Here is a 72089-nt window from a genome sequence, read left to right on the forward strand (position 1 = left end):
GAAACTCCTGGATAAGTGACTATGCCTCATAATAATAATAAAATGGCATAATAATGAAAGCAAAGCAAATGCACATTCTTCCCTTCTATTTTATTACTAGTTTAGTACTGGTTTCACTGATTTAGAAAATGCTAAATCTTACATTATTGTTTGCCTAAATGATACATTTTTTAAAAAGAATATTGGGTTTACCTTTGAACCCTGATTATTATATCGTTGAGAACTTTTTTTGTTGCAAGTAAGAAAAACTCAAGTCAAATTAAGAAAGCCATAAAGGTGTGTATTGGCTTAGTGGGTGCTAAGAAGTCTCCCAAATCAAAGGAAACCATGAAATCCCCAAGGACAATAATCTGAGACTCAAAGCAGCCGCCCACATCAACCTCCCTCTCCTCAGGTCCACTTGCCTCTGCTTGGCTCCAGAATGTGGAAAAATAAACCAAGAAAGAAGACTGGAAACTATAGGGGGAGTGGTCAGAGAAGGAGTTGCTGAAAGGGAATCACCGAGCAAACACCACAAGAAGGCATTGGCGGAAGCCAGAAAGGGAGCTAGGAGAAGAGCATTCCAGGCAGCAGAGCGTGTGTGCAAAGGTCCTGACATAGCAGCTGGTCTGGCTGAATCAACAGTAATGAGTGTGAGAGAGAGTCCCCATACACATACGCACACTCAGAACTTACAAAGGGTATTTCGGAGAAGAGGGTCTGCATTCTTGGAACTTCCCCAATATATCGAGGTATAAAAATTTATCAGAGAGTGGAGAAGCCTTTAGAGAAACTACTGCTTTTAAAAGATCTGCAGCCACGTTACTTTGTTCAATCCAGGAGGAAGTGAGCTCTAGCGGATGGCTCCCTTGGAGAATCGAAAGGTGTTACTGGCAGTTTGGGGACACTGGACTGGTGCCACCCACACACTTAGGGTTTGTTCTAGCAAAGAATGATCAGTTTTTTCCTTGAGGATCAGATAAGGCTGAGTTATTTGGTGTCCCAGCTTGAAAGAGCAAAGGGACTCCAGTGGCAATAGCGATAGATGGGGAGAGCGGAAGGCTGCCTGTCCGGGTGGTACTGAGCACAATAAATTGCATCATCTCCGGCACCTGCGATAAAGAAGAAGGGTCCCATCCACGGGTCTCCCTGGAGGACCTCCCAAAGGGCCCAGGAAGGAGACACCATTACACACCAGCCAGGGCCAGAGGGAGTGCACGTGGGATATCCGTTACCTCCCCAAAACTTCTTACCCTGAGCTGTTGCTGGGAACTGGGTAGCAGGTGCCAAAACAGAAGAGATGGAGGGGGAGCTAGGAGCCAAGTCAGAACCTGCTGTGCTTATACTGTCCTCAAAGATGGGCAGCAGGCAAGGAGGAGGTCTTAAAATGAGGGGAGGACATGAACGGGCTACATGTGGGTAGAGAGTGGAGGACTGGCAAATATCCAGGGCACGACTTACTCTCATTGCTGAACTGAGACTGCCCTTCAAGATTGAAAATGATCAAAGATAAGCCTGGTATGAGTCTCTTATTGCTGCTGGAACCATTGACTATAAACATCGTGACTTAAAGAACACAAACATCATCCTGCCGTTCCGCAGGTGAAAGTTCTGAAATGAGTCTGATGGGGCTAAAAGCAAGGTGTCAACAGGGCTGGTTCCTTCTGGAGACTAGAGAAGAATCCATTTCTTGCCTTTTTCAGCTCTTGGAGATCTCCCACATTCCTTGGCTCATGGCCCCTTCCTCCATCTTCAAACCCAGCAATAGCGAGTCAAGTCCTTCTCTGACCTCATCCTTCTAACCTCCTCTCCTGCCTTGCTCTTCCATTCTTGAGGACCTCCGTGATGGCATGGGGCCCACCTGGATCATCTCTACACTGACCTTGAGCTCAGCTGATGATCAACGTTAACTCATCTGCAACCTTCATTCCCATTTGCCGTGTAGGGGAACATCTTCACAGGTTCCAGGGATCAAGATGTGGTCATCTTTGGGGGAGCCATTCGTTATTCCTCCTGCCACAAACCTGTTACATAAAACTGAAGGAAAAGTCGGGAGGTTTTGTCCATATCCCATGGAAAAAGATCTCTCCTACAAACATTTTCTCAGTGACCAAAAATAGGTTTGATATTGATACTACTCAAGAACCTTGTGACCAGCACATAGAAGATCCCCGTTTTCTTTGTTAAGCAAAGGACCATGCCTTTATCTGCTGGTGTGTGGTTTTGAGGTCTCACACCAAGCAACCCTCTCTGGAGTTGCTCATGTCTCTATGTGATATGGAGGGAGGAGGGGGCAAATATTCCATGATCTCATCTCTCTACAGTTGGTTTTCTACCATGCAGAATTTGGAGACCCAGCGTGGAGGAGTACAGGTCTCCGACATTCACTGTTGCAGATAAGGGGCAGTGATGGATAAATAGCTTCCATTTTGCCCAGAAATCCCTCTCAATGTGTCCCCCACCACGGGTCAGATTGAGTTCATGTCTACACATGATGCTCTTTCCATAGGTGGCTGCGCTCCTGGCACAGCAGGATGTTGTCCAGTCTATTTTGCAGAAATAATTCAACAGTGCTTGGGAGATCTGGGGAGTTCCTCTGACACGTACCTCTAATTTTTTCTTCATGCTGTTCCATTTTAAAGTACGCTGCTGAAAAAATCTGGAAGCATTTTAGTAAAGGCAACAGAACAGGAGACTTCTACTGACCACGGTATGTAGAGATGAATCAAAACAAAACTACCCTCTCGATTTCAGCAAGATTGCCAGTAGCCTGGAGTATCATTCAGGGTTTACTCAAGACAGACCGGGGGCAGGCTTCACGTGGAACATTCCTGAAAGTCTGCTTCTGCTCAAGTCAAGATACATCCTCACTAGCTATTAGTCCACCCCCGGGATTTGCCAGCTATGCAAATAGATATTTCCTGCGTAGACTTTCTCTCTCTCTCTCCAGTCATCCTAGACTATTTAGGGTCAGCTCTTCCCCTGATTGTGGAGGCTGAGCAGCCGCGGGAGGCCAGCCACATGACTCAGGCATTCCTTTTACAGTCCCTGTTAAGCAAAGAACACATAATTCCACAGTAATCCACAGCCTCCCTTAGAATATTAAACTCGTCCATTGGAGCTCCAAGCCCTTGAGAACTTCAGCTCGTACAAGAAACAGCCAATATATCCCCAGAGATCCTGCTTTGGGGTAGAATCAGATAAGAAGATGAAAGATGCAAGAATAGAGAAAAATAAGTGACTGTAGGTTCACTGGATCCTACGTATGAACTACAGATACGGTGCATGGACCGTGTTCCACTTTCTGTGTACGGGATTGCATCCTGTTGTCACACCAGCTCTGATAGGCAAACGTCCCTGTCCTTATTTTATGTGTAGGAATGCTGATTTCAGGGAGGGTGAATAGTGTGTTTCTGGGCCATCCAGCCAAGAAATAGTAGGCAGGAGGAGGGAGTGGGTCCATCCCAGCCATCTGACTCAATTACCAATCGCTCTGCTGTTAACGGGGGCCGTACACTCGTCACAAGGAGAGTGGATCGGAGGGTCCTTATGATGAGGCAGAGCAATGATGGATCCCCCACAGCAGAGGACTGTAGGGGCTTCTGAGCTTTGAGTTTTTGCTATCCTCATGCCCCTAAAGAGAAGTCTGGTCAGGGGCTGGCAGATTTGGTTCTTGGAGGGGCCCTCTTCCTGACTTCCTGATGGCTACCTTCTCACTGTGTCCTCACACGATGGAGAGAGAGCTCTGGTCTCTTCTTATAAGGACACGAAGCCCATCATGGGGGCACCAGCCTCCTGACCTCATCTACCCTAATCACCTTCCAAAGGCCCCCCTCCTAATACCACCACTGTAAGGGCTAGGGTGAACATATGAATTTTGAGGTGATGCTATTCAGTCCATAACAAACATACTGTCAAAAGTCTGGTTCAAGAAAAGAGATGCTGCTGAAAATAAGAACAAGAACAAGGAAAAGCCATAGCTGATGAAATCAGTAGGTACTCCATCAAATGACGTGGTGTTTGGTTACTAGGAGGACTCAACCCGTTGTCAATATTCAGGTCAATATTACTTGTTTGCTCAAAGCACATAACTAGGTAGCTACAATTAGCTACAAGCTGTCCTGCCTTGCTGGCCTGTCCTCCATCCTTTCATTCCTCCTCAACCTCCACCTAGTGGAATTCTGACCAAACAGGTGAATTTCATTCAACCAACATGTATTTAAAACCTTCTGTATCCTAGGAACCTTGTTGTTGATTCTGGAGATTCAACGGTAATAAAACGTGGTTCCTCTCCCGGAGACAACCACTGAGGAAGCTGGCAGTGCTAGCGGGACAAATGACAAAACAAAAGGACTAAAGACACCAAAATACTGATTTTTTTTAAAGTGAATCACTTAGGATCCATAATGCTATATTCATGGATTTGTCATACAAGTCATGTGCTGCAAAATTTTTAATCTACACGTTTCTTAGTAAAACTGACCCTCACTCACTCATTGATTCATTCACACATTGAATTGAGTGCCTAGTGTAAGCTAACCACCACGTTCGTGTCCAGGTTCCAGAAAGTTACCATATAACTTAGACCAGGGTAAGGAATTGGCCATAATGCAAGCAAAGGGCCGTATGGATGGGCAGGAATGTTGGGAAATGTTATGAGATGGAGGTTGAGGGGGCGACTATCAAGCAACAGCAGGAGAGGGGCAAAGAATTGACTACAACAAGAACCTCAAGATGAGGACATGCATGGACATTTAAAGAAGAAGAAGAAGGCACAGAGATCTGGTACCATTTCTCCAAAGCCAGACGTGTCAGCAGAAGCAAGGGCCCTGGGACAGGCTGGCATGACCCCGGCATGCCATGTGCCCCCCATGGTCAACTTCAGAGTTTGTCTTGAGGCTGACCACAGCCCTTCATGTTTTGGTGACCCACTGGAGGTTGAGGAAAGAAGGAATTGGTGGAAGAAGAGACTGGTAGATGCTAGGTCATGAGGATCCATATTATGGCAGTGAGAGACAGGGAGGGAAGAGGCCTTCGGGCCCAACATTCTTAGGAGTCAGAACCCCCAAGACTTGACGACCGGCTGACTGTGAGGCCACACAGGAGAGGCACGTGGGGAGGGTGACTTGAGTTTCCAGTTTCGTGGAGTAGCTGGATGGCAATGCCATTAATGCGGATAAGGAGATGACGTTCTGGGGACAAGTTTTGTATAAATTTAATCAATACGTTTTGGGCATTCCAAGAACGTGGATATCTCAAACTAGGAGAGAAATATATCCACACACGTTGTTTGAAAAGTAAAGCTGTTGAAGAAGTGAATCCACCCGTTTATGAACCAGTACCTATTGGTGATATGCCCGGTGGTCGCCACATTGCATGATGGGCAGGGAGGAATTCCTACACACTTCTTAGGAGAAACTAAGGCAATCCCTCCATACTCCATGCACCAGAAGCAACTCATCTCAAGGCTCATTTCTGGCCACCTCCTTACAGCCCCTGGGTAGCATCCTGAGCATGCAGCAGGCTCAATCAGGACTCCTGGAATGGGCCTTTCTTGGCTGCTCCTCGTGCTTGGACATCCTCTTGTTTCTCTTCACAATGGCTCTGTCCTTTTGCCCTAGGAGGATTCTGCTGATAACTGTACTCACCTCAGCCATTCCCATCTGTCTCATGTCCGCTTCCTCCTGGAAGCCAGATGGCCTCCTTCTCTTCCCTCCTCTTCTGGGTCAGGGACACCCCATCCTCTCCAGCCTCTGTTTCTTGCCCTCCCCCTTGGTGGTCCCCACATCCCCCAGCTACTACCACCAGGCTCCCCAAAGTTTCCCCATCCTGGCCCTGCCTCCGCAGGCTCTCCAAGCGGGAGGAGAGCAGTTCCATCTTTCAGGCTGGAGGACTCCGGCGGCGCGAGGGAGGCGGGCGGCCGGGAGCCACCGGAGAGGCGGGAGGGCGTGGCAGCGGCGCTCAAGTTGCAGCCGGGCCTGCAGCTCCGGGGATGCCGGCGGGGCGCTGCCGGCTGCTGCCTGCACACGGGTTCCGAGACACTGCCAGAGAAAACTCCATCCCGCCTGGAGCAGCGCGAATCTTGCTCCTACTCTCTTCTCCAAACGAAAGAAACCGTCTCCATCGCTGCAGGGAAGAGCGCTCTGTGTAAGGACTCTCCGCAGCAGCTCCCACCTCGCTCCCTGCTTCTCCCCCTCCCCTCGGGTCCCTGGACTTCCTCTCGAACCACGAATACTCGTTCCCAAAGCCGTGTGCGTTTGGCTCCTGCGCTTCTCCCAACAGGAGTGGGCGAGGCGTGCCCACCCGGGACGAGGCACGATGAAGAGTCGAGAGGAGGGCTGAGCGCAGGGCGGCGCGGCCAGGGTCCCTCGGCTCGGGCGCGCGCCCCGTCTCCCCTGGGTGGGGCAGGGTGGGGGTGGGCCGAGGCGTGGACTCGGGGAAGTCTCTCGGCGACCGTAATAAAAGGGCGCCGGCTCGCCCTGCCGCGCTGGGAAGCCGTGCTGCCGCGCCCCCGGCCCCGGGAAGGGCATGGCCCCGGCGGACCCCCGGCGGTGACTTGCGCGCCCCGGCCCAGTGGATGCTCCGGGCGCACCGCTCCCGTTTTTGGCGGCTTCCGAAGGACAGGTGAGCACCGAGGGCAGCCTGGGCACCCGGGAGAGGGGGTGGCGGGGGAGATACTGGTTCTGTCTGCAACGGGTGAAAGGAATTGGGGGTGGCCAAGGGAAGACCACGGGGTGACAGCAAAGAGGCATCTTGAAGTGCTTCCAGGCACTGTGTTAAGGAGCTGAGGGGCCAGTTACCATTCAGGAGGGAAGCTGATGGAATTTTGAGGGACGATGCTTTGAATAGGTCTAATGAACTCCCGACCCTTTCTCCCTTCGTCCTTCCTCCCTCTCCCTAGCGGCCTGTCGCTCATCCTCCCCTGGTTTCTAGCGAGCCACCAAGGGGATCCCCAAGTGAAAGCGATCCCGCTCTTGCGTTGGTGGGGAAAACACGGTTGCGGATCCTCCTCCCTATTCCTCGGGCTCCGGGGTACTGAGGGTCTCCTCCCCCTCCTTGTCCTCCTCCTCCCCTGGAAAGGGGAAGACCGAAGGCCCCGCCGAGGGCTGAGCCGCACGGAAGCTGGAGAAGTCATCATCTGGGAGAGACGGCGTTTGGTGTCGGGGTCCCGGCAGCGGGGACCCGCGGGGCAACCCGAGCCGCGTTCCGGGAAAGCTTGTAATTCACCGCGCCGCCGGCGGGGCACGTCGGAGCGGGCGCTGGAAGGTGGCCAGGGGCGCAGGGCCTCGCGCCCGGCCGCTGCAGATTGTCCGCCTCCAGGGGGGCGAACGCGCACTGCCTCGCGACCCCCGCCCTGCTGCCTGGGGTTCCCCCTGGCTGCCCTGCAGGCTCAGGGTGGGTTCCCTTACAGCCCCAGGACTAGGGTTCCCTGGGGCGCGTTCCTTTGGTCTCCGGGGAGGACCTGGGTGGGAGGCAGGACGGAGCGCGAAGGCTGGGGAGGACGCATGGGGATGCTGGGGCCAGGTCTGCCTGCGGGCAAGGGGTTTGGGTCAGGATGCCCTTGGCAGAAGCCCAGAGCCGAGGTCAGGCGCGCAGGCGGGGGCGTGCGAGGCCTGGGCTCAGGCGAGCTGGGGAACTGCTCGCTGCAAAGCTTTAGGAGCCTGTTCTAGAACGCAGAGGTGGAGCCTGAACTTGCTTTCTGCAAAGTTGCCTGCATCGTCAGCTCTTTATGGGCGACAGAAAGGCGAGATGCACACGGGTTTAAGAAAGTATCCATTTCGAGGTCATGGAAAGGATGGAAAAGCTACGGACTGGGGATGTGTCTATGCTGTATGAGCGGATGTCGAGTTTGTTATTAGCGGTGAGCGCTTGCCCAGAGCAGGGACGAAGGCAGAGGCGCGTTTCTCTATTGTACGCTTTGCTGTCCACGCGTATTCCTATTTGTAAATAAACTTCATTCAAGAGATGACAAAAATATGAGATGATGAAGGCATGACGAATGCGTGAAAAAAATAATCACTGACGTTCTGAAAGAGGTAGCTGATGAAACCTAATATTTGAAATATCTGACCATTCCCCCCCTTTTTTTTTTGTAAACTCCTTGATCTTTTTTGTGTGTGTGAACATATTTCATCAGGCTGTTCCTATCCTCTTTATCAAACGGCAGATTTTACAGAGGTTTTCGCAAACTTCCCCCTGCTAAACAAGGATACTGGACTGTAGCAACACTTTGGTCCTTCCCAGAAAAAAATTAAGTGTAGTAAACAGACCCACAAATAATGGATTAAATTTCGCTTTAGTGAACGCTTTTGAAGCACTTTAAGAAGATATAATGAAAACTTAAGGAATGTCATTAAAAGAAGGAAGTAATCCTAATCATAGTGACTTTCTTTAGAAGTTTTTTATTCAAATATATGCAGTGTCTATGGCTCAGAATTAACATTGGGGGCAGGCACATAATTATATTTTTATTATTTATTTTATTATTATAGAAACGGAAATGTACCTCTCCTTCTGTCTCTATGTATATATATGTATATATATGCAAATACACATGCATATGTATTTGTGTGTCTCTGTGTGTGTGTGTGTTCTGTACTTTCTCTCATAACATAACGAGACTTCCAAATTGTCGTATCGAAGTCAGGAATTAAGGCTCTGTTCTATAGTAACCATTAAAGTTAACAGCGAACGATTAAGACAATAAGTTTTGTGTTTCCTGACTCAAACATTTTGTGTCGTGAAAATAAATCATTTGAAGTCTTGGGAAGCTTAAAACCAGTATGCTCCATTCCAATAAAATTTGCTGAAAATAAGGGATTGCGACCTGATACTAAGTGAATCCCGTTTTGTGGTTCCACAACAGGTATTCCAGGATGAGGCACCCCGACAAGATGCCAACGCGGGCGCACTGGCGAGTACTCTCCGTGGTGCTGATTCTGGTCTGGGGACATCCTCCAGCGGCACTCGCCTGCCCTCACCCTTGCGCCTGCTATGTTCCCAGCGAGGTCCACTGCACGTTTCGCTCCTTGGCTTCCGTGCCAGCTGGAATTTCTAAACATGTGGAAAGAATCAATTTGGGGTTTGTACCACATTCTTACTGAAAAACTTTGGCCTCTTTGCCTGCATGTTTATTCGCTTTTCCGTATATGTATGTGCATCTACATAAGTGCAAATGGATACTCCTTTATGTGTTGTTCCATCTAGCGTTACGTACTTCCATAGGGGCAGAATCCAGGTGACAGTTTTTAACTATACTAAATGCGATCCTTTTGGGATATTATCTAAATTCATCCATTGGCTGCAACTGCTATCATAAAGTTTAATAGCCACGTGTCATGAACAACTTAAGTTTGTTGATAAATTTCCCTCAATAACAATTCTTAAATATATAGCAGATACGAATGCATATGACACACATGTAAATATACGGATATTGTTTAAACAGACCAGGAAATATTAAAAACATTAAATATTTTTATTTAAAAATAATAAAAAGAATAAATGGGACATCTCTGACCTTTTGCAAGTTATCTGGATGATGTAATTGTGACTTTGACACAATAAAAGAGTTCTTTCGGATGCCTATTAAAATATTAATATGTTTTCAAGAGATGAATTTCTGCAGCATCCCAGACAGAATTTTTATATTTTTAAATTTTGTTTTATATACATAAATATTAGTTGCTATGAATTACAGGTACTCGTGTACAGTTTTAATAGTAGACAATCATTTGGACTTCTTCAACGAAATATATTAGCTATTGCCTCTCTCTCTTTTTTTTTCTAAGACTGGCACCTGAGCTAACATCTGTTGCCAATCTTCTTTCTTCCTCCTCTTCTTCTCTTTCTCCATCTCCTTCTCTTTCTTCTTCTTCTTCTCCTCCTCTCCAAAGCCCCCTAGTAGTATATTTTAGCTGTATATTTTAGCTGTAGGTCCTTCTGGTTGTGCTATGTGGGATTCTGCCTTAGCATGGCCTGACAAGCCGTGCCATGTTGGCACCCAGGATCTGAACCAGCGAAACCCTGGGCTGCCAAAGTGGAGTGTGCGAACTTAACCACTTGGCCATGGGGCCAACCCCTTCAACAAAATATATTTGCTATTTTCCACCATCTAGAAGACACTAAAATAATGTAGGGTTGATGAATATCCACTAAGGGGACATTGTAGTAAAATGAGATGGCCAAACCAAAGTCAATGAACAAAGAATTGTACATGTGCCTAGAAACCTTAGCTTACAGAGTTAAATGTTTTTATTGCATTTATTGTCTATAAAGCCCAGTAGCAGAATAAGAAAATGTGAAGTTGAGACAATAAGATAGAAACTTCACTAATCCAAGGCAATAAACAACAAAATAGTCTTCTCAATAAAATCTTGGAATACCGTATGACTTGACTAACTAAACCCAACTGCAATGATGATAGCTCCATCGGGAAAACAATCTGGCTTTGCCAAAAGAGGGAATATTAATCATTAAACCAGTTTCCTTTTTTTGTACAATCTACAATTATAATTTATTGGGACAAACCACTTGCCTAGTGGAAGAAAGAGATAAGGAAGGGGAACTCGAGCTGACTGGAATCAGGATTGCATGAGCTATGCCAAGTTTGTAGACAGGAAAATGAGCACGTCTATGATTTCCCTTCTTTCTCGCACCTCCTGGTGTGCAAAATGGCTCTGTCTTGAGATGGATCCATTTACGAATCATTTTTAGCATGTTGTCCCACTTGCTAGCATTAACCACCTGATCCCTCAAACTTGAGCTCTTGTCAGGGCACAGAGTTGGGGGTACTGTCAGACAAGCTTTGGAGGAGCCCCCTGGAAAGTGTGGGAATGGGAGTGCTCCAGGAGAACTGGTTTCTGCTGCAGCTCCTGCGTGAACCATGAGTGCACTCCTGTCGTGTGATGGGGGTCTGAGCTGGCAGGTTGGACTTGAGTGGATAAGATCTGCATGCATCCCCCCCAAAAGATTAACTGGGAGGTGGTTTTAGACTGGCGACACTGATAGACTATTTTTTGTCAAGCTATTTGCATCTCATTGACAGTTTCTGGGATGTTTTTCTTCCATCCACTTTTAAATTGAAGTATTTTGTAAGAGTGGAACTTAACTAACCTCTCAATTAGAACATAGCTTCTGGCGGTTTCATTTCAAACAACTAATGATAAAAACAGTGAATTATGGTGTCCTAAAGTCTTTGCCACTAGAACAAAGCAAAGATGCTTCCTTCTCCTTCAGATGCCAATAATCTCTTGGGATGAGTTTGTGTAATAGTAAAGATAAAAGAAAAACCACTGAGGAATAGTTTCACTGAACCAATATATATTACTTCCATCTGGCTTAATTTGGAACATGAATCCATGTGCCACAGTTCTAAATTACACTTTTAATATTATAACACTGTTTCTGAAAATCAGTCTCAAAGTAGATAATGAGACTGGCAACGTGTATTTTGTTGGAAAAAAAAGAAACAAGAGCCATGTCTAATATATATAGAACTTGGGCTCAGATTTGTCTTTTTGGAGTCTGGAGAGAGTATAAAACTCTCAAGGAATGAGAGATTTTTGGCAGAGCACAAAGCACATTTTTCATTCCCACACAGATGTTTTTAGGGTTCTCAGTTAGCATTGAAAGAGAAAGCTCCTGTTTCCTGTTTGGCCAGCCCCAAAGCTTTTTAAAAAATTGCTTTCCAGATATTTTTGAGTAAACCAAAAATATCATCCACTTAGCATCTGATTTATAGACCGTTAAAGATTTTCTTCCCTTTAATTAAAAGACCAGTTTTGATGACATCTGTCTGGAACTTCCCAAATGCCCATACTGCTCTTTTTTATTTAAAATTTTGCTTTGGGATACTAATTGCTATTCATGAAGTAGTTTTACATATATTTCTTTTTTTATTGAGATATAATTGACATAGAGCTTTATATCAGCTTCAGGTGTACAACAGATTGATTCAATATTTGTATGTATTGCAAAATGATCATATATTTCTGATATAAAAAATCACTTCATTTAGGTGGTTATGTAGTCAGTTATTGTCAATCAACAGGTGAGGAAGATGCTCTGGAGAAGAGCGTAAGTGGGCTCTGTCCAGGGTCATTTCAGTCTCCCATCAGATTCTCTTCCTTGAGTACCACACCAATTTCCCCATCTTCCTGCTGGTTTTCAGATGGATGCAAAGAGGATTCATCCACACCCACTGGGTGCTGTGAGGGAAGAAAGTGCCTCCTCTACTTGGCATTTAGGCAATTCCCTTGACTTTGTCTGTCCACCAAAAGTCTCGCCTTTCTTAGCTCTGCCACCAACAACACCTCCATCTGTAGCTTTTGATGGCTCTTAAAAACAAGCACCAAGAAGATGCTATAGTAAGACAGCTTCCTGAGATGATACATCTCCATCAAGGGCCTTGGGGGGATTTATTTAGGTGTGGAAAGAGTTCATGTTCCTCTGTACTCAACTATCTTCCTTCCCTTCACCTTCTCCACCTTGGTGTCCACCATTATAGTTGAATGCCAAGTTGGAAGTGAGAATTTTTGGCTACAAAGACAGGAGAGGAAGCCCTGGTGAGCATCGCACACCCTTAGGCTAAAATGTCCTGAGGAAGAGCAAACTCTTTCTGACCCATTTTAGAAGCTGAGCCTCTGACCCCCATCTCCTCCATCTCAAGATCTGCCTCCTCCTTCTGGCTTCTCTACTCTTCTTTCCCTTTGGCGTCTTCTCAGGTGATCTTATTAATTCCCAGTGCTTTGCTCCATTAGTCAGTTGGCCAAGGTCTCCTGAATGTGCACATCTTGGGTCTCTGTCTCAGTCCTGAGTACCACCCTCACCTTGGATTCTCACAAACACCTTCAAGATCACAAGACAAATATAACCTTGAATGATTTCCCCCACACCCATCGTTCTCCATCTCAGCCAATGGCACAATCCACCCATTTACTCACATCCAGGTAGAAGTCGTTCCTGTGATCTTTTCCTTGTTTGCAATTCCATCACTCAGTAAAGCCTGTTGGCTCTTCCTCCAAGCACCTCTGGAAGCTCTCCATGTACTTTTATCTCCACTGTCTCTACCTTAGCTAGGGACACCAGCACCTCCTTGGGATTCACTCCATCTCCTGTTTCCTCTCTTATCCATCTCCAACCCATTCTCCATGTAGTGGCCAGCATTGTTGTTTTAACACATAACTTAGTTCATGTCACTCCCCTCCTTAAAACCCTCAAGTGCTTCCCATTGAATCTGGAACCAAAAAAAGCCACACTCCTTCCCATGTCCTCCCAGCTTCTAGATTACCTGGTGCCTGCCAAGAATGCCTACCTCACATGAGACCATTCTCCACCTTACTTACTGTTTCTAGACAAACCTCAAGCTCCAAGAAATGGAAAAGAGTTTAAATGTTGCCATAAATTCCCATTTCCCAGACAGATTTCATTGTAGATTCCTAAATAATGATAGATGAATGAGGCAGCACATCAGCCCACAGGCTATTCCATCTTTGGTTGGAGCAGGATTTCTGAACGTCAGCATAATTGACATTTGGGACACAATTTCCATTTTGGACAGGATAATTCCTTGTTGTGGGGGTTGTCCTGTTCTTTGAAAGATGTTCAGCAGCATTCTTGAGCAGCAGAGAATGCCATGTCATCCAGAAGAGAGATGCTCTGTATAATCATCCATTGACTACATGACAACTCAAAATGATGAATAGAAGATAGGATTATGTTTTGCTATATTTTCCCCTTGCACTATTTTGAATCCCTGCAGCATTATCCTAATAAGATGGGATGCGTTTCATTCCATCACCTTTTCCCACTAGATGCCAGTAATACGCTCCCCCTTAGTTGTGGTCACCCAAAATGACCCCAGATATTGCCAAATGTCTCCTAGAGGCAAAATCACCCCGTTCAAGACCACTACTGTAGATAGATAGATGATAGGTAGATAAATGATAGGTAGATGATAGATACCTGATAGATGCATGATAGATAGAAGACAGAGGATACATGATTGATAGATGATAGGTAGATAGAGAGATAGATAGATAGATAGACAGACAGATAATAGATAGCTAGGTAGATAGACAAACCAACAGACAGAATCTCTCATGCTAAGGCAGTTTCCAAAACTCGGCACTCTTGATATTTGGGGCTGGATAATTCTTTGTGGTGGGGGCTGTCCTGCACACTGTAGGATGTTCAGCAGCATCCCTGGTCTCCAACCATTAGATGCTAGTAACACTCTCCTACCCATTTGTGACATTCAAAAATGTCTGCAGACATTGTCCAGTACCCATGGCGGGCTATCTGTTAACTCTCTAAGATGTTTGCTGTTTGCCTTAGAGTTAGGGATCATGTGCCATCTTTGTGTCCCTTGGACTTGCTGAAGAAGTCCTGCTCTTGCCTCTGCTTTAGGGCACTTTCACTTGATTTGTTCTCTGCTGAGTCCTCTAATCAGTGTTTCCTAACTATGCCAATTCTTCATAGTATTTTATCTCTTGTCACTGCTAAATAGAGCAGAGTAAGCTGACAAGACACTGGAGCAAAGCATTAAAGAGGAGGAGCAGGCAATGCCATGTCATCCAGAAGAGAGACACTCTATATAATCATCCATTGACGACACGACTCAAAATGATGAACAGGACATAGGATTATGTTCTACCATATTTTTCCCTGCACCATTTTGAATCCCTCTAGCATTATTCTAATAAGATGGGATGCATTTCATTCCATCCCGTGTTTTCTTTGCACAAGTTGGTCTTATAAAAGAATGCAATGATTAAAGTTGTTCTTCCAAGAGCTTGAAGCAACCAAGGTGAGTGGTTTGGGTGTTGGAGATTATTTTTCCCACACTCAAGAATTTAGAGTTGAAAGGTGCTTCCTAAGACTGGCTCTTAGGGGAGGAATTACCCAGATGTTGACTTGGAGGTTGGGGTCTGGGTTTCGGCACACATGTGTTTATAAGGAAGTTATACTTGGCTAGCACATGATGCATTTAGCTATAAGGTTGTCACCTGCATTTTCTACACATCTATTATCTTCTCTTTTTTTTGGTGAGGAAGATTTGCTCTGAGCTAACGTCTGTTGCCAATCTTCCTCTTTTTATTTTTTGCTTGAGGAAGGTTGGCCCTGAGCTAACATCTGTGCCAATCTTCCTGTTCTGTATGTGGGTCACTGGCACAGCGTGGCTCAACAAGTGGTGTAGATCGATGCCTGAGATCTGAACTGACAGGACCCCAAAGCAGAGCATGTTGGATTTAACCACTATGCCATGGGGCTGAGCCCTCTATTTCCTTTTATTTAGGTACTAAGGAGAAGCAATAAACAGTGTGAAGCTAAATGCATTATATTTCAGCTGACATGAGGTCACAGTCCTCCAACAGAGCAAGGCACAGATTCTCCCTTGTTTTATAATCCGTTCTCCATGGATTAACATTGAGGATTCCCTTGTGCCGTGAATAACGAAGCAATGAGGAATTTCCAGATTGGTCAAGGAAGCATCTTTGCCAATGTATATGCAAAAACCAAGACCAAAAAGCACCAAAATGTTTACAGATAACTTAGATAATCCATTGGAAATGACAACTTGTCCCTGTGGAATAAGAATCCATGTTTGGCTGTCAGCATTTTCACTTGGTCCTTTAGACCAGAGGACTCTCCCTCTCTTGTTATATGCAAAGCTCCCTCTGATGTTGTGTGTTTCTTTTCATTCATGCTGGCCACGTGTCATTCATCATTATTGCAACTTCAGAGTGAAATTTCCAACAAGGCCGATTGGACCAGCTTCCTTTAGAATTCTAACTCCTCCTAGTTTCCCTAAAAAGGCCTCTAATTACACTAGCATATTCCAAGTCAAAAGGCCCAGCCAATATTCCTTAATTGAATGAAAGCTAATAAAAAGGGTCAGTTTTCTTTTGACCCTGGAAATGAACAAGGGCACAAAGAGCTGAATGTGCTTTGGGACTGACACCAATCCGACCTCAGAACCAACATTTTGCTAAGTGGGTCCTGGGCTGGCTGGGGAATCTTTCCCAGATGGGATTTATGTATTCACCATTTCTTTTTCTAATTATTATTATTTTTTTTAGATTTAATAGTATACAGGCTTTGTCAAAAACCTCATTTGCGGGACTGACCAAGTTGGAACTGCTTATGATTCATGGCAACAACATCCCCAGCATCCCTGATGGGGCTTTAAGAGACCTCAGCTCTCTACAGGTAAACCCTGGCATTTATGAGCATCACTAATTGCAGCTTCTACCACCAGTAATGAATAGTAGAGGTGATATAATGCTCCCTAATGATTAATAAAATTGCCATGTTGTTTTTACTTTGAAAACAAGTTTAATGTCATTACGCTCCTGCCCTTTGTTCTGTTTTTCCCTGGTTGTGGCTTTTTAAATTATAAACAGGATTTTCCAACCTTCTGTCTTTGCAGGTTTTCAAGTTCAGCTACAACAAGCTTCGAGTAATCACAGGACAGACGCTGCAGGGGCTCTGGAGCCTAATGAGGCTACACATTGACCATAACAAGATCGAGTTTATCCACCCACAAGCTTTCAATGGCTTAACATCGCTAAGGCTGCTCCATTTAGAAGGAAACCTGCTCCACCAGCTACACCCTGGCACGTTCTCCACATTCACCTTCCTGGATTATTTCAGACTGTCCACTATAAGACACCTCTACTTAGCAGAGAACATGATTAGAACTCTTCCCACGGGGATGCTCCAGAACATGCCACTTCTGGAGAATCTTTACCTGCATGGGAATCCGTGGTCCTGTGATTGTGACATGAGATGGTTTCTAGAATGGGATGCGAAATCCAAAGGTGAGATGAGATTTGACGTGTCCTCTAGCTACACATTCCTTATCTCCGTGATTCAAATGCATTTTTATTTTTTAGTAAAATTTAAAGTAATAATCATTTAATTGGTTATGTACAGTTGACTGTGGTGGTCGTGGAAGGGATATCTGGAGTGTCATGTTCAACCTTGGGCTGCAGCTAAATGTGGAATTTTCTGTGCATCCACATCCTATGAGGAAGTATTCAAGGATGCTTGGAAAAAATGAGACGGGAGGTGGCTATGAGATCATTCTCTTATGGATTGGGGAGAGAGACATTCTGCATTGACCCAGAGCACCAAAGAACAGGACCAATGCGTAGAAGTTGTAAGAAAGTAGATTTGATTCAAAATAAGGAAGACTTTTTCCTTTCTTTTTCTTTCTTTACCCGCTTCTCCAAGCCCCATCTTGGAATCCATCCTCAGATCTCATTGAGTTTACCATATCTTGGGTCTCCGTGCTCTTCTCCATCCTCACAGCCACCAGCCTTACGAGGAGTTCCTACACAATGATGCTTCCACCTATGACCCACCCTCCTGCAACGAGCTGGCCCCAGCGTTCCCCTCATGCGCTCAGTTCTGGCCACACTGCTCTCCTTTCTGTTCCTTGCACTTTCCAACTCAATGGCGTCAGACTTGCTCAACCTTCCTTCCAAGAATACTTTCCTGCTAGATGTTCAAGGGGCTGGCCTCTTCTCAGCATTCAGGTCTTTGTTAAAAGATCACCTCCTCTGAGAGGTCTTGCTGTCCTCAATTTCTACTTAGCCTCTTAAGCCTGTGTCCATCTAGGAACGTCCAGCACACCCACCTTATGTCACAATTTGATGGGAGTGCTTTCAGGTGCCAGGCTGCTTTCCTCCATGGATTCATTGAAGGACCCAGGTGCTTCCATCTGTGGCTCCATCTTATATTTGGCATCAGATTTGCTTAATCAGGCAATGGATGAGTAAAGACAGATGTATACTCACTTCTTAATAGTCTTAGCTAGACAACACACTTGTCGCCTCCATTCATATTGCATTGGTGGGAACTAGTTCCCAAACCCCTCTGGATGCAAGAGGGGCTGAAAATCCATTTAGATAGTCATTTCCAAGGAGTAAGGCTACACCATGGAAATGAAACCATAAAGCTTGGGCAGAGAGCCATCTTCGATATTCTGGACATACATGTGTGTGTCTTTGTGTGTGCGTGTGCATACATGTTTGTCTGGTGTATGTGTACATTTGTGTGTATGTGTTGGGGGAGGTATGTGAAACAATCATATTTGCATTTTGAGGTGTTTACTCTTAAATTCACATGGAGAAGTGTGTTCATGGAAGCAAAAGGAATTATAGTGAAACCAATTAGGAAGTTTATAATACTCCAAGTCATAGATGATGGCGCTTTGACTGGTGTATTCTCAGTGGGAATAGGAAGAAGTGGGAAGATGCCAAGAGGGCTGTCAAAAAGCATTCCTAGTCTTCTAGTTTCCCCAACAAGAGAGATTATGGTACGACTGAATGATATAGAAAAGGCATGAGGATCTAGGTTTTGAGCAGGGAGAAAACATAATTTGGTTCTGTCGATGTCAGTTCAAGGAGCCTTTGTGACCTCTAAATAGACATGTCAAGTAGGGAAGTGAGTGTGGAACTCCTAAGGGTTTGCTTGGACTGCAGAAGCACATATGGGAGTCATCACTGGCTAATGCATGGTAATGGAAACCATGCATGTGGGCGAGGACTCTGATGGGGCAGAGCAAGAAGGAAAAAGACTTAGACCAAGTCAAAGAATGCTCCATCACTAACGAGTTGGGCAGAGAAGGAGGAAACAGTGAAAGAGACTGAGCGGTGGCCAGAAAAAGAGAAAATTCTGGAGGATTTGATGTCCAGGAAGCCAAGAACAGAATATGAATCCAAAAAGTAAACACTGCCTGAAATGAAAAATTACAGCAAGAGAAAAAAATGATAAGAGGTAGATATGATGTGATTCATCTCAAAAGATGATCCTTTTATCCAGAAATATTTTCATGAGTTGCAATTATTTATGTGGATTCTTCTGGACCTTTATTGAAGGAAAATTGTACAGGGTATGTGATAGAGTTTTTTAACTTAGAAACATTTTTAAAAAGTACTTATTATCCATTGTCAAGTGGTTATAAAGTGCAGGTTAGTTACCACACACTGTGCTGAATTGATTTAAGGTTATAAGTGTTGCCACAGAGGCAAAGTGAGTGAGGTATTAAAAGCATTACAGAAACACGCCCAGGTGATAAAGATGTAAACAAAAGCTTTACCCTCTGGCCATGTGTAAGGCTTGTCATTCTTTGGTTCATTAACTTACAGCATGTTTCTTTGATTATTTGTCTTAGGGATTCTGAAGTGTAAGAAAGACAAAGCCTACGAAGGTGGTCAGTTATGTGCCATGTGCTCCAGTCCCAAGAAGATGTACAAACAAGAGATTCACAAACTGAAGGACATCACTTGTCAGAAGCCTTCCATAGAGTCCCCTCTGAGACAGAACAGGAGTCTTGAGGAAGAGCAGGACCAAGAGGAGGACAGCGACAGCCAGCTCTCCCTGGAAGGGTTCCAATTCCCCCCATGGAACATCTCTTTGAACATGACTGATGAGCACCAGAACACAGTGAACTTGGTTTGTGACATCAGGAAGCCAATGGATGTGTACAAAATTCACCTGAACCAAACGGATCCTCAAGAGATTGAGATAAATGCAACAGTTGCCTTGGACTTTGAGTGTCCGATGACCCGGGAAAACTATGAAAAGCTGTGGAAACTGATCGCCTATTATAGTGAGGTTCCTGTTAAGCTGCACCGAGAACTCACGCTCGGCACAGATCCCAAAGTCAGCTACCAATACAGGCAAGATGCTGATGATGATGCTCTTTACTACACTGGCGTCAGAGCCCATATTCTTGCAGAACCAGAATGGGTCATGCAGCCGTCCATAGATATCCAGCTGAACCGACGTCAGAGTACGGCCAAAAAGGTGTTCCTCTCCTATTCTTCCCACTATTCTTTAACAATGGCTGCCAAAGATGCAAGGCAGTCTCGGAGCAGAAGCTGGGTGATGATCGAGCCGAGCGGAGCCGTGCAAAGAGCTCAGACTGTCTTGGAAGGGAGTCCGTGCCAGCTGAGCTGCAACGTAAAGGCTTCTGAGAGTCCATCCATATTCTGGGTGCTCCCCGATGGCTCTGTCCTGAAAGCACCCATGGAGGACCAGGACAGCAAGTTCTCCATCCTCACCAGTGGCTGGCTGAAGATCAAGTCAACAGATCAGTTGGACTCTGGTTTGTACCAGTGCATTGCTCAGGTGAGGGATGAAATGGACCAAATGGTGTACAGGGTTCTCGTGCAGCCACCTGCCACTCAGCCACCTGATAGCCATACAGTAACTATTCAGAAGAACCCAGGGGAATCAGTGATGTTGCCTTGCACTGCACTGGCAATACCTGAAGCCCGGCTTAGCTGGATTCTTCCAAACAAAAGGATAATTAATGATTTGGCTAACACATCAGATGCGTACATGTTGGCAAATGGAACTCTTTCCATCCCAAAGGTCCAGGTCAGTGACAGTGGTCACTACAGATGTGTGGCCGTCAACCAGCAAGGGGTAGATCATTTCACTGTGGGAGTCACAGTGAGTAAGAAAGGATCTGGCAGGTCATCAAAAAGAGGCAGACGCCCAGGTGGGAAGGCTCATTCCAGAGGGAGAGGAGATGTCGTGGAGGACGAAGGGGGCTCAGGCATGGGAGATGAAGATAACACTTCCAGGACAGTCCTACATCCAAAGGACCAAGAGATGTACATCAAAACAAAGGATGATGCCACCACTGGAGGTAAGAAAACTAAGAAAGGGAGAAGAAAACTGAAACTCTGGAAGAATTCTGAAAAGGAACCAGAGACAAACATCGCAGAGGGTCGCAGAGTGTTCGAGTCCAGACGAAGGATCAATATGGCTAGCAAGCAAATTAATCCAGAGCACTGGGCAGATATTTTAGCCAGAGTGCGTGGGAAAAACCTCCCTAAGGGAACAGAAGTCCCCTGGGGCGTTAAAACCACCACTCCTCCATCAGTGAGTCCAGAAGAAACACCTCTTTTGCCTGTTCTTCCTCCCCCCTCAATATGGCCTGTGCAGACCACAACCAGTGCTGAAGAATCCTCAGCAGATATGTCTTTATTGGGTGAGGAAGAGCTGGTTTCCAGTACCGTTTCCTCAACCGAGATGCCACTAGAACATGGCCACGATGGAGTAATTCTTACTGAACCCAAAGTGACAAGCATGCACCTGGAGGAACTCACTGATGATGAATTTTCTGAGAAGACTGACGACACGTTTCCGACCGACATTGGCTCAAACTGGGCTACAGCCACTACACTGATATCTGCGCCTTACGAATCTTCTCCTACTCCACAGACCCTGGACACAGTCTATGAAGAGCCCACCAATGAAAACACAGCCACAGAGGGCTGGTCTACCCCAGATGTTGGAGCCATGTCAGAGCCTACATCAAATGAGTATGAGTCTCCGTTAGATGCCACCTCCTTAGCTGAGTCTGAGACTGTGCCATACGTGTACCCAGATTGGGAGACTAATTCACGACCTAATGAAGATAAGATGAATGAACTGACCTCCACACACTTGACTCCAACCCCTACCGTGTGGGTTGCTGACTCTAAGACATCTGAGCCATTTGAAGACCTCATTTTAGAAGAACCAGGTGTCCCCACACAAGTCCCTCTACAGGAACAAACAGACAACTCCCAGCTTGTGAAAGGTAGTTTAGGCACTCAAGGCAATTCACTGATTAAAAAGAGCACAGAGGAGAATTTTCAGATACAATGGGAAGGAGATATGCTAGAGAGAGACCCCACAAACTCCAGAAGTCCTGAGAGTAAGAGACAGGGCGTCGAATTCACCACTCTGCGTGACTCCACACTGGGAGTGACAGACAGCAAAGCTCTCTTCAAGCATCCTGGGGAAACCACACTTGGCTCTCTGTTTGACAAGGATACCTCCACAGTAGCAGTGATGATGCCAACCCAAAAGCCCACTTCACCATCAGTGCTGACCACTCACCCTTCTCGAAAGAGACAGAAGGGAAGGAAAAGATTACACCCCGACAGATTCCGACACCGGCATAAACAAACTCTGCCCACAACTCCCGCCCCAACGGAGACTTTCTTGACTCGACCAACTCAAGTACCTGAGGTGAAGATTCCATACCAAGTGGAGAGTTTGCTGGTTCCCACGTCTTGGGTTGATGGCACAGTTGGCACCCCAAAGCAGGTGGAAATGGGGAAGGATGCAGAACCAGTATCCAAAGGACCATCACGAAGGAAACATGGGAAGAGGCCAAATAAACATCGGTCTTCTACTTCTACGGTGAGGTCTCAACCTTCTGTGTCCAATTCCAATCCTTCTCCAGAAAGTCAACATAACAACGTTGTTAACCCCAGTACGGACACCGTACTTTTATCTACAATGGCTTCTCTGAGAACTGGGGCCCCACGTGAGATAACTAGAAAGGAAGATTATATAACAAGCACAAAAGTACATTTATCTCATGATAAATTGCAAGAGACAATTCCAGTCACATATAAACCCGTGTTAGGTGAAAAGGAAAGTAAGAATGATGGTGTCACCAACATCAATGACCATACCACTGACAGTTTAGTCCCTGGTAAGTTCGTCACTGATGCTGTATCACCTTCTGGCTTCAAGGTCTCCACTGTGGGAGAATTTCAGGGAGAATTCTCTCCTTCCCGCTCTCCAGGAACGCCAAGCTGGAATCCCCCAAAGGCAGCCCAGCCTAGAGGGCTGCAGACAGACACACCTGTCACCAGCTCTTGGGAAACATTTACAGACACACCTTTTTTTAAAGAGTCAGAGGATCCAGATTTTCCTTCCGAGTTTTCACCTTCTGTTGCAGTCTCGACACTATTTCAGGTTGCGTCAACTACTCTCTCTAGCATGAAAGCAGAGTCGTCTTCAGGGAAGGCAGAAACCACCTTCGGTGGTCAGGATCATCAGGAAACCAGTCCAGCTGAAATTGGACCACAGAATATCATCTCTACTCCTGCCCCCAGGAAGGAGCCAGCATCCTCAGTCCCCCCCACGACTCTCGTGTTTTTGGCAGAAACCACCACGAAGCCCATGCCTCTTACTTCAAGAACATCCCCAACATCAACAGGTTCCAAGGAAAAAATTTTCTTGAATTATGTGGGGATCTCGGAAACCAAAACACCCCCAGTGAATAATGAGGGAACTCAGCATATATGGAGGCCTAATGAATTATCCACCCCATCTTCCAACCAGGACCAATTTAACTTAACTCCCAAGCAGGAGTTAGAAAAGGAAGCATTTGATAGGAGGACCAAGGACATTCTTCCTCGCGGCCCAGATAGTCAGCATCAGGATGGGAGAGTCCAAGTTTTCCGTCAACCAGCCAGAGTTCCTGCCAAACCTATCCCACCAAGAGGGACAGTGAGGCCACCATATGTGGCCACACAAGCCTCCTCTGGATACATTGTAACTGTCCAGCCCCCTCGTCACTTCACCAACAAACCAGAAATAATTGCCTATCCTTCAAGGGTTTTGCCAAAGAATAAACACTTTACGACCCCAACGTTATCAAGTACAACAACCCCTGTTGTTCCGTGGCACAGGCCCAAACCTGGCATTCCTAGTAAGTTAACCGACCAAGGAACTGACCGATTTAACGGCAACTCCAAAGTCGTTGGAAATAACAACATCCTTGATCTCAGAGACTCTGTTGGCAAGCCTCCAAGTTCAAGAGTTCCTCATTATCCCCATGGAAGATTCCCTTTCTTTTTCAACAAAACTCTTTCTTTCCCACAATTGGGAGTTACTCTGAAGCCCCAGATACCCACTTCTCCTGCCCCAGTGATGAGAGAGAGAAAAGTCAACCCAGCTCCCTACAATAGGATACATTCTCAGAGCATCATCCACGTGGACTTTGGACCCCCCGCCCCTCCATTATTGCACCCTCCCCGGACCACGGCACCACCCTCCATGAACTTACAGAACATCCCTCTGGTCTACTCCACCCGGAGCTCCATCCCCATCGTGACATCTTCTGGCCAGCCCTCCAGAAGCTTTCATCAGAGTAGCTCAAAGCTCTTCTCTCCTGTAGGGCCACCTGCCTCCAAATTCTGGACGCTTGGGGAAAAGCCCCAAATTATCACCAAATTCCCTCAGACTGTGTCCATCACTGCAGAGACAGATGCTATGATCCCATGTGAGGCAACCGGGAAACCCAAGCCTTTCATTACCTGGACAAAAGTTTCCACAGGTAGGGCGCTTAAGCATCTGTGTTTTAACTGGGGCTTGTGTAGGAGGAGGTTGTCTGAGTCTGTGGCCCCGGGCAGAACCAGAGATTCTGGGAAAAGGCCAAGTTCATGGGATGGGAAAGAACTCCTGAAAACTTAGATACAAGCACGTTCCTTTATAGGGACAGGAAATAAGGACCTAGAATAGATGTACGATTTTAATGGGGCCATGGAAACATGTCACAGGCTCTTTGGATAGGGAACAACCTAGGCTTAGGAATATATCAGCTTCTTATCTTCTTCTAGTGAGGTCCAGTGCAAAAGTCTTCCACACTCCTGTTGGCAGGGAGTGGGGCTGAGGGGAAGTGTGCAAATTCCCCTTGTCCTTCCACTGGCTTGAAAGGTAACTGCAGCCTTGTCTGAGCCCATCAGGGATTTCTTTGATTTCAACCTAGAGACACAGTTGTTTTCATTTGCTTAGGCTGCCATAGCAAAGGACCACACGCTGGGTGCCTTAAACCTCAAACATTGATGGTCTCACAGTCCTGGAGGCGGGAAGTCCGAGATGAAGGTGTGAGCAGGGCTGGTTCCTCCTGAGGCCTCTCTCCTTGGCATGTGGACACCATCTTCTCCCCGTGTCCTCACATGGTCGTCCCTCTGTCCCTCTGTGTGTCTGTGTCCTCATCTTCTCTTCTTATAAGGACACCAGTCCTCTTGGATCAGGACCCACCCTAATGACCTCATTTTACCTTAATCCCCTCTTTAAAGACCCATCTCCAAATACAGTCACCTTCTGAGGTCCTGGGAATTAAGACTTCAACATGTGAATTTTGGGGGTGATACAACTCAGCCCATGCAATAGTCTATACATTGGTCTATATTTGGAATCCTGGGAAGCTCAGAGAGCACTCAAATTCATAAACATGACCATCTCCTTTGTTTGAGTGGCAAAACAATTTCTAGGTGACAGAAGAAAGTAAAATCTAAAAAGCTACAACCTCTCCACAAAAGAAAGGCTCTCCCTGCTCCTCCTTCTCTTTACTTCCCTCTCAACACAGCTGGATCCTTCAGGCCTGGATTCTGACCTGAGGGTTCTTTTTTTTTTTCCATTTGGTCTCCCTTTTGGTAATACAGGAATGATTTATGCTGATAGCCCTTGGGAGAGCTGGGCATTGTTTGCTCAGGTTTATCTCACAAATGTTGGATGTGTTCCAAAGGTTAGCAGAGGCTCTGAGTATAGCGAAATGACTGACTTCTTTGATCTGTAACCATCTGATGTCAGATGTTTCTGTAATGATTTAATAAGGAATTTTGCTTCAAGTAACAAGTGGAGAAGACCACAGGGTTTTCATTCTAAAAGTATCGTGCCTTTGAAGGAAAGCACATTCCTCTACTGGGAAATCCCATTTATATTCATCCTTAGGGTCTTCCACACCTTGTGCCCTTTCTGAGCATCGCTGGACCACAGCCCCTCACTAGACATTCATGCAAATTCTCCTACATTGTCAAGACTCAGCTTCTACTCCCGGCTGTAGCAGAAGAGCTTGTCAGAACTAAATGAGTAGCCCGTGATGGAAGCACGGACCAAGAAATCCAGTATGCGGGAGCAGAAGGGAGGACTCAAAATCAGAGTTTTCCAGTTTTTAAATATAGGATTTATTGTTCAGGTATGGTGAGGCCAACAGATCAGGAGATGACTGCCATTGAAAACATAGTTTTCTCCTCACAGTTCCCAAGAGGATGGGGCATGCTATGCCATACAGGGCCACACAGGGAGGCAGCAGGGCTGGTCAGGAGGCAGAGGGAGAGACAGGAAAATGTGGACAAGAACCTTTATTGTAGTTTCTGCAGGAAGGAATAGGCGAGGCAGAGTAGCTGTAGGACTGGCTGAGTTGAATAATATCAGTGGCCTGTGAGGCATAGGGACTGTCCCTAGTTGTCTGGTACCTGGTCCTGGGGAGACGACAGGAGGCAGATGGTGGTGTGCACTGTGAGAGCACCATAGTGCAGGTGGCTGGAAGTGCGGGCTCTGGATTGGTCGGTTTGTGTTTGCAAGGTGCATCCTTTGCTCTCTCTAGGAATTGGCTATCCCTGGGAGGGCCAGTCCCTCCAGGGTCAGCAAGACCCAAGATGTCAAAGTATCAGAAACTCTTGGTTAATACAATCCCTGACTGTGGCAGAGCCCCTAGAAGGCAAGATAGAAAACATTGGTGGTATAGAGAGTGGGAAGAAAGAGGGGCACATGCCCCCTGGCTGTAGTGGTGGGGATGTCAAGTGCTGTTTGGAAAAATGACTTAGTTCTCAGTTCATCCAGACTGGGCAGAGAATGACCCGCTCAATCTAGTTGTCTTGTTGGACTCAAGAGGCTGTCTGGGCAGAGGTGGATGGTGACTGCAAGCTTGGGGTGTCCCTGCAACCAACTTGGAGACCTCAGGAGGTCAACCTGCACCAGTGAGGCAGGGGCTGACCCAATGGGGGCTGCGTCTACAGTAACTGAAGTGAACGAGGAGGCCAGCTTGAGAGGGCCTGGAGCTCATGAGGGCTTCCAGAACCTTCCATGAAACCCATGGTGGCTGCCCTTTGCTTGAAGGTGGCGTACGCCCTGATTCTGGGATTGGTGTAAGAGTCAAGAAGGGTGAAAAAAATGTTCTCTCTTCCCCACATTGGAGGTGGAGGTGGTTGGGGGGCAAGTCTTTGCTTTTGCTGTTTAGGACACAAAGAGGAGAACTGATTACCTAACTAACAATCCTTGTTTGGGCCTATGGAAAGGGCACATTTAGGTTGAACCTGATGGTACGTATTTTCGATTTCCAGGAGCTATTATGACCCCGAACACCAGAGTACAACGGTTCGAAGTCCTCAAGAATGGCACCTTCGTCATCCGGAAGGTACAGGTGCAGGACCGTGGCCAGTACATGTGCACAGCCAAAAACTTGCACGGTGTGGACAGGATGGTGGTCCTGCTGTCTGTCACCGTGCAGCAGCCCCAAATCCTAGCCTCCCACTACCAGGACGTCACCGTCTACCTGGGAGACACAATTGCCATGGAGTGTCTAGCCAAGGGCACCCCAGCCCCCCAAATCTCCTGGATTTTCCCTGACGGGAGGGTGTGGCAGACCGTGTCCCCAGTGGAGGGTAGGGTCACACTTCACGAAAACCGCACCCTGTCCATCAAAGAGGCTTCCTTCTCAGACAGAGGTGTCTACAAGTGCGTGGCCAGCAACCCAGCCGGGGCGGACAGCCTGGCCATTCGCCTCCACGTGGCCGCCCTGCCTCCGGTCATCCACCAGGAGAAGACGGAGAACATCTCGCTGCCCCCAGGGCTCAGCATCCACATCCACTGCACAGCCAAGGCCGCGCCCCTGCCCAGCGTGCGCTGGGTGCTCAGGGATGGGACCCAGATCCGCCCTTCGCAGTTCATCAACGGGAACTTGTTTGTCTTCCCCAACGGGACGCTCTACATCCGCAACCTGGCGCCCAAGGACAGCGGGCGCTACGAGTGTGTGGCTGCCAACCTGGTGGGCTCGGCGCGCAGGACGGTCCAGCTGACCGTGCAGCGCGCGGCGGCCAATGCTCGCATCACCGGGACCTCTCCGCAGAGGACCGACGTCCGCTACGGCGGGACCCTCCGGCTGGACTGCAGCGCCTCGGGGGACCCCTGGCCACGCATCCTCTGGAGACTCCCGTCCAAGAGGATGATCGACGCACTCTTCAGGTATGTGGTGCTCCTGCTTCGCCATCAACCACTGGGCTCCTGCCACCGCCTCCCCTTCGGATGCTGGGAACAGTGTCTTGGGACATCTCTTCATGGAGTGTCCTTGTCTGGGATGAAGATGCACAGACATGCTCCTTATGTGCAGAGGCCAGGGGACACTTTTTCACACAATGCAATCTTGTCTTTATAAATGGGATCCAGAACAAACACCTAGCCTTTCCCCTTCTCCACCCTTCTCTCTCCTACAAAAGAAAAAAACCAAATAACTTTTGTTTTAATGATTATCTTTGTAATTGTGTTTTAAACGATAGTATTAGATAAAGCAATTTAGGCTGCTTTCTATTTCTACTATCTAATGCCAACAAAACACACAGACGCTTCATACTTTGTTTTTAAGTGGCATTAGTGAGAGAGTGAAAGGACGTAAAACAAAAAATGTCAAGACATTATTTCAGCCTGAGGGTGGCATATGGGGAATTCTAAAAATGCGTTTTGGCTAGGAAGAAAGTCACCTTCTATTCCAGTGACTTCAATTCCCAGGTATGGGGGGGGGAGGGTGATTTTGCCCCCAGGGTACATTTGGCAATGTTTGCAGACATTTTTAGTTGACGTGACTCTGGGAACAGGGGTTCCTACTGGCATCTAGTAGGTGGAGACCAGGGATGCTGCTCAACTCCCTCCAATGAACAAGACAGCCCCACCGCACAGAGCGCTCTTGCTCAAATGTCAGTAGGAGTGAGGTTGAGACGCCCTCTCTTAGCATGAAGGACTATCATCTGTCTGTCATCTATCTATCTCTGATCTATCTATCTATCTATCTATCTATCTATCTATCTATCTATCTATATATCTATGTGTCTATCTATCTATCATGTTTATATCTATCATCGATCTATCTGTTTTTATCTATAATCTATCTTTATCTATCTGTCTATCCAAGACAGTAGTTCTTAACTAGAAGATTGTGTTCCCAAGGGACACTCATCAATGTCTGAAGACATTTTTGGTTGGCACAACTGGGGGAGGGGGGTTGCTACTGCCTCATGGGTGGAGACCAGAGATGCTGCTCAATACCCTACAGCACACAGCACAGTTCCCACCACAGAGAATCATCTGGCCCCAAATGTCAACCGTGCTGAGGCTGAGAAACCCTCAACTAGCGGGAGAGACTCTGTCTGTGTATATCTATCTATCCGTCGATCATCTATCTATATATATCCATTCATCCATCTAGCCATCCATCTCTATCTGTCTGTCTATCTATCTATCTATCATCTATCTATCTATGGCAGTTTTTCTCAACTAAAGGGTTGTACCCCCAGGGAACACTCATCAATGTCTGGAGACATTTTTGGTTGTCACAACTAGTAGGCGAAAAGGTACTCCTGCCTAATGAATATAGACCAGGGATACTGCTCAACATCTCGCAATATACAGGACTCTCCCACCCCTGATAATTATCCACCCCCCATAGTGTCCAGGTTGAGAAACCCTAGGCTAGATCCAAAAGAACCAATATCTCTTTAATAAACATTTCAGCATACAGGGAAGGAGATAATGGTTGGCAACATGGCATCAAAGAAATTCCGCTGGTGCCGTGGTGGAGAAACCCTGACTTAGGATGTGTCTTCAGCATCCACAGCCCAGCAGCTCAGGCAGGAATGCCTCTCCGCGTGGCTTCCTCCCCAGGACATGAGCAAAGCCAGCGTTCAAGGGTTCTGCACAGCTGCATCTGGCCTCCCCCGTCTCTTTCCGAAGCAAGGAAAGGACCAAGGCACTTTCCTCACCCCGTATTTTAATGTTAGCTGGCTGGGTGGTGCCCAGTGAACCTTGCACAATCCAGAATACCACGTACCCAATTTTCCCTGGAATATCTTCCAGCTGAGCAGATGTACTGCCATGTGGAGAACTGTTTTCAGTTGATTTTGGCAGGGCTGAGGCAGGGTTGAATGAATGACAGTAAAAGAGTGTCCTTCCAGCATGAATTTGAGCCATTCAATTCGTACCTCCCTGTAAATTATTGTCTCTGTGGCTTCATTCTTACTAAATTCTGACTAATAATCTTCTTAGTAAATAGTAATTAAACCACCCATGTGCGTTTTATAAAAGAGCGGGCTCTTTGCCCTGCCTACACATTGGGACTATTTCAAAATACAGATATTGGAGTTTCAATTCTTGAAGTCAGATCCCCCGTGATGCTTATATGCATGTGTATCTTTCAGAGTCGCTCATTTGGTTCTGATTATGACCCAGGCTAGGAATCCCTGTGCTAGAACTTTCAAAATATTTACAAACACAGGCTACTGTATGGATTTTTGGATTCAAACTCCAAGACACATTAAAGTATCTTTGTCTGCTTCACTCCTATTGAATGACCTACCTATTTATGTTGGCTTGATTCTCACTCATGGCCAACAAAACAGTTTGTTTGATCATTGTTCATAGTAGCTTTTATTAACCATAATCATGTTATCAGGTGGAATTCAATCACAGGCAGACTTTTTGTTTTTTAGATCTATGATGAAATTCCAGACATGCTATTCGAATAATGCAGTGTTTAGGAAATATTTCGAGATGAAAATTCAACGGCTTCCCCTGATGCCACCTCTATAAATTATGTGCAACTTAGATTTTCAATCTGGATACTTTTAAAGTAGGAACTTCCCAAATCTTTTCACCCCATTGGTCAAAACATCACTTCTGAATTGCCCCAGGGCACCCTCATATTGATAAAAATATCACATGCATAGTGAAGGTCTTTCAAAGCACTGTTTGCATGTTGCCCCTTTACGTTGAAAGACTTTTTAAATATTAACTTGGAAGTGCACGGGCTTAGGTCCAACAGTTGTCATTTCCTGCAGAGGAATGGGATGCCAGCATTGGGGTGCTAGCTGGCAAATGCCATTCAGCTCTGGTTACAGATTCAAGGGGAAGAAGCCTTTACACTGACATTGCCACATTTGGAAGAATTCAATTTTAGCATCGAAACTCTGGGTATAACCACCATTACAACATCCATCGTATAACTACTTTGCTGCCCATTACCTCATAATGAAATGCAATATTATAAAACATCGTCGAGAGTAAAAATAGCATTTGGAGCATTTTGTTCAGGAAGCACTTTGTCTCCTTATAAGGTTAGCTCAATTCATTCTCTCTCTGTCTGTAGCATCTTACCTGATTTTCTCATTACAATAAGCTCTGCGTTAACCGCCATGCAAATACTCGATCCACACACTCCCACACTAGCACGGCTGAAGTCCTCGACTGCTTTTCACATCCTGGAGTCAGTGGCCAGCCAAAGGTCAGACTCAACCAGAGAATTCTTATTTGCGGTAAATAAACCCTTTCCGCACTTGGACGCAGTCCCCCCAGGCTGCAAAAACCATCTGACATTTTTCAATAACAGTCGCCTGTCCTGATCATTCTCAGTACATGTTTTATTTCATTCCTATGACCTACAGCTGGGGTAGAGCACTGGGCAGACTGACATCTTATTCTTTTCGTTTTTCTCCAACAGTTTTGATACCAGAATCAAGGTGTTTGCCAATGGGACCCTGGTGGTGAAATCCGTCACAGACAAAGATGCCGGGGACTACCTGTGCGTCGCCCGGAACAAGGTCGGTGATGACTTTGTCGTGCTCAAGGTGAATGTCGTCATGAAACCAGCCAAGATCGAGCATAAAGAGGAGAACGACCACAGGGTGTTCTATGGGAGTGATCTGAAGGTTGACTGCGTGGCCACCGGGCTTCCCTACCCCGAGATCTCTTGGAGCCTCCCTGATGGGAGCCTGGTCAACTCCTTCATGCAGTCGGATGACAGTGGTGGGCGTACCAAGCGCTATGTGGTGTTCAACAACGGGACTCTCTACTTCAACGAAGTAGGCATGCGAGAGGAAGGGGACTACATCTGCTTTGCGGAAAACCAGGTGGGGAAGGATGAGATGAGAGTACGTGTCAAGGTGGTGACCGAGCCCGCCGCCATCCGGAATAAGACATACTCTGTGGTCCAGGTCCCCTATGGGGATGTGGTCACTGTAGCATGTGAGGCCAAGGGGGAGCCCACACCCAGGGTGACGTGGCTTTCTCCAACCAATAGGCTGATCCCCACATCCTCAGATAAGTATCAGATATATCAGGATGGCACTCTCCTTATCCAGAAAGCTCAGCGGTCAGACAGCGGCAACTACACCTGCGTGGTCAGGAACAGTGCCGGGGAGGACAGGAAAATGGTCTGGATCCACGTCAATGTCCAGTCGCCCAAGATCAACGGGAACCCTGACGCCATCACCACTGTGCGGGAGATTGCCGCCGGGGGGAGTCGGAAACTCATTGACTGCCAAGCAGAAGGCATCCCCACGCCAAGAGTGCTGTGGGCCTTTCCCGAGGGCGTGGTTCTGCCGGCTCCCTACTATGGGAACCGGATCACTATCCATCGCAACGGCACCCTGGACATCAGGAGTCTGAGGAAGAGCGACTCCGTGCAGCTTGCGTGCATTGGCCGCAATGAGGGGGGTGAAGCCAGGTTGATTGTCCAGCTCACGGTCTTGGAGCCAGTGGAGAAGCCCATCTTCCATGACCCCGTCAGTGAGAAGATTACCGCCATGGCCGGCCACACCATCAGCCTCAACTGCTCAGCCGCGGGGACCCCAACACCCACGCTGCTGTGGGTCCTTCCCAATGGGACGGAGCTCCAGAGTGGCCAGCAGCTACAGAGATTCTACCACAAGGGCGACGGCATGCTGCACATCAGCGGTCTCTCCTCCATCGATGCCGGGGCCTACCGCTGCGTGGCCCGCAACTCCGCGGGCTACACCGAGAGGCTGGTCTCTCTGAAGGTGGGGCTGAAACCCGAAATGAGCAAGCAGTACCACAATCTGGTGAGCATCATCAACGGCGAGACCCTGCAGCTGCAATGCCTCCCTCCAGGGGGCCGGGAGGCACACTTCTCATGGACGCTCCCCAACGGCATGGTCCTGGAGGGCCCCCAAGCACGAGGACGCTTTTCCCTTGGGGAAAATGGCACCCTCACCGTGCGCGACGCCTCAGTGTTTGACAGGGGCACCTACGTGTGCAAGGCGGACACGGAGTATGGCCCTTCTGTCACGAACTTCCCAGTTATTGTGATCGCATACCCTCCCCGGATCACCAGCGAGCCAACGCCCGTCATCTACACCCGGCCCGGGAATACCGTCAAGATGAACTGCATGGCCATGGGGATTCCCAAAGCTGAAATCACCTGGGAGCTGCCTGACAAATCGCATCTGACTGCCGGGGCACAGGCCCGTCTGTATGGGAACAGGTTCCTTCACCCACAAGGATCATTAACCATCCAGCAGGCCACACAGAGAGACGCCGGCTTCTACAAGTGCACCGCGAAGAATATCCTGGGCCGTGACTCCAAAACAACTTACATCCACGTCTACTGAAACACTTGCCGGAGAACGTGGACTCCACGGTCGTTGCTTAGGACCTTAGAACAAAGCCTCCTTTGCAAGGAAAGCCGGGGCAGAGATTCAGAGCCCTAAAAAGATGTGTCACGGGCGTGGTGGCGCCCCCTATAGGATTCAGGTTCACGTTGACTTTGACCTATGCTTGTTGGCGAAAGGAAGCAATCAGACATTGGAAAGAGGGGTCTGCCTCTCTGGGGACTTTCTTTTCTATTTCCAGGATGCCATGCGCTCTTGTCTGGCGTTTCACAGACATGGGCACAAATCTGTGTTGCAAATAGCACCCTGATGCTTTAATGAGCATCTGTAGGATCCCTAAGGAGCAGTCACTGAAAATAAACATAGAGATTAACTGTGCCTTGCCACCCTGTTGAAGATGCACCACCTAGTTAACCCATTGCTGTTTTAACATGATAGAACATTCTAGAATGAGTACCCATCTTTCAGTTATTGCCTCTGTCACTTCAAAACTCCAATTTGCCCAGTAAGGGCTTAGAACCAGAGTGATCGATCTTTTTTTTTTTGTAATGTACAAGTTGCATACAATACAGCTACCATTTTATATGAAAGAACTCTTTTTCCCTGGAACTCACTTTTTTAATAGTTATATATATATATATATATATTTCTTTCTAATCAGACGATGAGACTGGAAAGAGAAAGAAATACTTTCTGTCTCGTTAAGAAATAATAAATTATTGGTCTTTACAAGACTTGGATACATTAAAGCAGGCATGGAAATGCAATTATAAAAACATTCGTCCCCAACTTCCTTCAAATTCAGTAACTGCTATTATATTACCATTCACAGGAACCCCACAGGGAGGGAGGCTGGAATCTTGGATTTCCTTGTTTATGAAGTTTATCTTGAGAGCTGTGGTAGGGGGAGAGGAGAGAAAGGAGAGAGCTAAGTCATCACCCCACAGAATGAATCCAGAGCCTTCCAGAAAAGTCCAGAAACATCTCTCTCCCTGTCAGTTTGTGCCCACAGAAAGTAGGAGACCTGTCATTTCCATGACTGCTTTACTGTATTTTTAAGGTCAATATAATGTACATTTGATAATAAAATACTATTTTCCAAACAGCTGGGCGATGACGACAGTGATATTTTCAAGCACAAAAGCAAATTTGGGTTTAAATAACAGTGTTTGAAATCTGCTTTTATCCACCACCTTTGAATTATTCTGTCCCCTACAAGTTTTTAACAGGCAAGGAAGTAGTCTGAGGCAGTGGCTCCAACCTATTTGACAGACAGGAAGGCAGGGTGGGACCCCTCGGTCCCCTCTGGTGACAGTTCTAAGTTGAGGAGGAAGAAGTGGTGCCCCAGCAATCCTTCAGGAAATTTTCTTTAGGAAAGAGCCATCCAGGGTACATGTACCAGCATTCCTCAAAGATGCAAAAACTGCCATTCCTTTGCCTCCTCTGAGAGGAAGAAATTAAGCAAACTCAAGATAAATATTTGGGAAGAAGATGACTGCCAGCATTGAGAGAAACCTAGTGCTGTTGATCTTTAAAGGATATTGGTCACTGAAACAGAAGAATGCTTGGCTTTTCACAGCTCTGTGGGAAGTACACATCCTCTACCACTGATTAATCCACTTATTTGCTTAAGTAGATCAACACAGTCCTTACCGTGTGCCAGGTACCAGGACGGGAGCTGGGAACACCCAGATGAGGAGGATACACGTGATGCTTGAGGAGTTCACGCTCCGTAGACAAGCCGTTCAGCTAGAGCAGGGTTCCCCAACATTAGCGCTCGTGACATTGGGACTGGATGACTCTGTGGTGAAGGCTGTGCTGTGCGTTGTAGGGTGTTGAGCAGCATCCCTGGGCCATACCCACTAGAGGCCGGTGGCATCCTCTCCTCCAGCTGTGACAATGAAAAAATGGCTCCAGATGTTGCCACATGTCTCCCTTGGGGGGAGTGCAGAATCACCCCTACTTGAGAATCACTGCCATAGATGATAGATAAATGATAGGCAGATAGATGATGGAAAGGATAGACAGATAGGTAAATGATAGCTAGATAGATGATAGATGAGCTAGCTAAATGTGATTAGATAGGTGATAGATGATAGCTAGATAGCTAGATGATTGATAGATAGATAGTTATACACAGAGTCTCTCATGCTAGGTCAGGGCTTCTCAACCTCGACACTATGACATTTGGAGCTGGATGACTCTCTCTGGTGGGGTGTTCTGTGCACTGTAGGGTGTTGACCAGCATCCCCAGCTTCCACCCGCTCCATACCAGTATCCCATTCCACCCTCCTCCCCCTCAATTTGACAACCGAAAATGTATCCAGACATTGCCACATGCCCGCTGGAATGCAGAATCCTCCCTGGTGGGAAATCACTGTGCGAGATCAACAAATGCAGCAAGGAGTCTTAGAAACATGTCTGTTTGGACTGCCTGCCTCTGTGTATGGATGCAGAAAATGAAAGCCAGCGTGGTAGAGTAACCTAGGTGTACAGAAATACTCTGTTAGATACTCCTCTGTGCAATTTCTCCTGGGAAAAAATGGTACATCATCTCATTGACCCATTGTTCTGGGTTCATGTAGGTTAAAGACTGACGACAAACGTTTGTGGGTGGACTCAATGTACATTCTTGAGGACCTGCCACATCCTGATGTAGGCAAGGTAGCATGACATGAAGAGGCGTATGATGGTCTGCGTATACTGTCTTCTCAAAGGATGCAAAACAAGCATGCAAGTCTGGTTAATTCATGGCTGAGACCTTCAGAAGCATTAAAGTCTTTCAAGGAGTATTTTGAGTTCCAGGGGAGTCAAAGTCCACATCGGACGGAAGGGTAAGGGATGTTTTTGCGACTGAGAAGGCATTTTTACTGGGCTGAGAAAGAGGGATTCCTGGGCAGAATGAGATGGATAGGACGGAAAGACTGCTCCCTTGGCAGCAAAACACTGCAAGGAAAGTTCCAGCCTCAAGCAAGGAGACCTAGGGTCTAGTGACAGCTCAAAAGCAACAGGCATATTTGGACTAGAGTCAAAAAAAGAGTCTCCTAGTTGATTGAAAATGGTAAGATATTGTAGTTGGTTGAAGAGTGTCCTGGAAAAGAGTCTTGTTGACCTGGAGTCTCAGAATGTGACCTTATTTGGAAACAGGGTCTTTGCAGATGTGATGAAGTGAAGAATCTGAGGTGAGGTCATCCTGCATGAGACTGGCCCTGAATCCAATGACAGATGTCCTTATAAGAGACAGAAGAGGAGAGATGCAGACACAGAGGAGAAGCCACGTGAAGACGGAGGCAGAGACGGGAGGCATGCGGCCCTCAGCTAAGGGACGTCTGGAGCCCCAGAAGCGGAAGAGGCAGGAAGGACCCTCCCCGGGAGCCTCCAGAGGGAGCGTGGCCCTGCGACCCTTCATCCCAAACTCGGGGCTCCAGGACGTGGGAGGATGAATTCTTGCTGTTGCGGCCTCCCACTGTGGGGTAATTGGCTACAGCAGCCCTGATAAATGAATGCAAAGATGTAAAATTTTCTGGTAGAGATAGTACCGAGGAGAGGCATTTAAGTACTTTGTGACACTAAGAGGCCTTTAAACCAGTTTGCTCAGAAGAGGGGCACATATGATCAGAGAAGATCATTAATTGGAACCACATATGGTTCTAGTATGATTTGTAAATAATATACTAACTAAAAGATAGTTTTCTTACCCCCTAGATTGCCAGCTTCTAACATCTGGCCTATGCGCTTGTAAATCTTTGTGCACAAGCAGAATTTTTAGCTAGCAGTCAATTGTCGCTCTTTGATGGTTCCCAGGTCCTTACTGGAAAACAACACCCAGACCAGGCTATTCTCTATAAAATTTCATTTGTCATTGCAAACACAGCTCTTATTCCAAGGAAGTTGGACTGGACTCTAGACCTCATGAGGGATGCCCCTACCCTGCTACTGATTTCAAAATGCAAGATGCTGCGCCCTGCAGCAGCTTTTTCTGCACTTTTTGTCGTGTGAGACCAAACCGCGGACAGGCAGTGTGGTGAGTGCCTGGATGCCAGGAGGACCTGAGGTTGCACAGGAGGGTGGGGGGACCCCAAAGGTCATTTAACTCCATCCTGAATGTCTGGCTGTTCAGCCTCCTTCGGGACGGTCTTCTTTAGTTTAACCTTGTTATGACATAATAGGCAGTGATTCTCGTCCTTGGCTTCATGTCGCAATTACCCAGGGAGATTAAAATTTTCTCATGTCCTGGTGTGTTCATTTCCTGGGGCCGCCATAACAAATTACCATAAACTAGGGTGCTTAAAACAATTGAAATTCATCCTCCCCCAGTTCTGGAGACCAGGTGTCTGAGATAAAGGCGTCGCAGGGCTGCGATCCCACCGGAAGCTCCAGAGGAGGGTCCTTCCTGCCTCTTCCAGCTTCTGGGGCTCCAGCCATCCCTTGGCTGGTGGCTGCATCCCTCCCATCTCTGCCTCTGTCTTCAGGTGGCTTCACCTCTGTGTCTGTGTCTTTCTCTCCTTCTGTCTCTTGTAAGGACACTGTCATTGGATTTAGGGCCACCCTCATCCAGGGTGATCTCATCTCAGATCCTTCACATCATTACATCTGCCAAAAGCCTTTTTCTAGACAAGGTCTCCTTTGCAGGTTCCCAGGGGTTAGGGTGTGGGCATATATTTTGGGGGGCCACCATTCAACCCACTACACCAACCCATATCTCTGAGTAACTAAACCAGAATCTCTGAGACAGAAGCCCCAGTGATCTGCGTCAAGATCGAGATGCACCAGAGGAGGGCTTAGTGCTGGCTCCCTCAGGTGGTTTGGCGAATCTATACCATGGTCCGCTGTGGGTTTCTTTATGGTTCAATGCTCTTTGGGGCAGCCTAATGTGCCGATTTCCACCATGTTGTAGGGCACCTTCCTAAACAGACATTAGGACCTTGGTGTATATTGTTTAAGCTCTCTATGCCTCTGTTCCAAGACTTGGGAGACAGAGGAAACTTACTGCACACCCACCTCATAGGGTCATTGTGAAGACAGAGAATAAAGTGCCTAGAACGGAGCCTGACCCACTCCATTAGTCTGCATTGCTGTTTCCACACTTATTGCTATTATTCTTCCAGCTTTTAAAATAGCTATGGTTTCCAGAGCACTTTCACATGCTCTCTCCGTTTAAGCTTCACAATCTCTTGGAAGAGTTGAATTCTGGGGATGGGTTCTTAGAGATGATACAGTCCGATCTTACACCATCCAACTTCAGCTGTGATTTGCCCATCCAAAGCCATGTAGCAGAATCAGAATCAACCTGTGTGCCACGACGGGCTCCGCTCAACCGTGAGGCTTGTTAGAATATGGCAGAGCAAACAAGGCTTGGAATAGATGAGATGTGGACTTGAATTTAGGTCCTGCCCCTTCACAGCTGTGGGAACCCATGTGTCATCTACATGAGCTTCCATTTCCTTATATATCACATGGCAACCACTCACCTTCTAGGATTACTGGGAGAACCACTGAGATAACATGTGGATGATGGGACCAAGGTCAAAGGTCCTATTTAAAAAGGCATGCATCTGTGCCCACCACCTATTAGGATGGCATAAATCACCTGAAAGATAGAGATCAGTTTTGTTGTAGAAAACTCTCCATGAGGCTTTTTGGTTATGTGAAAGGAATGTCTCCCCAGGCTGGACTGTCAGATAGGTATTGAGATAAGAGGGCAAAGTAGTGAGGCTGTAAACAGGAGAACAGAGTAGAGATAGAGAGATGACAGATACATAGATAAAGGAGTGGATAGATAGATATGATAGATAGAGAGGTAGACAGTAGATAGAAATGATAGAGAGATGATAGATACATAGATAAAGGGATGGATAGATAGATATGATAGATAGATAGGTAGACAGTAGATAGAAATGACAGAGAGATACATAGATTGATTGATAGATAATAGATAGAGATGATAGATGATAGACAGATGATAGATGATAAATGGATGATAGATAAATAAATAAGTAAATAGAGGTAGATAGGTATAGTATATAATATATAAACATAAAATATATACAAATGAATACAAAATTTAAAATAATAATATTTTGCTTGGTACATCACTCTCATTGTAGCACATAGAAAACGTATTTTTAAAAAGCAATCTTACCGCACGGTAGCCTGGATCTAAATCTGGCTCCCAGTTACAGAGTCTCTCACCTGCGAAATGTTGCCACCAGTGGAATTTCACGGAAGCGGTTAGCCATCCCCCAGGCCTCACGCACCTGCTGCTGTGATGCAGAATGTTGGCAGGGCACAGCCTCCCAGGTGGAAACTACATTTCCCAGGCTCCTTTGCCTTGAGATGGGGTCATGTGGCCAATTATTACCAATGATGTGTGTACCTTCCTGGCTAAGATGGTGAAGAAGCAGAGATGCCTTTTCCATCTCTCTTTTCCCATCCCCCACCGAATACAGAGATTAAAAGGCACTAGGGGATGGGGAAGCTGCAAGATGGGAGGAACCTGAGTGCCTGAATCACCACGGATACAGAACACATGACGTGGGCTCCCTGTGGTCCTCTATTGTGCTACCGTCTCCTAACTTCTTTCTTCTTACAGCCACCATGGCTCTGGAAAACACTCTTGCTCTTGAAAATAGGAAACCAGTCTTTTGGTGTCACACTCCTGCAAGTCTGAGGCTTATTTTACCCACAGCTTAGTCTCACATGAGACATTAATCCGTGAACGCATTGTGATGTTTAAATGAGATAATACTTCTGGAGGACTTCTCATGGAAATGGAAAAAAAAAAATTAGTAGTAGTGTCTTGAGGAATGACAGCGTAACTCAAATTTTTACATGAGTTGTAATTTTCTAAATCTCTCATATATACTGCAATTTAAAATATAAAACAGGACTTTAAGTGTTAATTCTTTACTCTAAATCAAAGAACTAGAGCTCATGGGGTTTTCTGGCCACCCCTAGTTCTTCCCATGTGTAAGTGGCAGAGAAAGACTGCGTGAAGTCCAGCCCAATATTTCAGCTGGATTATTAAACATGGCATATGCTGAAATTTTCTACAATGCTCCCTTCCAGATGCCCACACTCCGAGGCCCTCTTTATCATGTAAGAGATAGAACGAGCAAAGTATATTTTAGTATTTAAAACGTTATAAAGAGGTTTGGGAGTCATGAAATATTGTTAGTGAAAACTGCATTCAATTTTCTCTTATGAAAAAGAAAATGCAGACATGTCCCTTTAGAAGGAAAAAAACTGATTATTTTTCATTAAGGATTGGCAACATGAAGTTAAAAGCAATAATAAAAAACAAAAAACCTAAGAGATTTCACATAGGACGTGAAGGTTCATGCAGTCCCTTCTTATTATTTTATGTTCTATAAGCTTTTGTGAAATATGTCAAAATACTTTAAGGATATATTTTCTGGGTCCAGATTTGAGATGTTGGAGTTGATAATCTGCTCCAGGATTTGGCTCGAAAGGATTATAAAAATAGATCACGTGTAAAAGCTCTTTTCTGTTTTTCTTTCCGGACGATGGTAGGAGGTAGAGGTCTATTTTAAATAAATAGCTAAAGAAAGAGACTAAAAACACAATTTTCAGAGAACTGAATTAGTATCTACTGCAGTTTCATTTTCTTATTGTTGATTCTGGAAAATGACACTTTTGTGAAGCCAAGACTTAAACTAATAAAAAAAAACTAATAACCACTGAGATTTTTTTCCTACAGAAAACACTGCATTTAGTACATTTTAAAATGGGGAAAAATAATCTTTCTTGACATCCTTCCAGCAGAAACCAGAAAAGTGCAGAAAAGGCCACCCACCATGAGGCCAGTTGCCGGAGTGACAGACGAATTGACCAGAAGGAAGGCGTATCAGGGGCCATTTGGGAGAGAAAGATCAAGTTTCTAATGTTTTCACACATAAAGCTTGTATTATATGAGTTTCCATAAAAACCTTTGTCTCATATTATAAATGTCGTAAATAACAAGATATAAGAAATATAGAAAAAAAGTGAATCAATGAAAATTATTCCCAATCCCGTTACTCAAAGATAAATACTCTGAATATGTTTAGCTTTTGGTAAGTGTATTTGCAAACATATACACATATGTAATTTCAGTCCTATTTATATGCCAAACCATATCGTTCAAAGCTCATTTATGTTCCACACAACAATATATGATTTGCGTATTTCAATGCCATTTAGTCGGACTGAGATCCCATTAAAAGCATGTGCCATAAAGTGTTTAATCCTATCTTGGTGGACATCTAGATGGTTTCACATTTTTGGCCATCTCTGCAAAGAATCTGCCGTAAATCTCTGAAGTTCTGAGGTGTATTATTGCTACAGTGAAGGGTGAGAACATGTTGAAGGCTTTTGCCAAACAGTTTGGAAGGGCCTTCCAAAAAGAGCTTCCCGTTTCTATTGCCACCACACTGGCATATGACAATACGAAACCGCCACACTTTCTGTCCAAGTATTCTATCATTTTAACAACTCCTAATTTGATACCCAGAGAGGGGTATGTCCTTTCTATCTTTTATGTGTTTTAATTAATAGTCAAACTACATCACTTGACTGTTTCATGAAGGAATTTTATTTATTAGCTTGTTTCCACATTTCTCTTGAGCTATTTAGAGTTCATTATTTGAGTAATAAGAATAATTTACATAACAAGAGATTAACACGTCCTAAAAATAGCCAATGCACAATAAGGCATTAATACTTGTCCAAAATATAGCAAATACTTTTTTTTTTTTACAGTCGTCACTTTTCTTTCCATTTTGTTTATAGAACTGCATTTTGGGGAAGTATGGAAGTTTTAAAACTGTAGCTGTGTCTCATTTTTTCCACCCTTTTCATGTTTGTAGCCAGCCTTTCTTTATTCCGAGATTACATGTTCCCTTACTAGCGCTTATAATATTTTTCATTTTTAAATATTCAAACTCAGAACATTTGCAATTCACTTGGTATGAGGTGAAAAATCTCACTTTCTTGACCTGAATATTAAAACAATTAATCTAATATCATCTATTAATTTGTCATTTCCCCAGTGACAGAAATTCCACTTACGGTAAATACCTGAGTGGGTTTCTGTGTGGTGGCCTACTGTAGCATAATTTATTATGATGGTGCAAGATTCTTAATATATTCCATATGTCATATGTATTCTTACACAGTTTTTGCCTTGAAATAAACTTCACTTACTAAAATTTCATAACAAAAAGTCATTGATATTTCAACCGGAATTTTTTAAACATATGAATTAGTTTTGCAGTGTTTGTGCTTTATAAGATTGTGTCTTACCACGCAAGGACACGAGCTGACCTCCATCCTTCTACATCTATCAGAAACACTCTGATGTTTTCTTTGTAGAGGTCAGACCTCTGACCTTCAGAGAGGTCTCAAACACTTTTCCTAAATCTTCTCATGGAGGTCTCCTTTGTCTATGTCCTTTTTAGCTGAGCTACTTAAGCGATCCTATTGTCTGTGGAAAACGATGGCTTATTCTCTTCTCCAATAGATGTATCTCTTATTTACTTTTCTTGTTCTATTGTACTGGCTATAGGCTCCAAAGCAATCGTGGGCAGCATTTCTGATTCTTACAGAAGGAAAATGTGTCTGGAGCAGCCTCTCTTAAGTAACTCTCAGAACTCTGGTGCTGCTTCTGGCAGATGCTCTAAGAAGAAACACAGACTTTTCTACTGAAGAAAATCTGCACCAGGCAACATAAAGTGAATGTGCATCAGATTTACTAAGCTTGTTCCTTTGTTGAGAAGGGGTGTTGAAACTGATAAAGGCCTTTCCCACACAGTTCTGGATGAGCCATGCACTGGAGTGGCTCATCATGGCTCTGAGGAGCCGACTGTCAAATATCCAGGAAATCTTTGAGCCACCTGTTCAACCCTGGGTAGCTTGAAATCAACGATGGTGGAATATTTACACCGTGGAAATTGGAAGACACTACAAATCAGAGAGGTTTTTTTTGAGAACCGCTATGCTTTGCACCTCACTTATCATATATGTTATCTCATTCGTGCCTTCATTCAATAAATACTTTTGAGTATATTCTGCGTGCCATACAATGTGAAAAGAGCATAATAAAAGTGTCCAAAAGGGAGGCAAAAATTAAATAAAGAACTACATGATGATCAGCTTAAAACAGTTATGATAAGTTTTATAAAGAAAAGTGAGATGCTATCAGAGTTTGTGAAACAGATGTGTGCCAAACCTGGAATTCCAAGGTTTCCCTAAGGAAATGGTGCATCAGCTTTGACCTCGTCACTTTCCAGGACTCTCAATCTACCCAAATATATAAACAATTGTTTCCTAACTGGACAACCTACATCAAATAGAGAGAGGCTGCTTTTTATTTTTGGATAGCTTACCACAATAAACAGAATCCTCTTCGGTAAGAACATCCATGCCTCCGAATGGAATAACAAAGATTCACTCATATGGAAGAGATCTGAGATCAAAAGAACAGATACAGCGTTTATAGTGGAACATACAGTAGACCCTCAGAACCTACCATCTCTTCTGAAAGATTCTCCTCGTCAAGGCTTCCCAGGTTCGCTTTCTCACAAGTCAACCTACCGCCAATTCTGGTCGTTTTGGTTTCCAGATAAATCATTCTTTCTGTGTAGGAGGCAGCTCCATGGAAAAGAAAACTAATGAGTTCCACATGGTTGGAAAAGAAACCAAACAAAAGCATAACTTGGAATAATTCACATTCTCTCACTTCCCACCCAAATTCTGCATCCGTGTGTGTTTAGGTAGCAACAGGTTTTGCTTTATCAAGTGTTGCTTATGTTAGCTTTATGGAACAGAAGTGCCCTTTTTATTGTGTTTGCTGTTAAAATAGCTGATGAAATATCAGGCCAACCTGTTTATGAATTGAGTTTTCTTTTGAGACCCAACCTTTACTCTTGGCTGCAGAGCTCCAAGGATAGTCAATCTTGTGTGGAGTTCTTAACAAGGAGAGATATGATAATTCAATGTTGTTATGTGTATATCGGTTTCATTCATTTACATCATCCTATATTTAATAAAGACCTACTATTGAAAATGATTCATGGTTTAGTGGAGGAAATGAGACAGGCATTACAGTGACCCCAATGACACAGTAAACCACCTACTAAATTCTCATTAGCAGAGGTCATTAAGAGAGTTGTAAAAAGGGAATAGAGTCGGATGAGAAAAGACTCTTAGAAGAAGGACCATTCAAGGATGGTGACATTTGGTCAACCACAGATGGCAGCCCATGGTGCTATGTTGTGACGTATGTTCCATATTGGGATAAATTGGACAGTCCATATGGAACAATTGTAGGGTTTTTTGTTTGTTTCTTTGTTTTCCACCACATACCATAGAGTATTTAACCAGTAAGGAATTTCATGAAAATTAATAGAGGCATGGTGAGTTGGATTGATGCTCAAGGGTAAAAATTAATTGGGCTCCCATTAGCTCAGAGGTGATTGTCATAATTTGTACAAGGATTATTGTCCAGTGAAGGTTAGATTTGTGAGGTCTGAGTGAAAATAGAAAGGGGGAAAGACAATTGGGAAATATGAGGCGAAGATTCTCTAGGATTTGGTGGGTGGTTGCCTATAAAGCAGGAACTATCAATATTAAAAAATACTTGGATCCAAGTGACTAAGCTTAACGCATCTCCTTCAACAAGAGTGAGGAAGTTAAAAGTTGATGCTGTTTTCTAGACGGTGAATGGAAAGTACTGGACAAATAGAAGTAACTAGATGTGCTCTCAGTATCCCCAGATTCAGAAACAATTACATTTTTATAATTTATAAACTGTATCTATCCCATTATTTTAAGGTTTAACTCTTTTGGACCGTTAGCCCTTTATTAATATGCTCTAAGCAAAAGAGATAAAATGAAGGAATTGGTGGTAGGTTGACTTCTGAGAAAGCGGGAGTATCAGGGCAAAAATCAAACTGTAGCTGGCACAAGAAGAATGTGCAGATTCAGGGCGAGGCATCAATGGAGGTAAACCGGGAATTTTGATTTTGATTTGAGGAGACCATCCTTACCACCCCAAGGATGTGCTGGCTGCAGATCCGTGAAAGGTTTATTAGCCTCCTACAAAACCTCCGTTTCTCAGCCCAAATGGAGGCAATAAAGCACTAACGAAGAGAGCCTGCCCCTTGTAACAAGGCTTATAAAGTCTACCCAGAATTGTGGGCCAGGGGCAAGGTCCCAGCTGGCAGGCAAAGCTACGTGCTGGAATGTTGAAGACCCAGGGTGACTTGTTGCACATGTGGCTGCCCGGTGGAACCTGAGGGCATCCCTGCCCTCCACAGGGCTGCCCGAAAACAGAGCTTTCCCCCCACCAGGTGTCAGCAAGAAAGACTCTTAGAGGCATAAAGTCAACTCTGGGACGCAGACTTCCCTCTCAGCATGAGGCCGTGATTCAGGCGCTCAACTGCCACTGCTCTGAACCTCGGAAACCAGCCAGAGAAAATATTCGGGGGAGGGAAAAAAATCACATATTTCCTTTGCAAAACCAGGGCCCCGGGCAAGAGAGAGAAGACCCAGAATGGACGGTTTTAGTAGTCTCAAATGCTTGATGATCAATGAGGTGAATGGAATTCTCATTAGTCTAAAAGTTTAATTGATCTCGATACAGTCTTCCCGCCAACCTTACAATGGCCGACTGCCATCCGATTTGCCAGGATAAATAAAGAAAGCTGGGCCCGTCCAGGCTCGGTGAACAGCTTTGGTGCTGAGGGTGGAGCACATGAAAGCTTGCACTTCTACCAAAAGCTCACTAAAGCTCTTTCCACATGCCTATAGGATGAATCACGCTGGAGCCGAAACGGCAATAAACGCACCAGGAAAGTCAGGAGCAGGATGAATTATGCATGTAGGCAGTTGCAGTCTGTCGAATCTTTATTTTATTTTTCCGTGGCTGTAACCATGGCAACATGAAGGAAGGTCAGGCAGAACGAGAAGTCCTGCCATCAGTTTTGGAAAACCGTCCATTATAATTTTCTCATTTTATCATGAGAGTAGAATGATGAGTAATAACGGAAGCCACATCCACCAGGGACCCAGAAACATTTAAACAACAGTTGTGCAACAGAGCATGGACAGATTAACATGGGATAAGGGAGACGTTTGGAGTGACAGAGGGAATTCTGTGACTAAACTGATAGACTAGTATTAGTAAGACCAAAAAATAATAAAAAGAATACATATAAATACTTGCAAAGGTGTGTGTTCATGAAATTAAGATTGCAGTGTACGTTGTCGACTTTAAGGAGATGTTTGAAACCCAGATCAGTGCTGTATGTAATATTTTGTAACAAATCAAATAGTAGATTTATTCTTTGGGCAATGTAGAAATAAAGTTTTTTGTTCATTTGTAAATTGTATTCTTTGGAAGAGGCACTGACCAAAAAAGATCGGGACACAGAATATATTGCTTTTGGTCAAAGGTCATTGAAAAACCAGTAAGAACAATGAGCAAGAAGAGCAGAGTTATCAAATCAAGGAAATAGAAAGGCAACTCAAGAGCTGAGGGGCTGACACTGGGTGAACACCGTGCTAATGCTTGATCTAGATTTCCAGGAAAGCCTGGTGAAAGCGATATTGTTCGTCCATTTTCCAGGTGGGGATAAGGACTCTCAGAGGCCAGGTGATATACACAGCTGTCGAAAGCTGGCCATCTGGAATCAGACCTGCTACACCTCAGCTCTGCCACTACCCACGTTGGTGACATTGGTTCATTCCTGTCCAAGCTGCACAGCCATGAGCTGCAGATCTTCAATCGGAACTGAGGTCCCAACAACTGCAGACTCTCTGCTCTCTTTCCTCCTCCATTATGTCCTCAGACAGGATCTGAAATGAAAACAGGAGAGTTAAAATATGGTCCTCAGCATTTTACTGGCGTCTAACATCAACTTGCAGCAGGTTTTCCCAAAGTTAATGCAGAGAGAATGTCGTGTGTCTGTCAGATCAAATTGAGTGGGCATGTGCTGGAATTTTCCTTATTATTACTAGCAATATTAATCACTCTTTACTGAGTATCTTGGGCTTGGCTAGGTGCTGAGCTAGGCATTTTACATGAAATTCTATAATCCTCCAGATAGCACTGGAGATCTATATTAGCCACTTGACCCCAAGCCCAAGTTTGGGGAGAGGAAGCAACTAGCAGTAGGTTGAGCACCTCAGAAGAAGCAGAGCTGGATTTTGAACCCAAGAGGGCAGAAAGAAGATCTCCACTTTATATAGCAGTGTGCTATGTCTATTCTGTGGTGAACGATCATTAGCATTGCCTTGAGAACTTCTGCTGTGGTTCTTGGCATGTGGGTCATGATGGAAACAGCAACAACAAAATCGATGGCCATGTAGGTAAAACAGCATCTCAACTGGCCAGTAAAAATGGGAAACATTGGACCCATCATTGAGATGATTGACATGTGTGTCAACCAACAAATAGTCAGGAGAAACTTTCTATATCTGAGTTTTAAATCTGTCTATCTATCTATCTATCTATCTATCTATCTATCTATCTATCTATCTGTCTATCTATCTACCTCCCTACCTACCTACCTACCTAAATATCCATCCATCCATCCATCTATCTATCCTATCCATCTACCCATCTACCCATCCATCCGTCCATCCATCCATCCATCCATCCATCCAGCTATCTATCTATCGATCTATCTATCTATCTTCTATCTATCTGTCTATCATAAAGTAAGTTACATCTCAGAGTCTGTTCTCACTGGAGGAAGGTACGTCTTTGGCTGGGGGCTGAAGTTACTTTGCCCGTCTCTGGAGGTGAGGTGAACAGCTCCAGGGTATGAAGGACAGATCTCTGCAGAGTCTTGGCTTGGAGAAGCAAAGTGCAGGTAAGTCAAGGAAGGCATGTACATAACTTGTTAAAGGGACCCTCGGGCACATGGGATGGACCACTGAATGTTTCCAATACACCAACCTCTCTCCCACCCAAAACCTCCATCTCCAATGGAAGTGCTGGTACACTTCCTTCTTCTTCCAATTCTGAAATAGATGGAAATGCCACTTTCTGAGACATGAGCCATCCCTTCTAGACTAAATGCCTCTTTTTGTGTCTCTTCGTTCTTTCTGACCTTCTCACCAGCCCAGCCATTCCAAGTGTGGTCCAGACCAGCAGCCTCAGCATCACCAGGGAGCGGGTCAGAAATATATAATCTCAGGCTCCACCCCAGACCTGTCCCATCAGAATCTGAATTTTATCAGGATCCCCAGGGATTCTTGTGCACCCCAAATTTTGTGACCCACTAATATGGTGCATTCACCCTTTCTGGGCATCTTCTCACAGTCAATCTTCAGAGTCTTTAGGGGGCAAAGTTCCATTCTCCATGCCTCAAATCAGGCTCCAGCAACATGTGGCTTATTTTTATGCACTCACATTAACTTTTATATATTTTAAACACAGATTGCCATTATTTTAACTCGGCACATTCTGTGCGATAAGCACAGCAATTTTCTCATTGTTAACATGCTGTCTTCATAAGCCCACTCTGATTGTTAGCCGCATCTTGTCTCTACCCTGGAATCCATCATTTCAGCATGTCTCTGTGAAAAATAAAATTCCAGGTTCTTTCCAGTTTGTGAGTATACCCTTCCCTCCCTCCTTTCCCTAAATGTTTGGTCAAGTGTCCTAAAGGTCAGCCCCTAGGCTAGGAACTGTGGCTACACAAGCAAGGAATACACCATGTTGCATACCCCACATTATCTCATACATTTGTGGTTATTTGGACCTGTTATATGTTCTATAACGTGTTACAGACCAGCTAGATTCATTCTTGAACAAATTCCCAGTGATGCTGATGCTACTAGCCAAGGCACCCCACTTTGGGAGCCATCGAGATAGAGAACAGAAACTGACATCTGGGAAACCGAAGGGCCCAACCATCAGGCTTGGAGCCCCAGTGCCCAGAAGAATGCAAAGGAACTCTTTCCTGAGATTGCAAGAAAAACCAAGTTCTTCCATCCAAAGCAAGACCCATTGACTTTTTCAGACCCTCCTTGAGGGTGAGGACGAGGTTAATAGTTCCCCCTCATTTGACTTGTGGATGGAAAAGGATGCACATCCAGTGGGGGGATTCTCACCCCTGCCTATCTGTCGTTTTCATGTCTTGGGTGTGGATTTTATGTGCTCTTCAAATTGGCTCCAGATCCGTGGATGCAAAGCTTGAAGACAGCTTAATAGCGCTTTGAAAATCTGGCTCAGATGCACACAACAGGGTTGATGGGGCTTTAATTACAACCAGAAAGATGAGGGGAATCTTCTGCACACCGAATAAGAACAGACTTCCTCTCTCAATAATTTGTTTGGATGGAACAACTCAAGCAGATCATGCAACCGAATGACCTGACCTGCAGACGCCCAGTCACTCTGAATTTCTCATGAGAACAGACCGTCTCTTTTTCTTTCTGGCAGGCTCCCGATGCCACTGGACAATAGGATCCCAGAACGCTTGTCGAGACAGCTCCTCTGACCTAGGGATTCAACACTTGGCATCGCCGAGCGATGGAAACCTCTCCCACCTTTCAAACGCATGCAAAAGAGAAGGTCAGAATTTGGTCATGTACCCAGAAAGAAAATCCTACCACCTCATCAACGAGACTGCTTTACGTGCAAAACTTGGCTTTATGGGGCACAGAAAGTCTTCCCTCTTTGAATGGCATTTTGTAATTTCAAATCATTGGAGGGTCCTCAGCCTTATCTCATTCTTAAGTGGCCCCTGTTGCTTAGCCCTGAGCGTTCCCTGTGGTTCATGGGGTCAAAATGCAACAGAATCTATCTGTTTTGAATGAGGAAGGAGTAAGCGGTGGAGGAACTGAGTCTTTATGGAGGTATTCACTTAGAACACACAAGAGGACATGGAGAAAGCCATAAACCATTCTGCTTTGCTTTCTTCAACTATTAACTCTTTTCAAGGAAGGTGGCACTTCTCTCTCTCTCTCTCTCTGTCCTCTTTGTACATGTGTGTATGTGTGTACAAGCTCATTAAGAATTTACAGTCCTAGAATGTTATTCCAACTTCTCACGGTGACTCCACTTCCTGCCCACACATACTGTCATTAATCGTTGAAAACGTACCTATAACTAAAATATTTACCAGCAGTCCTGGAGAGCCACACAGTCATTTCTTATAAATACTCAAGCCTTTGCTCACTTCCCCTGGGGTTAACTTTTCTCTAAGTAGAAAGGTGGATGCCTGTGATTATGTAATGGTATGAGTCCCCACATGCATAAGCTACTCTGTGGTAGTTATTTGCTGCATCCAATTTAACCTCTTCTTCTGCCCAAAATATAAACACCAAATACTTCAGAAAGATGGTGGAGATTGCAGGCTTCGACACGCAGGGCACTGTTAATTCAGTTCAGGGGCTGATCCTGCTGAAGATGACTTTTGATGGTGCGATGATTCAGGGCAGCAGCTGGAAGGCGGAAGGCAACCTTGGAACAAAAGTCCCTTGGAGGATTAGCTGGGTGATGGCAAATTAGGAAGGGGCTCCAGCAGAGGCAGCGAGTCAACATTCACTCAAGCATCCATTTGGCATGGCTTTTACATTCTGCTACCTGGCAGAACTCAGTGCTCCCCTAGCAAAGCCAGAGGACAATAAATTAAAGATGTTGCTACAAATGTTGGAAAGAGCTGCAAGGAGAAGCAAATCTATCAACGAGACGGATGTCTGTAGGTAAGCTTCTGACACTGTCAGCCTCCGCACTTCATCAGCCAGGCTGGGGCATGAAGAGTAGGCTTCCTGTTGGATCTGTAATTCATCTCGGGGTTTCACTGTGTTAGTCCAGCAGGCTGTACGCGACAGGGACAATTTCCTTTCCAACACAAACAGTCTAATTACAGTGCAATCACACTGGGTTCCTGCTCTGAGTCCAGGGTGAAGTTGAGCTGCCGGGGCTCAAAGACGTTGTTAAAGGCAATAGAAGAGTGAAACATCTGAGTCGCCCGACACCCACATTCCCAGCTGAGGAGGAAAGAGGCGATCCTCTGCTTTCTTGTTTCAGCTCTCATACTAAAAACGGGTCCTTCTCAAGGGCTATTTAGTGCAATGTTTTTGGCATTTTGTGCTTCTTGTTGGTGATTTCACTGTTTAAAAGGACCCCAAGTGTAGCACTGAAGACCTGTCTAACGTTCCTAAGCACAAGAAGGCCGAGATGCATCTTATGGAGAAAACACGTGTGTTAGATGAGCTTCGTTCAGGCAGGAGTGACAGTGGTGTTGGCTGGGAGTTCAATAGTGATGAATCAACAACACGGATTCAATAAGGTGTCTTTAAAGAGAAACACACAAAACAAGGTTAAGTATTCATTGGCTGATGAAAATGTGGTGACCAGAGGCTCACAGGAACCTAACTCTCTATTTCCCCTGGGAGTGGCCATTCAGGATTCGCTAATTCAGAGTTTGCAGGGACTTCATAGAACGTAACTACCATGAATAATGAGAATACAGTCCTGTGCCAGATAGAGACGTTTCTGTCTATGACAGATGACATAGACGATGGTGGTCCCATAAGGTTATTAGCATATAGCCTAGGTGTGTGGTGGGCTATACCATGTAGGTTTGTATAAGTACACTCTGTGATGTTGCCACAAACACGAAACTGCATAACAACACATTTCTCTGGGTGTGTCCCTGTTTTTAAGCAACACATGACTGTATATATATTTTTTCTCATACTTTCTCACATATATTCTCATATATATATTTTCCAATATATAATTCTTGTATACATTTTCTCAAATACGTATTCTCACATGTGTATTGTCATATATATCCTCATATATTTTCTCACATATATATTCTCATATATATATGTGCACTTATATACTGTTCCATATATAGACGAATGGCTTTGAAACCCACCACCACGATCTTTGAATGACGTCCCTGCCTACATCTTTTGTGACTCTGTAACATGACACTAAAATCTCTGGTTGGCTCCCTGTTGACAAAGGGTAAGTTCCCAAGTCCCTAACGCTGGGGGTCCTTCATGCCTTGTCCCCCAGATTATCTCTTTCCACTCCCCCTGAACGGCCCCCCTGCTCCCTCACTTCCCTAAGCACACTGGAATTCTGTGTGTTCCGAATAACTCGTGCACTTTCCCAACTACAGAGCTCACATATTCTTCTGTCTGGAACGTTCTTGTCCAATTTCTGCATCTTGTAAGTTGCAATGCGTTCTCTGAGGTGTGCTACGAGCATCACCTCTTCTATTGAGCCTGCATAATGTGCACCCTGCTGGGTTTCCCCCTGTGGATTTTCCTCTCTATCTCAGAGAACTACTCTGGGATTCATGTTTTCATTCATCATTGTGTTCCCAACACTCATGACATTCCCATTGCGCGGCCCTCTACGTATTTCATGGCAACATTGATTCTAGGCATATTTCTTGTCTTCTTTCATTGGGTCAGGTATGAAGTACATGTCACAGATGTTGCCTTTGAGGGCCTGAGAGCCAAGAAGTATCCCAAATGTGGTACAAGCAATTTCAGGATTATGTACCTCCCATTATGGGACCACGTCAACTTTCACTATAATCAAAGAGGACAAGGTCTTTGGAAAAAATATAAAATGCTACAGAAGTACAACATAAAGCCAGAAAAAAGTACAGCATCCTAAAATGTATCACATAAAATTTAATGTCTAACGTCTGGAATCCCGGTATGTTAAGGAAGTAGGAATGCATTGAGTTTATTCTATGTTAGTCTTTGGTGAGACTCAATAGTATTCCAAGTGTTAAATATTCCTTAACTGGCAAAGGCATGGCTATGTCAGTCATGGGAGTTATATCTATTAGAAATGCAGAGAAGCCAACAAAAGCAGACAAGTTGGTGATTTGTCATTTTCAGGCTCAAAAATGTCCCCAGGTGGCCACTATAACCCAAAACGTCTTCACTAACTAGCAAAAACTGTGCTAACTAGCTAGTGCGTGACAGCAGATCATATTCTTTACTCATAGTTATTTTATACCAAATAGGTACACACCTATTTCAAGCGCTCGAGATCTGCTGCCTCCCATGGTTTTCAGCTTCTGTGAGTTTTCAGCTTCTGTCGTGTATGGTGTTTGCACCTGTTAAACAATGGGTTTCATACCCACTTTAGAAAATTCGAGACAGACATTTAAAATTCTACCTAGTTCACCCATGTGTTTCAATTGCATTGAAGCAGAGAAAGGAAGCCTATTTATTGAAAGTCATGACGTCGACTAGAGACATGACCATGAATTACCATCCCCACCGCCCCTCGCTGGTCCCCAGGCAGTACACAGTCAATCTCCTCATCTTGACTCTTCAAGATGGATGTGACTTGAAATACATCCAAGGCTATAACATTGTGGGGCCCTATTTTCAATCACTTGGCTTCTTCTCATGTGCTTGAAATGGGTCTCAAAACACAAAATAGCCAAGCGAGATGAGTTAACATCAATCTATAGAATTCAGCAAGCCAACAGGCTGAGAAAGGAAGAACACACGATACTCTCAACAGATGCGGAAAAATCATTTGACAAAGATCCAAGATCTATTCATGACAAGAGTAGACTGGGAATTGAAGAAACTTCCTCAACTTCATAAAAGGCATCTACAAAAACCGTACAGCCCATTCTCACTGCTTCTATTTAACATTACCCGTGAGGTCTTTGTTGTTGAAAGAAGGTTAGAAATAGGTAAATAAGTAAATAAAACACATCTGTATCAGAAGGGAAGAAGGAAAACTGCCTTTACTCACTGATGCCATTATCACCCATGTAGAAAATTCTAAGTCATCAACAAAAAAGCTACTAGAACTAATAGCTTAGCGAAGTTGCAGGATATAATGTCGATACACAGAAATCTCTTATATTTTGAACACGGGCCACTGAGTTTCTCAGTAATGCTGCTTCCCTCTCTCTCGCATATTCTTTAATGCTTATTAAACAGAGTATCTTCTGGACCTTCTTGTAGATCATAGTCCACCTGTAGGCATTTCTGGCTTGACATAGGGTACCCTCTTTACACTATATTCTGTAGTAGAGTATACCATAGTCTACACTTGAGCATTCACCAATACTTGGCTTTTAGTTCTTTTACGATTACTCTGACATCTCTACTTTATTTAATGTGGGTCAGTGGATTCTCCAAGGTCCAGGAGTCAACCTAACACCATCTTCCAATGTCCTTCGACAAGGGATATATTAGTCTAGGTTCTCCAGAGAAGGAGAACCAACAGGGTGTGTGTATATACAGATAGATATCTCTGTAAGTGTCTATCAATCTATCTCTGTCTCTATCCATTAATTTCTCTCTCTCTCTCTATTATCTATCTACCTATCTATCTATCCAACTATTTATCTATCTATCTATCTATCTATCTATCTATTAGCTATCTAGCTAGCTATCTAGCTAGCTAAAGAGATATGTTTTAAGGAATTGGCTCCTGTGGTTGTGGATACTGGCAAGCCCAAAATCTGCAGGGTAGACCAGCAGGCTGGAGACTCAGGGAAGAGTTGATGTTACAGCTCATTTGCAAAGACGATCTGCTGGCAGAATTCTTTCTTGCTCCAGGATATCAGTCTGTGTTCTATTCAGACCTTCAGATGATTGGATGAGGCCCACCTACATCACGAAGGCGATCTGCTTTACTCAAAGTCCACCAGTTCAAATGTTAATCTCATGCAAAAAGCACCTTCCCCAAAACATCCAGAATAACGTTTGACAGCATATTTCAGCACTGAGGCCCAGCCAAGATGACACATAAAATTCACCATCTGATCCAATGGATTCTCTGAGCTTCCAAAAGCCAGCCCAAACCCAGGGTCCACATCAAGGAGTTGAACACTATATCACAAGAAGATGATAAACTCTGCAGTATCCAAGCTTGTTCCACCTCATTTGGCTCAACGCCCCCAGTGTATCAACCCTTGTGTCCTCATTTCATGACTCAGGCTTCCCACTCCTTCTCAATAGGGACCCCAAATTGGTGCAGGAGACCTGCTGGGGTTGGCAATTCAAGCTCCCCCAGAGCTCTGATAAGCTCATCATTAAACCCCGGACGCTCAGCTGTGTCTCTTTTCTGGCTATGTAAAATGAGAATCTCTTTAGAGACTGCTATATTATAACAAATGGCCACAGGTATAGTGGCTTAAATTAATATAAATTTCTTATCTCACAGTTTTGGAGATTGGAAGTCTGAAGTAGTCTGGAGGGGCTGCGTTCCTCCTGGAGTCTCTAGAGGAGGATCTGTTTCCTTGCTTTTTCTGCTTCTAGAAGCCGCCCACATTCCTCGGTTCCTGAGCCATTTCCAGCTGGCAATTGCATCACTCCAACCTCTGCTTCTGTCATCACTTCTCCTTCTCTGACTCTGACCCTCCTGCCTCCCTCTTTCCCTTCTAAGGATTGTTGTGATGACACTGGGTCCACCCAGATAATCCAGGATGACCACCCCATGTGAAGATCCTTAACTAAATCACATCTAAAAGTCCCTTTTTCCTTCGAAGGTAACATAGTCACAGGTTCTGAGGATTAACGCAATCCACGGAGAGGGCTTTAGCTGTGAGCTGTCAGCCACCAACACTCCCAGAAGCTGGGGGATGAGTCTCCTGGTCCTGAAAGTGGTGGAGGTGGCGTTGGGAGGTAGGAGAGTATCTATGTAGTCACCACAGCATCCAGTACATTGATCGGGGCACATTGGACATCTCGTTTAAAAAACCACCAAGTTGGGCTTCCTCCCAAGGGAAGGACCACCTCAAGAGGAAAAAGCTGCAGGTGAAAATAGGATGCTGAAGCAAGGGGGTGGCAAATTCCAGCCTGTGGAAGACATTGCCACATGTAGACAGAGCTACAGTCAACATTCCCAGGGAAGAAATTGAATAGATGTGCTATGATGCCAACCCATCGACCGTCAGCTGTTTTGAGTATCAGAAACAGGAACAGGAGTTGACTTTAGCAGCAAAAGCACAGAGGGGGATCTCAGAGTGGCCCCCTAATTACCTTGGAGAGGTAAGTATGATTCAGAGACAATCCTAAAATAGGAAAGCTCGAAGACATCAGACCTGTGCTAGGCTGGGTTTGAAAAACGTGTGGCGAAGATGCTGTTCTGAGATGGGGCTTCTATACCAAAGGTTTTCATGGCTTCATCTTCTTGCCTATCTTGTAAAACCTCCTGTTCTAGATGAATGAGATGCCCCCAAGGAGACAGGAGTGGGGGTCATCATGCAACACTGGTGTTACTATTTTCCATTATAAGGAATGGGTACCTACTTTTGGGCGTGGCATTCCAGAGACTCCAAAATTTCTCCCTAGTATAACCTTGTGTTCTTTGTTGACATAACTCCTCCAGTTCCACCAGACTGTTCAAACCCCCAAGTCTATTTGAAGGAATTTTTCCCCCAGATAAATGTCCTCTCCCTTCTCCATGCTGACTGGCATCTCCCCTGCTCCAGGGCTGGACACGCTCTCTGCCTCATCCTTGAAACATCTTTTGATGATGCCACACTCCAGTGGCCTCACCTCCCTCCAAATCATACAGCTGTCATGGTCCACGCTGATCATTTTTCACATGCAGAAAACATTTTCTGTGTTTGGGTCTTCTCCCTTGACCAGCTCTAATCCCTTGTAGGGGATCAGGATACACTACTCCAAGATACACCGTAGTAACACAAGGATTATTTTGAGCTGAAGGCAATTGAGAAAAAGCAGACGCGAAAAAAAGCTCTTTGCCCTCCTGCCATTTGCCTAAAAGCAAGACATAAATTTTCTTTTGTGAAGGTGCCCCTCCCCATACCAGGAAGGACAGAGTGAGATAATTCTAGACTCTTATCAACCCAGAGATGGTACGAAAAGGAATCTACATAATAAACTTTACAAAAACAACCCTTATCTTGCATTAGCTTCTCTGCATATATTCACTTTCTCACAGTTTGCCACTCCTAAAGTCTAAATCTCTTTTCCTTTGTCTTGTCACTACTCTACAAATGTACAGTACTTTGTCAAAATGGTATAAAATCTTTCAGGCCTCACTGCTTCTTTGGGATTTTTACTTCTTTCTAGAAAGGCACCCTTGCCACATAAAAACAGCAGTATCAAACAAAACCTATGTGCGTTTTCTCCTCTTAATGTGGTTTTTGTCAATTTAATTTACATAGTCCCAGGGGCATAATCTAAGAGGATAGGGGAAGAGATTTTTTTCTTTTCCCTAAACCCCTAAAGGATGGAGATTGTTATGTATGTGTGTGCGTATGTGTATTTGTGCGTTTTCACATCCTCTATGACAACTTTACAATCTTACACAGTTTTTTTTCACAATTATTCTGTATTTGAGAGCCAATAATCAAATGTTGGAGTGATCTGAGTATGTTCCTCTGAGACACTGGGAACATCTTTTAATTATACAGTGTGTTTCTTCAGTCTATTTTATACAATTAGATATTATTTTTTAAAAACCCGTCTTGACCCATGATATGCTTCGAGACCTTAGAAACCTCAGCACCCTTTATAGATTATCAAGAATGTTGGTCCTGTCTTCCCCTTTTCTGAGAGCCTGCAACATACTGTGGAGCACGAGAGCTTGAACAAGTATTTGAATTTTTTTCTCTCCATCAGAGCTTCGTGGTGTGTCTACGTTAGGCAATTTGGTACGGGTAGTTAGCTAGCTCAACTTCTGCTAAGTTAAGGGAAAAGGTTATACCAGGGTTATTGGCTAGGAGGCTGGGAAAATGTCCATAAAGATTTCACATCGAAGTGTTTGGACTTTGGGAGAAGCTGATTCATTAGTCTGACCCAACCTTACCTTCCTCCTCTCTCTCCCATGCCTTCATCCTAGGAATCAGCCCATTCTTGCAATAGAATTGAATGAGTCTTGGGTCTTATCTCCCAGACTCTTAGAAGTTGTTCTAAGACCCTATAGGGGATCAGGATACGCCACCCCAAATTACACAACGTTAGCATAAGGAGCTATGTCTGCCTCTTAGCCTACAGACACATCCCACAGCTCCCCTTGAGGGTAGTGACCATGTTGTCTTCTATTTTTGGGTCTTTGTGAAATGTCATAGATGAGGTAGACCAGTCCTTGAACACAGAGTTATGTGGATGTGTGCAAAGTTTTAGAACGTGTAGCCCCTGGCGGAAAGTGCATGCCCACATTTATCCTATGAGTGGTATATACTGGATATCTAAGGATCAAATATTTCTTTCTGAAAATTTATTAAAAATGTCTTTTTCACTTTTTGAGTATCAGGCATTAATTTAAAAGCAAATGGTCCATATGGGGCTAGAGTTTCAGTTTTGCAAGGTGAAATGAGTTCTGGAGATGGGTTGGATGACAATGTCAAAGTACTTAACGCTCCTGAACCGTACGCTTAAAAATGGTTAAGATGGTACATTTTATGTTGTGTGTGTTTCACCACAATTTTAAAAAACATGCCACATTATTAAAAAAAAAAACCCAAAAAACAAAAAAAAACAAAAGCTCTCCCTCTAGCCCCCACTCCAAAACAATTGTAAACATACACTGACACGTAGAATTTGCTCTTAAAGTCAGTCTCAGGATAACTCACCAAATGCTTTAAATCCCCTTTTTCTGGTTCAATGAGAAACAGAAAAACAACCAGGTGTGTCTCTCTGAGTTTAGGGCATGCTGATCACGGCAGATTTATATCGCGAATCAAATCAAGCAGAAAGAGACACCTGGATCTCATTTACCTGTCCACAGAGATGTTCTATTTAAGAGATTCCAATGGAAATCCACTTTTAAAAACCATAATCACGTCTTTCAGCCTACCAGTTGAAATCAAAGAAATGTCCTTTCCAATAAGAGGGTTTTAAAATAGGTACCCCCCAGACAAGCAACTGTTTTTAATATGTTACTCGTGATTGCATCGACCAACACATATCGAGCGCTCTCAATATGAAAGTCGGTGTTGGAATGTGGTGTCTACCTGTTTTCATTTAATTCTTACCATCACCTTTGAGGTAGGGACTATTGCTACCTCTCTTTTACAGTTCAGGAGACTATAATAACTAGCTCAGAATCACGCAGTTAGGAAAAGTGCAATCAGAATTCCAACCCAAATAGTTTCTCTCTAGCATCTGTAAACACTCTTGCCAGCATCCTGGTCTTCACATCTGTAGGTGGGAAGAACAGCGCTTTCTCAAGGTCTTTTCACAGGATTCATAATCACCCTCTTTGTCCTCATAGATGAGATCATTTCACACATGTGTAACCTGGAATTGTAACAGCTAGATCTTAAGTTAACATGAGGGAAACCATCCTAGAGAAAGGAAGCAATGTTGTAACTATGACTCACCAGTCTCTGTGAATGCATTCTGGCCTGCACGTAGCCTAGATGATTTAGCACCTCTCGCTTTTCCAAAATACATGATCTGCTAGTTCTATGACTCTTGCTTACATATATCTCCCAGCTGTGATAGAACAACTTTGTTCTCTGAGTTCCCCAGGAACATAATGACCCCGAGAAAGAAAAATTCTGCATTGGTGCCCATCATGAATGACAGAAGAAAGAGATAACGTGCTGCCTTGAAGTTCATCACACCGGATGGTCCACATACCTAAACCCCCTCCTTCCCTTCCCATTTCCCCTGTAGAACTGCCTCAAGATTCTATATGACTGTAAGATGGTTCTACAGGACACTAATCTGCCATCTTCCAATTATGCTGGCTAATCATATAAATTTTCCTTTCTCAACTACTGGCTTGTTTGCAATTGATTGGCACCAGATTGCGGCAAGCAGAATGAGCCCCTTTTTGCTCAGTTACATAATTAAGTATTTTGAACTCATCTTGAGTATTTCTGTCTTGATGACGTCAAGTTTCAATCAATCCAACAAATATGTACAGTCTCAAAATACATGGCAATGTACATTGAATCCTCTGCAAGTGTGGACGGTATAATCATCGCCTGCGTGGATGACACTCAGCTGGGGAAGATGGAGACACTTGCAGACAGGTATCTGACACAAGGGAGATTGGGAAGTCTGATATTATATGTGAGTAAGCATTTGGAAAACAGAAGGAGCGGACATTCCATCTGGGGTGGAAGAACTTGGTAAGGTTTCAGGAGCAAAATGCCTTTTGAGCTGGGACTTCCAATCATAGGAGTGTGGGATAGGGACAGAGAGGCAGAAGAGAATGTGGTCATAGAGAAGGGGAGGAGATGGGAAAAGCAAATGCACATTTCCAAGAGAAATCCCAGAAGGGAGACTGGAAAAACGACAGAGGTCGCTAACATTTTTACAGCTAACAACAACATTCGGTGTTTGTCTGACCTCGAATCAAGTCCCACGTTCGAACTTGGGCATATTTCCCAATTCCTTGCAGTCTCATCTTTAAAAATCGAAAATGACGTTAGCAACTATTTCACAGAGTGGTTTGTGTGGAGTAATTAAAAAAAAAGCCATGTAAATTGCTTAGCCCCATGGCTGACACATAATACGCTCTTCATAATATAACTAAACACGACAAAAATCCAAAGCCATGGAATTGACTAATGGCAAAAAATGTTGCTGATGTGTAATTATAAAAGTTTACAAACCTGAGATTTATGGATACCCTGTGGTTGCTTTTTAAGAGCAGTCCATTCTCCTAGGTCACAGATTCCATGTTTGCGAATTCTCCTCCTTGCTAAATTTATTTGTAACCCCTAAATCAATACTCCTAGTGCTTTTGCTGATGTTTGCAGACACGCACAGAATGGCAAAAAATGTGAGTCTCCTGTTGCATAGACTCCCTGTGGAGGTCAAACAGGGCAACACTCTGCCTTCTTGTTTCAGCTCTCATACCATAGATAAATGTTCTTTTCACAGTCTGAGTGCCGTTTTTTTTCTCATTTTTGCGCTTCGTGTTCATGATTTTGTTCTTTAAAATTGCCCCAAGCAAGGGGCCAGCCTGGTGCCTAGTGGTTAAGTTTGCGCACTGTGCTTTGGCTGCCTGGGGTTTGTGGGTTGGGATCCCATGCACAGACCTACACACTGCTCATCAAGCCATGTTGTGGCAGCATCCCACATATAAAATAGAGGAAGATTGGCACAGATGTTAGCCCAACGACCATCTTCCTCACCACAAAAAAAGGCCCCAAGCATAGTGTTGAAGAGCTGTCTAATGTTCCTAACCACAAGGCTGTGATGTGCCTTACGGAGAAAATACGTGTTAGATAAGTTTCCTTCAGATGTGCATTATAGTGCAGTTGGCTATGAGTTCAATATTGACAAGTCAACAATATCTATTCAATAACATGCCTTTAAATAGAAACACACAAAACAAGGTTGTGTATGTGTTGTGAGCCAATGTGGTAGGAACCAATTCTTGTATTTCCCATAGGGACAAAGGTTCAGTATTCATTAATTCAGTGTTTGTGGTGACTTTGTAGAACATAGCTATTGTGAATGACAAGAATTGACTGCAGTCCCAATTTTTATTTCTCCCAGATGGCAACCTCCATCAATGTGGAAACTTGGGTTTGCTCATCTCTGCATTTCTGGTGCCTAAGCCAACATTGGGCTCATAACAGGCATTTGATAGGCATTGGCTCAGTAAGTCAAATTAAAGATTTACACGCAGTCTTACAAAGAGTGTTAGCGAGCAAGGGCCCACTGCCCAATGCTCATAGAAGCCAATACTCTGGCAATGGCTTTGAGAAATGAAAGAGATTTTCTTGCATGGGCGACCAGCAAGGAGACAGGAGGCAAATCTCAAATCCGTCTGCCTGAGTTGAAGCGGGGGACAGACTTTTAAGCAGTTGGGAATGGGAGTGGTTATGCAAAATGCTAGCTTGGGGGAATCTGATTGGGTGATGGGGATGTAAAGTTCTTATAAGTCCAGTGTGTTACAAATCAAGGAACCTCTCACTTTTTATTAGGTTCCCAGAGCTGCTTTCTCATCACCTTGGGTTCCGAGTTAGGGAACTTTTGGCTCGTAAGTGGCTCAAGGTCATCTGAAGACAAGGTTTCCATCTTCTGCACAGGCTCCAGCTACATGACTTGCAGTTTTTGCTCATTGTCCGTGGAAGATAACTTTGATGTTTTGTTATTGATACAATAGGACCAGTGCAAATCGGTCTATGATGGCTGCAAAAGCAGGCTGGCTCCATTACTTAATACGATGTGAAAGATAGCACTTTGTTAAGAAAGTGGAACATAGAGAAATAGAATACGTGAAATTTCTGTGTAAATAATGGCTGAATATAATATAAAATAGCCATTATGGAGAAATAATGGTAATTTATACCCCATCATCATGATGAATGGTACTTTAGGAAATCATGTTATTAATGTTGACTTTGGTCAAATGCCTCTTGAACAGAAGAATGAATGACAACTACAACAATCAAGATATGCAAACTCCTCCTGTAGGGGTTTCCTGTGGCTATTGTAACCAATTATCACAAACTGCGTGGCTTAAGACAGCAGGAATTTATCCCCTCACAGTTCTGAAGACCGGAAGTCCAACATGGAGGGCTCCCCAAGAATGCACTTCCTTTGGAGACTTAGAGGGGGAATCCATTCTTTGCCCTCCAGCTTCTGATACCTGTTGGCATTCCTTGACTTGTAGCCGCATCTCTCCAATATCTGCTTCCATGGCCACATTGCATCCTCCTCTTCTGTCTGTCCTGTCCTGTGCCTATCCTAGAAGGATATTTGTCATTGGATTTAGGGTCATCCAGATACTCCAGCATGATCTCCTTATCTCAAAATCCTCCCCTTAGTTACGTCTGCAAAGCATTTGCCACAGACATTCATAGGTTCCAGGCATTAGGATATGACATATCTTTCAGAAACCATCATCAACTCACTGCACGGCCTGTGCACAGGACCAGAGAATTACAGGAAAGTAGCAGATGACTTTTCTGACTCGACACCAAAGCGAAGAGAACAGCTACACAAATGCCCAGAAAAGTGAAACAAAATAGACCCGAGAGTTTCCAGCAGGCAATGTGGGAGTATTAAATTGCAGTGACATACCGAATTCCTATCCTAGCGTGTTCCCAGAATTTAGTTTAAACAGCATTAATTCTACAAAAGCCCATGCAATGACAGTTCGTTGCCGTGAAAAAGAATGGGAGAATGTACAAATTTGCAGCACATTGAAACGCTATGAGAAACACATGTGGAGCCCTTCTTATCATCTGTGCTTCGGAATTGTGGCTGACAGACAGGACACATAAATCATAAATTGCATTTTCAAAGACAATAAATGGACAAACCCAGCTAATCCAAAGTGAAAACAAGCCAGAAGACCCTAGAAGGAAAAAAGTAGAATGTGGACTTCTCCTCCGTGATGGGAAGTCCACTTAGAAGGAGTATGTCTAGCGTTTTCATATGTTCCGTTTCTGGCCAAAAACATTTTTGCACATTTGGTTGATGTGAATTAAAGGCAAATTGCAAATTGGGAACTCTATACATAGCGTCTCTGATGCCCTGAAGAATTTAGTTTCTGTGATGCCAAGAGCATTCATTCATCAATGGTTTCATTCATTTAACAGGCATTCATGGAGTATCTGGGATATACCAGCATTGTGCTGGGTAACGCTCAATGGCATGGATGAATAAAATGAACAATCCCCACGCCCAGATCAACCAACTCTTGACACTTGGTACATATTGGGTTTATTTATCTTCTGTCCTCTGGGAAATGGATGAGGGTAGAATCATTACCAAGAACAGTAACAAGCTCCTGAAGACCATGCACACGTAATCACGCCTGCTCATGGAATGTGACACAGGGCCTCTCAGCTCCATGACTGGATGGGGGGGGGGGCAGTGCTGTTGCTGGAGAACTGTAATACTACTTTTTCTGGGGAAAAATTCTCTGCTGAACAGTGTTCAGATTGGCCAATATTTCTCTCTCTTGCCCACCTTGGCAAGAGTTAGGTCTCCTTACATGAACTGGGAAATTGTTTGTTTCTGTCTTCTTTGAAATTTAGATCCATGGTCATTAGGTTGAACTATGTTAAACTCTGGGCAAATATCCAGAGCTACCAATATATACGTGTTTAGCAAAAACTTTAATTCAGCCATCTGGTACCTTCACCTTCCAGTGGCCATTGGTGGATGACGTTGGCAGGTGCAGAGCGTTCTCTGGATTCTGATGATTTAAGTAAAGCTGGTGTGCCATTGTTATTTTTACTTTACTTTCTGTTGGGTTTTAATACAAGGGCATTTGTGAAAAAAATAAAAAACAGTCATGGTGGTGATATAATTGACTCTGACAATGTCTGATGCCCTCCTTGGTGAGTTAACAGTATTTTAGGTTTCCCGGTGTAAGAAAAAGGAAAGAAGTGTGAATAATAAGACTCCACACCACTGAAGCACATCTCAGACAAAGATAAAAGCAGAGAGCTCAGGAAGAACTAAATTCCGTAGAATGGTTGGAGCTTTACACAGCAAGACGCCCTCCTGCCCAAAAGTGAACAAGCCATCAAAGCACGGGGTAGCATGTGACCATCAGGAAACACATTTCTTCCCACATCAGTTAAGAAGCATCCTTTCTATAGTGAGTTGAATGGTGGCCCCAGAGAGACATGTCCACATCCTAAGACCTGTACATGTAAATGGGAATGAATTTGGAAGCAAAGTCTTTGCAGATGCAATTATATTAAGGATCTCAAGATGAGATTACTCTGGGTGGGGCTGGTCCTAACTCCAATGACAGGTGTCCTTATTAGAGACAGAAGAGGAGGGACACAGAAACAGAAGAGAAGCCACGTGAAGACAGGCAGAAATGGGAGGGATGTGGCCACAAGCCAAGGGATGCCTGGAGCCAAAAAAACGGAAAAAAAGAAAAAGGCTAAAACTATTAAAATATATAAATACAATCATATGTCAAAAGGTGTTTTTCAGGTTTTGAAGGATGCTTGTTATGGCCTCATTCATGGGACCCCACCGAATATGCTGCTTGCTCTCATCCACAATCAGAATTCTCTATCACTGCATCAGAAGAGAAACAGGCAACGAAACCTCATGGAGTGGGGAGGCAGGCATATTGTGCTAATTTAAGAACTTTTGGCTCCCCTACTTTCCATAGGAAAAGAAAGAACGGGGCGGATAAAGATTTTGGCAGGTTTCACTGATTTTTATCTGGGGCACAGGATGGAGAATTAACCTCCCTGGCAAGGACCGTGAATATCCATTTGTCTCTGGAAAGGGATTTTTATGACCTGAGTCAGCGCCTTGCGTCTCCCTTCTGGAGAAGTCTGCAGTCCATCTTCCCCCTCAGATTATGGGGAGGGAGAGACCTCAGGTCATGCCGAGCTCTCTCAGAAGTCTTGACCAAAATCAAAACATCCCACAGCTCAGAATCTCAGAGTGCTGATAGAATGCCAAGAGGGGATGGGGTGGTGGCTAAAGATGGGGCAATGCCAAAAGGGCGGCCACATGGCATAAAAGATGTGGATTCTAATGCCCTGGCACCAGAATCTTTTCCGCCATCAGTTATGGGACGTTGACCAAAATATTTCAAATCAAAGAATTTGAGGGGTTTTTTTTCTTTTAATGGGTTCCAAAACTACGTGGGAGGGGGCAAAAGGATTCCATTTTCCAGTCCTGACCATCCTTTATTCTTTCGGTCTACGTGCAAGAGTTTCAATGCACACAGCCTTCAGGGACCTAGGTGCGAGCAAAACTTACACAGGCATGACTCGACCACAATCAGGAGGAGCTGCCAGAGAAACCAGCCCAGCCTGAGCCAGTGCCAAATTCCATGGCTGTCGAAGGCCGCGTTTTCAGGTAGCTCATGTGCAATTTTCAACCTGGACCCAGAGACCAAACACAACAGCAGGCAACATTCTCACCATGTCCAGCTTCATGAGCTGATGACAAAGGGAACATCATTCCAGAGTTAGGTCACCCCAAGACAGTAAGAGTGAAGGCCATAGCCCTTGGTGGCTCTATGATTCAAGGATGCTCAACAAGCATCTGAAACTCTGCTAAGATAATGTCTCTGCCTCCTTGGAGGAAAATCTCTAATGTAGTTGAGTCTACAGACATCTGTTTATTTGGCTAAGTTGTGACTTAAATAGTTTCAAGAAGTTATCCAAATAATTGGTATGGATGAACTAAAATGTTGGGTTCTCTTCTTGAGAAGCGGGGTTGACTCTTTTTGGATAGATAAAAGTTCTGATACACCGGCGTTATTAATGATGGTGTATATAGGTCGTATGGTGTGCTTGGGTCTTCTCAGGGGTTAATCAGCTCATTCATTCATTCATTCAACTTACCCAGGATGGACCATGTGTCCACCATCACCCTGGACACTGAGAAAGTAGCACAGATGTGTCCTTGACCTTATAGGCTTTCCATACCGGTGGAAGATAGAGGCATTGAAGAAAATCATAGAAAATTTATATTTAAATTTATAAAATCAATGAAGGAAAATAATTGAGTTCTATGAGAAAGCATAGCTTGAGGATATAATTGGACTGGTAGGAAAACTGAAGGCCAGAGTGATAGTCTAATTGGTTTCTATACTAGCTTTGAAGGGGGCCAAAGAACAAAGACCATATTCCTCATAGCGTCACCATTTACAGAGGGTTACTTAGCATCACAAAATTGTGTTTCTTTAGTACGTTTGCATAATCTACCCACCTGAAAAAAATGCTTCAGCCAGTTTTAGCATAAGGATCTGGATATAATCTAGCCCACACATGGCCGTCCCAAAGGTACAAATGGGAACTCCCAGGGGCTTCACCTGAGTTGCAAAAAGATCCATTTGTTCTTAAAGGAAAGGTTGTCTATTTCAGTTTGTATGAAATTCACTCCTCAGAGTTCTGCTTGGTTTTTGCCTCTTCTTCAGTTAGTTCTGCAACTGCTTCCTATGAATGTATACATGGTCTTTAATCCATTTATGCATAAATGGAAGCAAACACTATGTGGGGTTTTGTGTCTGGCTTCTTTCACTGAGCATCATGTTTTCATGGTTCATCCACATTGTAGCACATGTCAGAACTCCTTCCCTTTTTATGACTGTATAATATTCCATTGTGTGGATAGACCACATTTTGTTGACCTGTTTATCCATCAACGGACACCTGGGTGGAAACATTCGCCTTTTGGTGACTGTGAATAGTGCTGCTGTGGGTTTGGGGTGATGAAAAAGTTCTGAAACTAGACAGTGGAGATGGTTACATAATGTTCTGGATGGACTTAATGCCATGAATTGATATACTTTAAAATTGTTATAATGGTAAGTTTTATGTTATGTGTGTAAAGAAAAGGTGGGGAAATTGTCAGCATTTGCATTCTACAAGGAGATAGTGAGATACACAAGAATGAACAGACAAAGCATTCCCTTATATGTTGTCGATCTCCTTATTTATACCCTGGTCATGTAGAAAAAATAAGAAAAAAGAAAAAGAAGAGGAAGAGTAAACGCTCTCAGCGTCCACCGTCTCAATTCTGATTCTTTTTTAAAATTAATTAATTTATTGTTTTCAGATGTACATCAGAATACATTTCGAATTCTGTGTAGATTACATCATGTTCACCACCCGAAAACTAGTTATAGTGCATCCCCTCACATGGGAGCCTAATCACCCCTTTTTCCCTCCCTCCTCCCCCTTCCCCTGTGGTAACCACCAATCCAATCTCCATTGCTATGTGTTTGTTCGCTGTGGTTTTTATCTTCTACTTATGAGTGAGATCATATGGTATTTGACTTTCTCCTTCTGACTTATTTCACTCAGCAAAATACCCTCAAGTTCCATCCATGTTGTCACAAATGTCAAAAATGCTGTAATCATTTCTTATGGCCGAGTAGTAGTCCATTGTGTATAAATCCTACATCTTCTTTATCCATTCATCCCTTAATGGGCACCTAGGTTGCTTCCAAGTCTTGGCTATTGTGTATAATGCTGCAATGAACATAGGGGTGCAAGTATCTTTATGCCTTTCTGTTTTCAAGTTCTTTGGATAAATACCCAGCGGTGGGATAGCTGGATCATATGGTAGATCTATCCTTAATTTTTTGAGGATACTCCATACTTCGTTCCATAGTGGCTGCACCAGTTTGCACTCCCACTAGCAGTGAACAAGGATTCGCTTCTCTCCACATCCTCTCCAACATTTGTTGTTTCCTGTCTTGTTAATTATAGCCATTATAACCGGAGTGAGGTCCGGAATAGCCAAAGGATCCCTGAGAAGAAACAACAAAGCTGGAGGTATCACACTCCCTGATTTCAAAATATACTACAAAGCCATAGTAATCAAAACAGCATGGTACTGGCACAAAAACAGACACACAGATCAATGGAACAGAATTGAGAGCCCAGAATTAAGCCCACACATTTATGGACAGCTAATATTTGACAAGGGAGCCAAGAGCATGCGATGGAGAAAGGAGAGTCTCCTCAATAAATGGTGTTGGGAAAACTGGACAGCCACATGCAAAAGAATGAAAGTAGACCATTCCCTTACACCATGCACAAAAATCAACTCAAGATGGATTAAAGACTTCAATTCTGATTCTTGAAAGAGCTTCCCAACTTCTCTCTTTCTGTCTCTCTGTCTCTTCCCCTCTCTCCTCTCTACATCAGTTGCATCCTGCCCAGCAGAGAGATGACCAACAGCTCCCATCTCCACATCCAGTAGACCTCTTCCCGTATAGAAAGACATCCCAGCTCTGGGCAGACCTTTTATGTCCCGCAAACCAGCTCTGGCTCCCCACGACAATTCCATGTGCCCCCTGCCCTGTCTCGACTGCACCACACTGGCCGCCATGGCTGACTCTGCATCTCTGACATGAGACCTCACCTCTCCAGGCTGCTCTTTGTTTCTGCTACCCTCTGTTTGAAGAATCTTTGGTCTTCTCTTATTATTTGGACTTTTTAATCCACCTTAGAGCCCTGGTTGGTGCAAGCTCCCCCTTGAAATGTCTCCTAATTGCCCTAAATCAAAATCATTCTCCCTTCCTCTCCACTCCCATGGTACACATTTATGACCTCTCTGACTCCACTTGTGTTCTTCAATTACTTCTCAGCCATATAAATGTCTATTTTTCCAACTAGACTCTGAGATACTGGAGATTAGGGGCCCTTTCTTCTCCTCTTTCTGACTTCTGCTTTTACCAGAGCATTTTGGGTTTGAAGCCATGCATTTTTTCTATACACGTATTCTAGCCTGCACCATGCTTTTCTTGGTGGGGAGGACAACACAGTTCAATTAGAAACATTAGCAACTGGATTGGAAAGGTCGTTCCGCTGAGGTGTCAACCCAAAATAAGCATGACTTCAGTCCCATGAGCAGCAAAATCAAGCAACACAATAGCTAAATTTAGCACAAAGTGGGGAGGAAAAAATGCTGTAATTCCTGTTGAATCAGACAGCCACTGGCGAGGCTTCCAGTGGTCACTCTATCCCTGGCTGTACATTGGCCACACGGTATCTCAGAGCATTGAGCTTGCACGTGCTCACACTCACAGAGACCTCACGGTCCCTTCCTCGTACTTGTCTCCCTTCCTTGAAAGCATAGGAAGGTCGGAAGGTGGATCATAGAGGCACTTTCACACAAGCCAACAGATCCAAATTTCAGCCTTGGGTAAAACCTAAACCGTGAAAATGTCTGGGTTCGTCACACGCTAAACACCATGTCACTGCCTGGATTATAACAATTACATCACTACACACATATTTTATTGTCCATCACGAACCAGACAGTGAAAAGCGGGGAGGGAGCAAGATCTCACCCTGGAATTGTATTCCTAGCTGAAGAACCCGGAGATGATTTGCCTCATGTCACAAAGTTATCCTCAAAACCAAAGACAAATTAGATAGAATGTGTTACACAATTCAACACAATTCAGTGTTGATATTTTGTGTGTGTGTATCATGCATTAATATATATATAAATATTAGTATACATATTTCAATGTATGCATATCATCCAAATATTATATATATTATACATTTTATTCAAATATGTATACATATATATACAACATAAGTATATATGTATACATACAGGTATGTTACTGTTTCCATTCATTCCAATTTCTACAGGAACTTGTCTTTGTCTTTGCAAATAAAACTCTGAAATGCTGCTCAGGAAGGATTTGCAGCTATAAATAGTTGAAATGGGGTCAAATTATGGTAAAGGCTCTGTGGAATGCCTTCATGCTATGCACAGCTCTTACTGGAATGGAATCGTGTGTTTATAAAAACCACTCTTACAAAGTGAAAACTGACCCGACCTTGTAATATATAATTGCATCTCGACTCCTTATGGTGTGTGCATTTTCTCTGATTATCTCTGAAATTATTCTTATGCTACCCCTGCCAGATTTTTTTCCAGTAGCCAGGGGGATCAAGAAAACGTGACCTGGAATTGGTGACTTGTCTTGGATCTTGAAGGGAGCCAACCTATATGAATTCACTGTCTCCTCCTAGACATGGAATAAACCAAATGGACTTCATTATGTTCCTGTAGGACTTTCCTAAAGTTTCAGTGCAAGTGACCTCCCATGATTATCTAACCATAGCACAGCAGGGTTTAATAGAGGGGGTATTTTTACTGCCTCTCATTCAAGAGGGTTTATTTATTGAACCCTCAAAACAATTTCCTATAAGGTATTTCAGCTGGAAGGCAAGCCCACGACCTTTAATCAAGAGATGTTATTCCAAGGCATCTCCATGGAGTTAGGCTGAGGTTTCTCCCCAGGTATGAAAGAAGGCGCTCTGCCAGCCAAATGGCCAAGGATGTCACTCATCAGGTCCATCCTCATGACATCATCATTGCAGAAGTGGCACTTTAGTGAATGCTGAGCTTGTGGTCACATTGGTCTTCAATTTCTAGATAACGCTCTCCTCAAAGCCCCATTCTGTCGATGATGGAAACCAGATGCCTTTCTTAGCAAAGGTGTGGGATGGGGGCCTCTACTGAATTACCTCATTCTCTAAGTGGTCCTCCAATATGCATGTGCTGTCACTCTTTTGCCCCTTGTGGAATCAGTCATGGAAGCCTGACTCTTTCATTTCCTCCAGAAACTAATGGAGGACCAGGTGAAGGAGTAAACAAGTAACATAAGTCATGTGGACCTCTTTGTTTGCATCAGCCTTCGTTGAGAGTTTGGGGAACGAGGGAGAGACCAATAGCAAGCCTGGACAAACAGTTTAAAATTAAAGATGAAACAGCCTTGTCCCTTAAGTTTTTGGTAGCATTCCTACTACTAATGGAGATTTGTCATGGGTTCCACCACCCAGGGCGACCGCTAGCATCAGGTCCCCAGGTCCTCTCTCTCCCTCTTCTACTCCCTGCTCCCAGGCAGAAGCAAAGAAAATGCGAAGCATAGCTCCAGGGATGTCCCACCCTATCCTTACATAGCTGTTCTCCTTATGGTCTGCATCTTATCTTTGCAGATCCTCAAACAGGGTTTCTTGACCTCAGCAGCACTACTCACACTTTGGGGTGGATAATTCTTTTTGTAGTGGGGGCTTTCTTGCGCACTCGAGGATGTTGAACACCATCCCTGCCCTCTACCCATGAAATGACAGTTGGCCAATTATGCCAGTTGTTATGGTCCCAAACTGTCCCCAGACACTCCCAAATGTCCCCTAGGAAGCAAATTCACCCCTGGGTTGTGAACCACTGACCATAGATAGACAGATAGATAGATAGACACACAGCACATAGAGTCTCTCATGCTAAGGCAGAGTTTCTCAGCCTCAGTACTGATAACATTGAGGGCTGGACCATTCTCTGTGATGGGAGCTGTCCTGTGCATTGCAGCTGTGGAGCAACATCCCTGGTCTCCATCCACCAGATGCCAGCAACACCCCCATGTCCCGGTATGACAACCAAAAATGTCCCCAGACATTGCCAAGTGTC

At 44.5% G+C, this 72089-nt stretch overlaps 1 protein-coding gene and 1 long non-coding RNA gene across 3 annotated transcripts; one reads left to right on the top strand and one right to left on the bottom strand.

Annotated features, from left to right (window-relative positions):
• The first annotated feature begins 5964 nt into the window (after nt 1-5964).
• On the top strand, nt 5965-34350 carry MXRA5 (matrix remodeling associated 5). 2 transcript variants are annotated; one of them, XM_046673227.1, is made up of 7 exons: nt 5965-6126; nt 8846-9061; nt 16062-16191; nt 16412-16802; nt 19163-24124; nt 26916-27816; nt 31337-34350. In XM_046673227.1, the coding sequence occupies exons 1-7, from the start codon at nt 5972-5974 to the stop codon at nt 33243-33245; spliced, it is 8664 nt and encodes a 2887-aa protein (XP_046529183.1). In that variant the 5' UTR covers nt 5965-5971; the 3' UTR covers nt 33246-34350. The 2 variants fall into 2 exon arrangements, with proteins under 2 accessions (XP_046529183.1, XP_046529185.1); XM_046673229.1 differs by lacking the exon at nt 5965-6126 and adding an exon at nt 6415-6603.
• Nucleotides 34351-50238: 15888 nt separating this feature from the next.
• LOC124246019 (uncharacterized) lies at nt 50239-55479 on the bottom strand. Its single transcript, XR_006890376.1, has 3 exons — nt 55433-55479; nt 53272-53356; nt 50239-51557 (listed from the first exon to the last, which is right to left on the bottom strand). It is a non-coding gene; the product is annotated as an uncharacterized LOC124246019 (long non-coding RNA).
• Between the last annotated feature and the right edge of the window lie 16610 nt (nt 55480-72089).

The sequence above is a fragment of the Equus quagga genome, chromosome 10 (genome assembly GCF_021613505.1).
Source record: "Equus quagga isolate Etosha38 chromosome 10, UCLA_HA_Equagga_1.0, whole genome shotgun sequence".
In the NCBI taxonomy this organism is placed as follows: Eukaryota; Metazoa; Chordata; class Mammalia; order Perissodactyla; family Equidae; genus Equus; species Equus quagga.

Excerpts from the sequence above, each read along its gene's own strand:
- MXRA5 (XM_046673227.1), top strand. The coding sequence starts at position 5,972 with ATGCCGGCGGGGCGCTGCCGGCTGCTGCCTGCACACGGGTTCCGAGAC. Across the intron at positions 6,127-8,845 it reads TGCAGGGAAGAGCGCTCTGT|GTATTCCAGGATGAGGCACC; the intron begins GTAAGGACTCTC and ends GTTCCACAACAG. Across the intron at positions 16,803-19,162 it reads ATGGGATGCGAAATCCAAAG|GGATTCTGAAGTGTAAGAAA; the intron begins GTGAGATGAGAT and ends TATTTGTCTTAG.